The sequence below is a fragment of the Somniosus microcephalus genome, chromosome 8 (assembly GCF_052327205.1).
Source record: "Somniosus microcephalus isolate GS21.2 chromosome 8, FLI_Smic_1.0, whole genome shotgun sequence".
In the NCBI taxonomy this organism is placed as follows: Eukaryota; Metazoa; Chordata; class Chondrichthyes; order Squaliformes; family Somniosidae; genus Somniosus; species Somniosus microcephalus.
In genome coordinates this window covers 4,527,368-4,599,456 of record NC_140994.1, presented here as the reverse complement: position 1 = coordinate 4,599,456, position 72,089 = coordinate 4,527,368, and positions in this window count along the sequence as shown.

Sequence of the window (72,089 nt, the reverse complement as noted above, 5' to 3'; positions counted from 1 at the left end):
CTTCAGTGAGAGTTTACTCACTCCAGCGAGAGTTTACTCACTCCAGTGAAAGGTTACTCCCCAGTGAGAGTTTACTCACTCCAGTGAAAGTTTTCTCACTCCAGTGAAAGTTTACTCAATCCAGTGAGAGTTTACTCACTCCAGTGAAGGTTTACTCACTCCAGTGAAAGTTTACTCACTCCAGTGAAAGTTTACTCACTCCAGTGAAGGTTTACTCACTCCAGTGAAAGTTTACTCACTCCAATGAAAGTTTACTCACTCCACTGGAAGTTTACTCACTCCAGTGAAAGTTTGCTCACTCCAGTGAGAGTTTACTCACTCCAGTGAGAGTTTATTCACTCCAAAATCATGCAAAATTAAGGCTCATGGGATTGGGGGCAAAGTATTAACGTGGATAGAGAACTGGCTGGCGGATAGAAAACAGAGAGTTGGAATAAACGGCTCGTTTTCGGAGTGGCAGGCAGTGACCAGCGGGGTGCCGCAAGGATCTGTCCTGGGACCCCAGCTGTTCACAATATATATAAATGATCTGGATCAGGGAATTGGATGCAATATTTCCAAATTCGCTGACGACACTAAACTAGGAGGAGGGGTGGGCTCTGATGAGGATGTCAGGAGGCTACAGTGCGATTTGGACAGGTTGGGGGAATGGGCAGATACGTGGCAGATGCACTATAATGTGGATAAATGCGAGGTTATCCACTTTGGGGGTAAAAACAGGAGGGTAGATTATTATCTAAATCGCAATAGATTGGGAGATGGGGATGTGCAGAGGGACCTGGGTGTTCTTGTGCACCAGTCACTGAAGGAGAGCATGCAGGTGCAACAGGCGATTAAGAAGGCAAATGGTATGTTGGCCTTCATATCAAGGGGGTTCGAGTATAGGAATAGGGATACCTTACTACAGCTGTACAAGGTGCTGGTGAGACCACATCTGGAGTATTGTGTACAGTTTTGGTCGCCCCATCTGCGGAAGGATGTTCTTGCCATGGAAAGAGTGCAACGGCGATTCACCAGGCTGATACCTGGAATGGCGGGAATGACCTACGAAGAGAGATTAAATAGTTTGGGCTTGTACTCACTGGAGTTTAGAAGATTGAGAGGGGATCTCATCGAAACATATAAAATTATGGCAGGCCTGGACAGGCTGAATTCAGAGAGAATGTTTCCAATGGCCGGGGAGCACAGAACCAGGGGCCACAGTCTAAAAATAGCGGGCAAATCATTTAAAACAGAGATGAGGAAGAATTTCTTCACTCAAAGAGTGGTGAGCCTGTGGAATTCCCTGCCACAGAGGGCTGCGAAGGCTAATTCAATAAATATTTTCAAGAGAGAATTGGATATATTTCTGAAGGCTAAGGGGATTAAGGGTTACGGAGAAAAGGCGGGGACGGGGTACTGAACTGGTAAGATCAGCTATGATCACAGACGAAGATCAGCCATGATCTCATTGAATGGCGGAGCAGGCTCGAAGGGCCGAATGGCCTACTCCTGTTCCTATCTCTATGTTTCTATGTTTATTCACTCCAGTGAAAGTTAATTCACTCCAGTGAGAGTTCACTCACTTTACTGATTTTTTACTCACTCCAGTGAAAATTTACTCACTGCAGTGAAAGTTTACTCACTCCAGTGAGAGTTTACTCATGCCAGTGAGAGTTTACTCCCTCCAGTGAAAGTTTACCCACTCCAGTGAGAGCTTACTCACTCCAGTGAACGTTTACTCACTCCAGTGAAAGTTCACTCACTCCAGTGAAAGTTTACTCACTCCACTGAAAGTTTACTCCACCTGTGAGAGTTTACTCACTTCAGTGGGAATTTACTCACTCCGTTGAAAGTTTACTCACTCCAGTGAAAGTTCACTCATGTCTGTGAAAGTTTTCTTACTCCAGTGAAAATTTACTCACTCCAGTGAATGTTTATTCACTCCAGTGAAAGTACTCACACCAGTGAAATTTTACCCACTCCTGTGGAAGTTTACTCACTCCAGTGAGAGTTTACTCACTCCAGTGAAAGTTTACTCATTCCAGTGAAATTTTACTCACTCCATTGAAAGTTTACTCACTCCAGTGAAAGTTTACTCACTCCAGTGAGAGTTTACTCAACACAGTGAGAGTTTACTCACTCCAGTGAAGGTTAACTCACTCCAGTGAGATTTTACTCGCTCCAGTGAAAGTTTACTCACTCCAGTGAGAGTTTACTCAATTCAGTGAGAGTTTACTCACTCCAGCGAAGGTTTACTCACTCCAGTGAGAGTTTACACACTCCAGTGAAAGTTTACTCAATCCAGTGAGAGTTTACTCACTCCAGTGAAAGTTTACTCACTCCAGAGAGATTTTACTCACTCCAGTGAACGTTTACTCACTCCAGTGAAAGGTAACTCACTCCATTGAGAGTTTACTCACTCCAGTGAAAGTTTACTCACTCCAGTGAAAGTTTACTCACTCCAGCCAAAGTTTACTCACTCCAGTGAGAGATTACTCACTCCAGTGAAAGTTTACTCACTCCAGTGAAAGTTTACTCACTCCAGTGAAAGTTTACTCACTCCAGTGAGATTTTACTTACTCCAGTGAAAGTTTACTCACTCCAGTGAAAGTTTCCTCACTCCAGTGAGATTTTACTCACTCCAGTGAAAGTTTACTCACTCCAGTGAAAGTTTACTCACTCCAGTGAGAGATTACTCAATCCAGTGAAAATTTACTCACTCCAGTGAGAGGTTACTCACTTCAGTGAAAGGTCACTCACTCCAGTGAAAGTTTACTCTCTCCAGTTAAAGTTTACTCACTCCAATGAAAGTTTACTCACTCCAGTGAGAGTTTGCCCACTTCAGTGAAAGTTTACTCACTCCAGTGAGTGTTTACTCACTCTAGTGAAAGTTTACTCACTTCAATGAGAGTTTTGCACTCCAGTGAAAGTTTACTCACTCCAGTGAAAGTTTACTCCCCCTGTGAGAGTTTATTCACGCCAGTGAGATTTTATTCACTTCAGTGAGAGTTTACTCACTCCAGCGAGAGTTTTCTCACCTCAGTGAAAGGTTACTCCCCAGTGAGAGTTTACTCACTCCATTGAAAGTTTTCTCACTCCAGTGAAAGTTTACTCACTCCAGTGAGAGTTTACTCACTCCAGTGAAGGTTTACTCACTCCAGTAAAAGTTTACTCACTCCAATGAAAGTTTACTCACTCCAGTGAAGGTTTACTCACTCCAGTGAAAGTTTCCTCACTGCAATGAAAGTTTACTCACTCCAGTGAGAGTTTTTTCACTTCAGTGAGAGTTTACTAACTCCAGTGAGAGTTTACTCACTCCCATGAGCGTTTACTCACTCCAGTGAAAGATTACTCCCCAGTGAGAATTTACTCACTCCAGTGAAGGTTTACTCACTCCAGTGAAAGTTTACTCTCTCCAGTGAAGGTTTACTCACTCCAGTGAATGTTTACCCACTCCAGTGAAAGTTTACTCACTCCAGTGAGAGTTTACTCACTCCATTGAAAGTTTATTCACTTCAGTGAGAGTTTACTCACTCCAGTGAAAGTTTACTCCCCCAGTGAGAGTTTACTTACTCCAGTGAGAGTTTACTCACTCCAGTGAGAGTTTACTCCGCCATGAGAATTTATTCACTTCAGCGAGAGGTTACTCACTCCAGTGAAAGTTTACTCACTCCAGTGAAAGTTTACACACTCCAGTGAGAGTTTACTCACTCCAGTGAAAATTTACTCCCCCAGTGAAAGTTTACTCCCCCCAGTGAGACTTTACTCACTCCAGTGAAAGTTTACTCACTCCAGTGAAAGTTTATTCACTCCAGTGAAAGTTTATTCACTGCTGTGAAAGTTTACTCACCCAGGGTAAGTTTACTCACATCAGTGAGAGTTTACTCACTCCAGTGAGAGTTTACTCACTCCAGTGAAAGTTTACTCACTCCATTGAATGTGTACTCACTCCAGTGAGAATTTACTCACTCCAGTGATAGTTTACTCACTGCAGTGAAAGTTTACTCACTCCAGTGAGAGTTTACTCATTCCAGTGAAATTTTGCTCATTCCATTGAAAGTTTACTCACTCCAGTGAAAGTTTACTCACTCCAGTGAGAGTTTACTCAACTCAGTGAGAGTTAACTCACTCCAGTGAAGGTTTACTCACTCCAGTGAGAGTTTACTCGCTCCAGTGAAAGTTTACTCAGTCCAGTGAGAGTTTACTCAATTCAGTGAGAGTTTACTCACTCCAGTGAAGCTTTACTCACTCCAGTGAGAGTTTACACACTCCAGTGAAAGTTTACTCAATCCAGTGAGAGTTTACTCACTCCAGTGAAAGTTTACTCACTCCAGTGAGAGTTTATTCACTCCAGTGAAAGTTTACTCACTTCAGTGAGAGTTTACACACTCCAGTGAATGTTTACTCACTCCAATGAAAGGTAACTTCCCCAGTGAGAGTTTACTCACTCCAGTGAAAGTTTACTCACACCATTGAAAGTTTACTCACTTCAGTGAAGGTTTACGCACTCCAGTGAAAATTTGCTCACTCCAGTCTGATTTTACTCACTCCAGTGAACGTTTACTCACTCCAGTGAAAGGTAACTCACTCCATTGAGAGTTTACTCACTCCAGTGAAAGTTTACTCACTCCAGTGAAAGTTTACTCACTCCAGTGAGCGATTACTCACTCCAGTGAAAATTTACTCACTCCAGTGAAAGTTTACTCACTCCAGTGAAAGTTTACTCACTCCAGTGAGAGTTTACTTACTCCAGTGAAAGTTTACTCACTCCAGTGAAAGTTTACTCACTCCAGTGACATTTTACTCACTCCAGTGAAAGTTTACTCACTCCAGTGAAAGTTTACCCACTCCAGTGAGAGTTTACTCACGCCAGTGAAAGTTTACTCCCCCAGTGAAAGTTTACTCCCCGCAGTGAGACTTTACTCACTCCAGTGAAAGTTTACTCACTCCAGTGAAAATGTATTCACTCCAGTGAAAGTTTACTCACTCCAGTGAAAGTTTACTCGCCCACTGTAAGTTTACTCACATCAGTGAGAGTTTACTCACTCCAGTGAAAGTTTACTCACTCCATTGAATGTGTACTCACTCCAGTGAGAATTTACTCACTCCAGTGATAGTTTACTCACTGCAGTGAAAGTTTACTCACTCCAGTGAGAGTTTACTCATTCCAGTGAAATTTTACTCACTCCATTGAATGTTTACTCACTCCAGTGAAAGTTTACTCACTCCAGTGAGAGTTTACTCAACTCAGTGAGAGTTTACTCACTCCAGTGAAGGTTTACTCACTCCAGTGAGAGTTTACTCGCTCCAGTGAAAGTTTCCTCACTCCAGTGAGAGTTTATTCAATTCAGTGAAAGTTTACTCACTCCAGTGAAGGTTTACTCACTCCAGTGAGAGTTTACACACTCCAGTGAAAGTTTACTCAATCCAGTGAGAGTTTACTCACTCCAGTGAAAGTTTACTCACTCCAGTGAGATTTTACTCACTCCAGTGAGAGATTACTCACTCCAGTGAAAGTTTACTCACTCCAGTGAAAGTTTACTCGCTCCAGTGAAAGTTTACTCACTCCAGTGAGAGTTTACTTACTCCAGTGAAAGTTTACTCACTCCAGTGAAAGTTTACTCACGCCAGTGAAAGTTTACTCACTCCAGTGAGAGATTACTCAATCCAGTGAAAGTTTACTCACTCCAGTGAGAGGTTACTCACTTCAGTGAAAGTTTACTCACTCCAGTGAGAGTTTACTCTCTCCAGTTAATGTTTACTCACTCCAGTGAAAGTTTACTCACTCCAGTGAGAGTTTACCCACTCCAGTGAAAGTTTACTCACTCCAGTGAGTGTTTACTCACTCTAGTGAAAGTTTACTCACTTCAATGAGAGTTTTGCACTCCAGTGAAAGTTTACTCACTCCAGTGAAAGTTTACTCCCCCTGTGAGAGTTTATTCACGCCAGTGAGAGTTTATTCACTTCAGTGAGAGTTTACTCACTCCAGCGAGAGTTTACTCACTCCAGTGAAAGGTTACTCCCCAGTGAGAGTTTACTCACTCCAGTGAAATTTTTCTCACTCCAGTGAAAGTTTACTCAATCCAGTGAGAGTTTACTCACTCCAGTGAAGGTTTACTCACTCCAGTGAAAGTTTACTCACTCCAATGAAAGTTTACTCACTCCACTGGAAGTTTACTCACTCCAGTGAAAGTTTGCTCACTCCAGTGAGAGTTTACTCACTCCAGTGAGAGTTTACTCACTCCAGTGAAAGTTTATTCACTCCAGTGAAAGTTAATTCACTCCAGTGAGAGTTCACTCACTTTAGTGATATTTTACTCACTCCAGTGAAAATTTACTCACTGCAGTGAAAGTTTACTCAATCCAGTGAGAGTTTACTCATGCCAGTGAGCGGTTACTCCCTCCAGTGAAAGTTTACCCACTCCAGTGAGAGCTTACTCACTCCAGTGAACGTTTACTCACTCCAGTGAAAGTTTACTCACTCCAGTGAAAGTTTACTCACTCCAGTGAAAGTTTACTCCACCTGTGACAGTTTACTCACTTCAGTGGGAATTTACTCACTCCGCTGAAAGTTTACTCACTCCAGTGAAAGTTCACTCATGTCTGTGAAAGTTTTCTTACTCCAGTGAAAATTTACTCACTCCAGTGAGTTTTTGCTCACTCCAGTGAAAGTTTACTATCTCCAGTGAATGTTTATTCACTCCAGTGCAAGTATAATCACACCAGTGAAATTTTACCCACTCCAGTGGAAGTTTACTCACTCCAGTGAGAGTTTACTCACTCCAGTGAAAGTTTACTCATTCCAGTGAAATTTTACTCACTCCATTGAAAGTTTACTCACTCCAGTGAAAGTTTACTCACTCCAGTGAGAGTTTACTCAACTCAGTGAGAGTTTACTCACTCCAGTGAAGGTTAACTCACTCCAGTGAGATTTTACTCGCTCCAGTGAAAGTTTACTCACTCCAGTGAGAGTTTACTCAATTCAGTGAGAGTTTACTCACTCCAGTGAAGGTTTACTCACTCCAGTGAGAGTTTACACACTCCAGTGAAAGTTTACTCAATCCAGTGAGAGTTTACTCACTCCAGTGAAAGTTTACTCACTCCAGTGAGATTTTACTCACTCCCATGAGCGTTTACTCACTCCAGTGAAAGATTACTCCCCAGTGAGAATTTACTCACTCCAGTGAAGGTTTACTCACTCCAGTGAAAGTTTACTCTCTCCAGTGAAGGTTTACTCACTCCAGTGAATGTTTACCCACTCCAGTGAAAGTTTACTCACTCCAGTGAGAGTTTCCTCACTCCATTGAAAGTTTATTCACTTCAGTGAGAGTTTACTCACTCCAGTGAAAGTTTACTCACTCCAGTGAAAGTTTACTCCCCCAGTGAGAGTTTACTTACTCCAGTGAGAGTTTACTCACTCCAGTGAGAGTTTACTCCGCCATGAGAATTTATTCACTTCAGCGAGAGGTTACTCACTCCAGTGAAAGTTTACTCACTCCAGTGAATGTTTACACACTCCAGTGGGAGTTTACTCACTCCAGTGAAAATTTACTCCCCCAGTGAAAGTTTACTCCCCCCAGTGAGACTTTACTCACTCCAGTGAAAGTTTACTCACTCCAGTGAAAGTTTATTCACTCCAGTGAAAGTTTATTCTCTCCTGTGAAAGTTTACTCGCCCAGGGTAAGTTTACTCACATCAGTGAGAGTTTACTCACTCCAGTGAAAGTTTACTCACTGCAGCGAAAGTTTACTCACTCCAGTGAGAGGTTACTCATTCCAGTGAAATTTTGCTCATTCCATTGAAAGTTTACTCACTCCAGTGAAAGTTTACTCACTCCAGTGAGAGTTTACTCAACTCAGTGGGAGTTTACTCACTCCAGTGAAGGTTTACTCACTCCAGTGAGAGTTTACTCGCTCCAGTGAAAGTTTACTCAGTCCAGTGAGAGTTTACTCAATTCAGTGAGAGTTTACTCACTCCAGTGAAGGTTTACTCACTCCATTGAATGTGTACTCACTCCAATGAAAGTTTACTCAATCCAGTGATAGTTTACTCACTGCAGCGAAAGTTTACTCACTCCAGTGAGAGGTTACTCATTCCAGTGAAATTTTGCTCATTCCATTGAAAGTTTACTCACTCCAGTGAAAGTTTACTCACTCCAGTGAGAGTTTACTCAACTCAGTGGGAGTTTACTCACTCCAGTGAAGGTTTACTCACTCCAGTGAGAGTTTACTCGCTCCAGTGAAAGTTTACTCAGTCCAGTGAGAGTTTACTCAATTCAGTGAGAGTTTACTCACTCCAGTGAAGGTTTACTCACTCCAGTGAGAGTTTACACACTCCAGTGAAAGTTTACTCAATCCAGTGAGAGTTTACTCACTCCAGTGAAAGTTTACTCACTCCAGTGAGAGTTTATTCACTCCAGTGAAAGTTTACTCACTTCAGTGAGGGTTTACACACTCCAGTGAATGTTTACTCACTCCAATGAAAGGTAACTTCCCCAGTGAGAGTTTACTCACTCCAGTGAATGTTTACTCACACCATTGAAAGTTTACTCACTTCAGTGAAGGTTTACGCACTCCAGTGAAAATTTGCTCACTCCAGTGAGATTTTACTCACTCCAGTGAACGTTTACTCACTCCAGTGAAAGGTAACTCACTCCATTGAGAGTTTACTCACTCCAGTGAAAGTTTACTCACTCCAGTGAAAGTTTACTCACTCCAGTGAGAGACTACTCACTCCAGTGAAAATTTACTCACTCCAGTGAAAGTTTACTCACTCCAGTGAGAGTTTACTTACTCTAGTGAAAGTTTACTCACTCCAGTGAAAGTTTACTCACTCCAGTGAGATTTTACTCACTCCAGTGAAAGTTTACTCACTCCAGTGAAAGTTTACACACTCCAGTGAGAGTTTACTCACGCCAGTGAAAGTTTACTCCCCCAGTGAAAGTTTACTCCCCCCAGTGAGACTTTACTCACTCCAGTGAAAGTTTACTCACTCCAGTGAAAATTTATTCACTCCAGTGAAACTTTACTCACTCCAGTGAAAGTTTACTCGCCCACTGTAAGTTTACTCACATCAGTGAGAGTTTACTCACTCCAGTGAAATTTTACTCACTCCATTGAATGTGTACTCACTCCAGTGAGAATTTACTCACTCCAGTGATAGTTTACTCACTGCAGTGAAAGTTTACTCACTCCAGTGAGAGTTTACTCATTCCAGTGAAATTTTACTCACTCCATTGAATGTTTACTCACTCCAGTGAAAGTTTACTCACTCCAGTGAGAGTTTACTCAACTCAGTGAGAGTTTACTCACTCCAGTGAAGGTTTACTCACTCCAGTGAGAGTTTACTCGCTCCAGTGAAAGTTTCCTCACTCCAGTGAGAGTTTATTCAATTCAGTGAGAGTTTACTCACTCCAGTGAAGGTTTACTCACTCCAGTGAGAGTTTACACACTCCAGTGAAAGTTTACACAATCCAGTGAGAGTTTACTCACTCCAGTGAAAGTTTACTCACTCCAGTGAGATTTTACTCACTCCAGTGAACGTTTACTCATTCCAGTGAAAGGTAACTCACTCCATTGAGAGTTTACTCACTCCAGTGAAAGTTTACTCACTCCAGTGAAAGTTTACTCACTCCAGCGAAAGTTTACTCACTCCAGTGAGAGATTACTCACTCCAGTGAAAGTTTACTCACTCCAGTGAAAGTTTACTCACTCCAGTGAAAGTTTACTCACTCCAGTGAGAGTTTACTTACTCCAGTGAAAGTTTACTCACTCCAGTGAAAGTTTACTCACGCCAGTGTAAGTTTACTCACTCCAGTGAGAGATTACTCAATCCAGTGAAATTTTACTCACTCCATTGAATGTTTACTCACTCCAGTGAAAGTTTACTCACTCCAGTGAGAGTTTACTCAACTCAGTGAGAGTTTACTCACTCCAGTGAAGGTTTACTCACTCCAGTGAGAGTTTACTCGCTCCAGTGAAAGTTTCCTCACTCCAGTGAGAGTTTATTCAATTCAGTGAGAGTTTACTCACTCCAGTGAAGGTTTACTCACTCCAGTGAGAGTTTACACACTCTAGTGAAAGTTTACTCACTCCAGTGAAAATTTACTCCCCCAGTGAAAGTTTACTCCCCCCAGTGAGACTTTACTCACTCCAGTGAAAGTTTACTCACTCCAGTGAAAGTTTATTCACTCCAGTGAAAGTTTATTCTCTCCTGTGAAAGTTTACTCGCCCAGGGTAAGTTTACTCACATCAGTGAGAGTTTACTCACTCCAGTGAAAGTTTACTCACTGCAGCGAAAGTTTACTCACTCCAGTGAGAGGTTACTCATTCCAGTGAAATTTTGCTCATTCCATTGAAAGTTTACTCACTCCAGTGAAAGTTTACTCACTCCAGTGAGAGTTTACTCAACTCAGTGGGAGTTTACTCACTCCAGTGAAGGTTTACTCACTCCAGTGAGAGTTTACTCGCTCCAGTGAAAGTTTACTCAGTCCAGTGAGAGTTTACTCAATTCAGTGAGAGTTTACTCACTCCAGTGAAGGTTTACTCACTCCATTGAATGTGTACTCACTCCAATGAAAGTTTACTCAATCCAGTGATAGTTTACTCACTGCAGCGAAAGTTTACTCACTCCAGTGAGAGGTTACTCATTCCAGTGAAATTTTGCTCATTCCATTGAAAGTTTACTCACTCCAGTGAAAGTTTACTCACTCCAGTGAGAGTTTACTCAACTCAGTGGGAGTTTACTCACTCCAGTGAAGGTTTACTCACTCCAGTGAGAGTTTACTCGCTCCAGTGAAAGTTTACTCAGTCCAGTGAGAGTTTACTCAATTCAGTGAGAGTTTACTCACTCCAGTGAAGGTTTACTCACTCCAGTGAGAGTTTACACACTCCAGTGAAAGTTTACTCAATCCAGTGAGAGTTTACTCACTCCAGTGAAAGTTTACTCACTCCAGTGAGAGTTTATTCACTCCAGTGAAAGTTTACTCACTTCAGTGAGGGTTTACACACTCCAGTGAATGTTTACTCACTCCAATGAAAGGTAACTTCCCCAGTGAGAGTTTACTCACTCCAGTGAATGTTTACTCACACCATTGAAAGTTTACTCACTTCAGTGAAGGTTTACGCACTCCAGTGAAAATTTGCTCACTCCAGTGAGATTTTACTCACTCCAGTGAACGTTTACTCACTCCAGTGAAAGGTAACTCACTCCATTGAGAGTTTACTCACTCCAGTGAAAGTTTACTCACTCCAGTGAAAGTTTACTCACTCCAGTGAGAGACTACTCACTCCAGTGAAAATTTACTCACTCCAGTGAAAGTTTACTCACTCCAGTGAGAGTTTACTTACTCTAGTGAAAGTTTACTCACTCCAGTGAAAGTTTACTCACTCCAGTGAGATTTTACTCACTCCAGTGAAAGTTTACTCACTCCAGTGAAAGTTTACACACTCCAGTGAGAGTTTACTCACGCCAGTGAAAGTTTACTCCCCCAGTGAAAGTTTACTCCCCCCAGTGAGACTTTACTCACTCCAGTGAAAGTTTACTCACTCCAGTGAAAATTTATTCACTCCAGTGAAACTTTACTCACTCCAGTGAAAGTTTACTCGCCCACTGTAAGTTTACTCACATCAGTGAGAGTTTACTCACTCCAGTGAAATTTTACTCACTCCATTGAATGTGTACTCACTCCAGTGAGAATTTACTCACTCCAGTGATAGTTTACTCACTGCAGTGAAAGTTTACTCACTCCAGTGAGAGTTTACTCATTCCAGTGAAATTTTACTCACTCCATTGAATGTTTACTCACTCCAGTGAAAGTTTACTCACTCCAGTGAGAGTTTACTCAACTCAGTGAGAGTTTACTCACTCCAGTGAAGGTTTACTCACTCCAGTGAGAGTTTACTCGCTCCAGTGAAAGTTTCCTCACTCCAGTGAGAGTTTATTCAATTCAGTGAGAGTTTACTCACTCCAGTGAAGGTTTACTCACTCCAGTGAGAGTTTACACACTCCAGTGAAAGTTTACACAATCCAGTGAGAGTTTACTCACTCCAGTGAAAGTTTACTCACTCCAGTGAGATTTTACTCACTCCAGTGAACGTTTACTCATTCCAGTGAAAGGTAACTCACTCCATTGAGAGTTTACTCACTCCAGTGAAAGTTTACTCACTCCAGTGAAAGTTTACTCACTCCAGCGAAAGTTTACTCACTCCAGTGAGAGATTACTCACTCCAGTGAAAGTTTACTCACTCCAGTGAAAGTTTACTCACTCCAGTGAAAGTTTACTCACTCCAGTGAGAGTTTACTTACTCCAGTGAAAGTTTACTCACTCCAGTGAAAGTTTACTCACGCCAGTGTAAGTTTACTCACTCCAGTGAGAGATTACTCAATCCAGTGAAATTTTACTCACTCCATTGAATGTTTACTCACTCCAGTGAAAGTTTACTCACTCCAGTGAGAGTTTACTCAACTCAGTGAGAGTTTACTCACTCCAGTGAAGGTTTACTCACTCCAGTGAGAGTTTACTCGCTCCAGTGAAAGTTTCCTCACTCCAGTGAGAGTTTATTCAATTCAGTGAGAGTTTACTCACTCCAGTGAAGGTTTACTCACTCCAGTGAGAGTTTACACACTCTAGTGAAAGTTTACTCAATCCAGTGAGAGTTTACTCACTCCAGTGAAAGTTTACTCACTCCAGTGAGATTTTACTCACTCCAGTGAACGTTTACTCATTCCAGTGAAAGGTAACTCACTCCATTGAGAGTTTACTCACTCCAGTGAAAGTTTACTCACTCCAGTGAAAGTTTACTCACTCCAGCGAAAGTTTACTCACTCCAGTGAGAGATTACTCACTCCAGTGAAAGTTTACTCACTCCAGTGAAAGTTTACTCACTCCAGTGAAAGTTTACTCACTCCAGTGAGAGTTTACTTACTCCAGTGAAAGTTTACTCACTCCAGTGAAAGTTTACTCACGCCAGTGAAAGTTTACTCACTCCAGTGAGAGATTACTCAATCCAGTGAAAATTTACTCACTCCAGTGAGAGGTTACTCACTTCAGTGAAAGTTTACTCACTCCAGTGAGAGTTTACTCTCTCCAGTTAATGTTTACTCACTCCAGTGAAAGTTTACTCACTCCAGTGAGAGTTTACCCACTCCAGTGAAAGTTTACTCACTCCAGTGAGTATTTACTCACTCTCGTGAAAGATTACTCACTTCAATGAGAGTTTTGCACTCCAGTGAAAGTTTACTCACTCCAGTGAAAGTTTACTCCCCCTGTGAGAGTTTATTCACGCCAGTGAGAGTTTATTCACTTCAGTGAGAGTTTACTCACTCCAGCGAGAGTTTACTCACTCCAGTGAAAGGTTACTCCCCAGTGAGAGTTTACTCACTCCAGTGAAAGTTTTCTCACTCCAGTGAAAGTTTACTCAATCCAGTGAGAGTTTACTCACTCCAGTGAAGGTTGACGCACTCCAGTGAAAATATACTCACTCCAGCGAGGTTTTCTTCACTCCAGTGAGCGTTTACTCACACCAGTGAAAGGTAACTCACTCCATTGAGAGTTTACTCACTCCAGTGAAAGTTTACTCACTCCAGTGTAAGTTTACTCACTCCAGTGAACGTTCACACCCCTGTGAGTCTTTACTCACTTCAGTGGGAGTTTACTCACTCCAGTGAGTGTTTAGTCACTCCAGCGAAAGTTTACTCTCTGCAGTGAAAGTTTACTCACTCCAGTGAAAGTTTACTCACTTCAGTGAGAGTTTACTCACTCCAGTGAAATTTTTCTCACTCCAGTGAAAGCTTACTCACTCCAGTGAGAGTTTACTCACTCCAGTGAAAGTTTACTCACTCCAGTGAAAGTTTACTCACTCCAGTGAGAGTTTACTCACTCCAGTGAAAGTTTACTCACTCCAGTGAAAGTTTACTCACTCCAGTGAAAGTTTACTCACTCCTGTGAAAATTTACTCACTCCAATAAGAATTTACTCATCCAGTGAAAGTTTACTCACTCCAGTGAAAGTTTACTCACTCCAGTGTAAGTTTACTCCCCCTGTGAGAGTTTACTCACTTCAGTGAAAGTTTACTCACTCCAGTTAATGTTTACTCACTCCAGTGAAGGTTTACTAACTCCAGTGAGAGTTTACCCACTCCAGTGAAAGTTTACTCACTCCAGTGAGTGTTTACTCGCTCTAGTGAAAGTTTACTCACTTCAATGAGAATTTTGCACTCCAGTGAAAGTTTACTCACTCCAGTGAACGTTTACTCCCCCTGTGAGAGATTATTCATGCCAGTAAGAGTTTATTCACTTCAGTGAAAGTTTACTCACTCCAGTGAGAGTTTACTCACTCCAGTGAAAGTTTACTCACTCCAGTGAAAGTTTACTCACTCCAGTGAAAGTTTACTCACTCCAGTGAAGGTTTACTCACTCCAGTGAAAGTTTACTCACTCCAGTGAAAGTTCACACCCCTGTGAGTGTTTACTCACTTCAGTGGGAGTTTACTCACTCCAGTGAGAGTTTAGTCACTCCAGCGAAAGTTTACTCTCTTCAGTGAAAGCTTACTCACTCCAGTGAAAGTTTACTCACTTCAGTGAGAGTTTACTCACTCCAGTGAAGGTTTACTCACTTCAGTGAGAGTTTACACACTCCAGTGGAAGTTTACTCACTCCAGTGAAAGGTTACTCACTCCAGTGAAAGATTACTCACTCCAGTGAGAGTTTACTCACTCCAGTGAAAGTTTACTCACTCCAGTGAAATTATACTCACTCCAGTGAAAGTTTACTCCCCCTGTGAGAGTTTACTCACTTCGGTCAGAGTTTACTCAATCCAGTGAAAATTTATTCATTCCAATGAGAGGTTACTCACTTCAGTGAAAATTTACTCACTCCAGTGAGAGTTTATTCACTCCAGTTAAAGTTTACTCACTCCAATGAAAGTTTACTCACTCCAGTGAAAGTTTACTCACTCCAGAGTGTGTTTACTCACTCTAGTGAACGTTTACTCACTTCAATGAGAGTTTTGCACTCCAATGAAAGTTTACTCACTCCAGTGAAAGTTTACTCCCCCTGTGAGAGTTTATTCACGCCAGTGAGAGTTTATTCACTTCAGTGAGAGTTTACTCACTCCAGCGAGAGTTTACTCACTCCAGTGAAAGGTTACTCCCCAGTGAGAGTTTACTCACTCCAGAGAAAGTTTTCTCACTCCAGTGAAAGTTTACTCACTCCAGTGAGAGTTTACTCACTCCAGTGAAAGTTTACTCACTCCAGTGAAAGTTTACTCACTCCAGTGAAAGTTTACTCACTCCAGTGAAAGTTTACTCACTCCAGTGAAAGTTTACTCACTCCAGTGAAAGTTTACTCACTCCAGTGATGGTTTACTCACTCCAATGAAAGTTTACTCACTCCAGTGAGAGTTTACTCACTTCAGTGAGAGTTTACTCACTCCAGTGAAGTTTTACTCTCTCCAGTAAAAGTTTGCTCACTCCAGTGAAGGTATACTCACTCGAGTGAAAGTTTGCTCACTCCAGTGAAAGTTTACTCACTCCAGTGAGAGTTTATTCACTTCAGTGAGAGTTTACTCACTCCAGTGAGAGTATACTCACTCCCGTGAGTGATTACTCCCTCCAGTGAAAGTTTAATCCCCAGTGCGAATTTTCTCACTCCAGTGAAAATTTACTCACTCCAGTGAAAGTTTACTCACTCCAGTGAAGGTTTACTCACTCCAGTGAAAGTTTACTCGCCCAGTGAAAGTTTACTCACTTCAGTGAGAGTTTACTCACTCCACTGAAAGTTTACTCACTCCATTGAAAGTTTACTCACTCCAGTGAGAATTTACTCACTCCAGTGAGAATTTACTCACTCCAGTGAAGGTTTACTCACTGCAGTGAAGGTTTACTCACTCCAGTGTGAGTTTACTCACTCCAGTGAAATTTTACTTACTCCAGTGAGAGTTTACTCACTCCAGTGAAAGTTTACTCACTCCAGTGAGAGTTTACTCAATTCAGTGAGATTTTACTCACTCCAGTGAATGTTTACTCACTCCAGTGAGAGTTTACTCACTCCAGTGAAAGTTTACTCACTCCAGTGAGAGGTTATTCACTCCAGTGAAAGTTTACTCACTTCAGTGAGAGTTTACACACTCCAGTGGAATTTTACTCACTCCAGTGAAAGTTAACTGCCCCAGTGAGAGTTTACTCACTCCAGTGAAAGTTTACTCACTCCAGTGAACATTTACTCACTCCAGTGAAAGTTTAATCCCCCTGTGAGAGTTTACTCACTTCAGTGAGAGTTTACTCACTCCAGGGAAAGTTTACTCACTCCAGTGATAGTTTAGTCACTCCAGTGAGAGTTTACTCACTCCAGTGAAAGTTTACTCAATTCAGTGAAGGTTTACGCACTCCAGTGAAAATTTACTCACTCCAGTGTGATTTTACTCACTCCAGTGAGAGTTTACTCACTCCAGTGAAAGTTTACCCACTCCAGTGAGAGTTTACTCACTCCAGTGAAAGTTTACTCCCCCAGTGAGAGTTTACTTACTCCAGATGAAAGTTTACTCACTCCAGTGAGAGTTTACTCCCCCTGTGAGATGTTTATTCACTGTAGTGAGAGCTCACTCACTTCAGTGAAAGTGTACTCACTCCAGTGAACGTTTACTCACTCCAGTGAAAGTTTACTCCCGCTGTGAGATTTCAATCACTTCTGTGAGAGTTTACTCACTCCAGGGAAGATTTACTCACTCCAGTGAAAATTTACTCACTCCAGTGAAAGTTAATTCACTCCAGTGAGAGTTTACTCACTTTAGTGATATTTTACTCACTCCAGTGAAAATTCACTCACTCCAGTGAAAGTTTACTCACTCCAGTGAGAGTTTACTCACGCCAGTGAAAGTTTACTCATTCCAGTGAAAGTTTACTCACTCCAGTGAAAGTTTTTCCACTCCAGTGAGAGCTTACTCACTGCAGTGGAAGTTTACTCATTCCAGTGAAAGTTTACTCACTCCAGTGAAAGTTTACTCACTCCAGTGAAAGTTTACTCCACCTGTGAGAGTTTACTCACTTCTGTGGGAGTTTACTCACTCCACTGAAAGTTTACTCGCTCCAGTGAAAGTTTACTCATGTCTGTGAAAGTTTTCTTACTCCAGTGAAAATTTACTCACTCCAGTGAGTTTTTGCTCACTCCAGTGAAAGTTTACTATCTCCAGTGACTGTTTATTCACTCCAGTGAAAGTTTACTCACACCAGTGAAATTTTACCCACTCCAGTGAAAGTTTACTCACTCCAGTGAGAGTTTACTCACTCCAGTGAGAGTTTACTCACTCCAGTGAAAGTTTATTCACTCCAGTGAAAGTTTACTCACTCCAGTGAAAGTTTACCCACTCCAGTGAAAGTTTACTCACTTCAGTGAGAGTTTACTCACTCCACTGAGAGTTTACTCACTCCAGGGAAAGTTTATTCACTTCAGTGAGAGTTTACTCACTCCAGTGAAAGTTTACTCACTTCAGTTAGAGTTTACACACTCCAGTGAATGTTTACTCACTCCAGTGAAAATTTACTCCCCCAGTGAGAGTTTACTTGCTCCAGTGAGAATTTACTCACTCCAGTGAGAGTTTACTCCCCCTATGAGAATTTATTCACTTCAGTGAGAGTTTACTCACTCCAGTGAAAGTTTACTCACTCCACTGTAAGTTTACTCCCCCCAGTGAGACTTTACTCACTCCATTGAAAGTTTACTCTCTCCAGTGGGAGTTTACTCACACCAGTGAGAGTTTACTCACTCCAGTGAAAGTTTATTCACTCCAGTGAAAGTTTACTCACTCCAGTGAAAGTTTACCCACTCCAGTGAAAGTTTACTCACTTCAGTGAGAGTTTACTCACTCCACTGAGAGTTTACTCACTCCAGGGAAAGTTTATTCACTTCAGTGAGAGTTTACTCACTCCAGTGAAAGTTTACTCACTTCAGTGAGAGTTTACACACTCCAGTGAATGTTTACTCACTCCAGTGAAAATTTACTCCCCCAGTGAGAGTTTACTTACTCCAGTGAGAATTTACTCACTCCAGTGAGAGTTTACTCCCCCTATGAGAATTTATTCACTTAGTGAGAGTTTACTCACTCCAGTGAAAGTTTACTCACTCCACTGTAAGTTTACTCCCCCCAGTGAGACTTTACTCACTCCAGTGAAAGTTTACTCACTCCAGTAAAAGTTTATTCACTCCAGTGAAAGTTTACTCACTCCAGTGAAAGTTTACTCTCCCAGTGAAAGTTTACTCACATCAGTGAGCGTTTACTCACTCCAGTGAAAATTTACTCACTCCAGTGAATGTTTACTCACTCCAGTGAGAGATTACTCACTCCAGTGAAATTTTACTCACTCCAGTGAAACTTTACTCACTCCAATGAAAGTTTACTCACTCCAGTGAGAGTTTACTCAACTCAGTGAGAGATTACTCACTCCAGTGAAGGTTAACTCACTCCAGTGAGAGTTTACTCACTCCAGTGAAAGTTTACTCACTCCAGTGAGAGTTTACTCAATTCAGTGAGAGTTTACTCACTCCAGTGAAGGTTTACTCACTCCAATGAGAGTTTACACACTCCAGTGAAAGTTTACTCACTTCAGTGAGAGTTCACGCACTCCAGTGAATGTTTACTCACTCCAGTGAAAGTCAACTTCCCCAGTGAGAGTTTACTCACTCCAGTGAAATTTACTCACACCAGTGAAAGGTTACTCACTTCAGTGAAGGTTTGCACACTCCAGTGAATATATACTCGCTCCAGTGAGATTTTACTCACTCCAGTGAACGTTTACTCACTCCAGTGAAAGGTAACTCACTCCATTGAAAGTTTACTCACTCCAGTGAAAGTTTACTCACTCCAGTGAAAGTTCACACCCCTGTGAGTGTTTACTCACTTCAGTGGGAGTTTACTCACTGCAGTGAGAGTTTAGTCACTCCAGCGAAAGTTTACTTTCTTCAGTGAAATTTTTCTCACTCCAGTGAAAGTTTACTCACTCCAGTGAGAATTTCCTCACTCCAGTGAAAGTTTACTCACTCCAGTGAAAGTTTACTCACTCCAGTGAAAGTTTACACCCCTGTGAGAGCTTACTCACTTCAGTGAGTGTTTACTCAATCCAGTGAAAATTTACTCACTCCAGTGAGAGTTTACTCACTTCAGTGAAAGTTTACTCACTCCAGTGAGAGTTTACTCACTCCAGTTAAAGTTTACTCACTCCAGTGAAAGCTTACTCACTCCAGTGAGAGTTTACCCACTCCAGTGAACGTTTACTCACTCCAGTGAGTGTTTACTCACTCTAGTGAAAGTTTACTCACTTCAATGAGAGTTTTGCACTCCAGTGAAAGTTTACTCAGTCCAGTGAAAGTTTACACCCCCTGTGAGAGGTTATTCACGCCAGTGAGAGTTTATTCACTTCAGTGAGAGTTTACTCACTCCAGCGAGAGTTTACACACTCCAGTGAAAGGTTACTCCCCAGTGAGAGTTTACTCACTCCAGTGAAAGTTTTCTCACTCCAGTGAAAGTTTACTCACTCCAGTGAGAGTTTACTCACTCCAGTGAAAGTTTACTCTCTCCAGTGAAAGTTTACTCACTCCAGTGAAGGTTTACTCACTCCAGTGAAGGTTTACTCACTCCAATGAAAGTTTACTCACTCCAGTGTGAGTTTACTCACTTCAGTGAGAGTTTACTCACTCCAGTGAAAATTTACTCACTCCAGTGAAGATTTACTCACTCCAGTGAGAGTTTACTCACTCTAGTGAAGTTTTACTCACTCCAGTAAAAGTTTGCTCACTCCAGTGAAGGTTTACTCACTCCAGTGAAAGTTTATTCACTCCAGTGAAAATTTACTCACTCCAGTGAGAGTTTATTCACTTCAGTGAGTGTTTATTCACTCCAGTGAGAGTTTACTCACTCCAGTCAAAGTTTACTCACTCCAGTGAAAGTTCACACCCCTGTGAGTGTTTACTCTCTTCAGTGAAAGTTTACTCACTCCAGTGAAAGTTTACTCACTCCAGTGATAGTTTACTCACTGCACGGAAAGTTTACTCACTCCAGTGAGAGTTTACTCATTCCAGTGAGAGTTTCCTCACTCCAGTGAAGGTTTACTCACTCCAGTGAGAGTTTACTCACTCCAGTGAAAGTTTACTCACACCAGTGAAAGTTTACTCACTTCAGTGAAGGTTTACGCACTCCAGTGAAAATTTGCTCACTCCAGTGAGATTTTACTCACTCCAGTGAATGTTTACTCACTCCAGTGAAAGGTAACTCACTCCATTGAGAGTTTACTCACTCCAGTGAAAGTTTACTCACACCAGTGAAAGTTTACTCACTCCAGTGAAAGTTTACTCACTCCAGTGAGAGATTACTCACTCCAGTGAAAGTTTACTCACTCCAGTGAAAGTTTACTCACTCCAGTGAAAGTTTACTCACTCCAGTGAGAGTTTACTTACTCCAGTGAAAGTTTACTCACTCCAGTGAAAGTTTACTCACTCCAGTGAGATTTTACTCACTCCAGTGAAAGTTTACTCACTCCAGTGAAAGTTTACACACTCCAGTGAGAGTTTACTCACGCCAGTGAAAGTTTACTCCCCCAGTGAAAGTTTACTCCCCCCAGTGAGACTTTACTCACTCCAGTGAATGTTTACTCACTCCAGTGAAAGTTTATTCACTCCAGTGAAAGTTTACTCACTCCAGTGAAAATTTACTCGCCCACTGTAAGTTTACTCACATCAGTGAGATTTTACTCACTCCGGTGAAAGTTTACTCACTCCATTGAATGTGTACTCCCTCCAGTGAGAATTTACTCACTCCAGTGATAATTTACTCACTGCAGTGAAAGTTTACTCACTCCAGTGAGAGTTTACTCATTCCAGTGAAATTTTACTCACTCCATTGAAAGTTTACTCACTCCAGTGAAAGTTTACTCACTCCAGTGAGAGTTTACTCAACTCAGTGAGAGTTTACTCACTCCAGTGAAGATTTATTCACTCCAGTGAGAGTTTACTCGCTCCAGTGAAAGTTTACTCACTCCAGTGAGAGTTTATTCAATTCAGTGAGAGTTTACTCACTCCAGTGAAGGTTTGCTCACTCCAGTGAGAGTTTACACACTCCAGTGCAAGTTTACTCAATCCAGTGAGAGTTTACTCGCTCCAGTGAAAGTTTACTCACTCCAGTGAGATTTTACTCACTCTAGTGAACGTTTACTCACTCCAGTGAAAGGTAACTCACTCCATTGAGAGTTTACTCACTCCAGTGAAAGTTTACTCACTCCACTGAAACTTTACTCACTCCAGCGAAGGTTTACTCACTCCAGTGAGAGGTTACTCACTCCAGTGAAATTTTACTCACTCCAGTGAAAGTTTACTCACTCCAGTGAAAGTTTACTCACTCCAGTGAAAGTTTACTCACTCCAGTTAAAGTTTACTCACTCCAATGAAAGTTTACTCACTCCAGTGAGAGTTTACCCACTCCAGTGAAAGTTTACTCATTCCAGAGTGTGTTTACTCACTCTAGTGAACGTTTACTCACTTCAATGAGAGTTTTGCACTCCAGTGAAAGTTTACTCACTCCAGTGAAAGTTTACTCCCCCTGTGAGAGTTTATTCACGCCAGTGAGAGTTTATTCACTTCAGTGAGACTTTACTCACTCCACCGAGAGTTTACTCACTCCAGTGAAAGGTTACTCCCCAGTGAGAGTTTACTCACTCCAGTGAAAGTTTTCTCACTCCAGTGAAAGTTTACTCACTCCAGTGAGAGTTTACTCACTCCAGTGAAAGTTTACTCACTCCAGTGAAAGTTTACTCACTCCAGTGAAAGTTTACTCACTCCAGTGAAGGTTTACTCACTCCAGTGAAAGTTTACTCACTCCAGTGAAAGTTTACTCACTCCAGTGATGGTTTACTCACTCCAATGAAAGTTTACTCACTCCAGTGAGAGTTTACTCACTTCAGTGAGAGTTTACTCACTCCAGTGAAGTTTTACTCACTCCAGTAAAAGGTTGCTCACTCCAGTGAAGGTATACTCACTCGAGTGAAAGTTTGCTCACTCCAGTGAAAGTTTACTCACTCCAGTGAGAGTTTATTCACTTCAGTGAGAGTTTACTCACTCCAGTGAGAGTATACTCACTCCCGTGAGTGATTACTCCCTCCAGTGAAAGTTTAATCCCCAGTGCGAATTTTCTCACTCCAGTGAAAATTTACTCACTCCAGTGAAAGTTTACTCACTCCAGTGAAGGTTTACTCACTCCAGTGAAAGTTTACTCGCCCAGTGAAAGTTTACTCACTTCAGTGAGAGTTTACTCACTCCACTGAAAGTTTACTCACTCCATTGAAAGTTTACTCACTCCAGTGAGAATTTACTCACTCCAGTGAGAATTTACTCACTCCAGTGAAGGTTTACTCACTGCAGTGAAGGTTTACTCACTCCAGTGTGAGTTTACTCACTCCAGTGAAATTTTACTTACTCCAGTGAGAGTTTACTCACTCCAGTGAAAGTTTACTCACTCCAGTGAGAGTTTACTCAATTCAGTGAGATTTTACTCACTCCAGTGAATGTTTACTCACTCCAGTGAGAGTTTACTCACTCCAGTGAAAGTTTACTCACTCCAGTGAGAGGTTATTCACTCCAGTGAAAGTTTACACACTTCAGTGAGAGTTTACACACTCCAGTGGAAGTTTACTCACTCCAGTGAAAGTTAACTGCCCCAGTGAGAGTTTACTCACTCCAGTGAAAGTTTACTCACTCCAGTGAACATTTACTCACTCCAGTGAAAGTTTAATCCCCCTGTGAGAGTTTACTCACTTCAGTGAGAGTTTACTCACTCCAGGGAAAGTTTACTCACTCCAGTGATAGTTTAGTCACTCCAGTGAGAGTTTACTCACTCCAGTGAAAGTTTACTCAATTCAGTGAAGGTTTACGCACTCCAGTGAAAATTTACTCACTCCAGTGTGATTTTACTCACTCCAGTGAGAGTTTACTCACTCCAGTGAAAGTTTACCCACTCCAGTGAGAGTTTACTCACTCCAGTGAAAGATTACTCCCCCAGTGAGAGTTTACTTACTCCAGATGAAAGTTTACTCACTCCAGTGAGAGTTTACTCCCCCTGTGAGATGTTTATTCACTGTAGTGAGAGCTCACTCACTTCAGTGAAAGTGTACTCACTCCAGTGAACGTTTACTCACTCCAGTGAAAGTTTACTCCCGCTGTGAGATTTCAATCACTTCTGTGAGAGTTTACTCACTCCAGGGAAGATTTACTCACTCCAGTGAAAATTTACTCACTCCAGTGAAAGTTAATTCACTCCAGTGAGAGTTTACTCACTTTAGTGATATTTTACTCACTCCAGTGAAAATTCACTCACTCCAGTGAAAGTTTACTCACTCCAGTGAGAGTTTACTCACGCCAGTGAAAGTTTACTCATTCCAGTGAAAGTTTACTCACTCCAGTGAAAGTTTTTCCACTCCAGTGAGAGCTTACTCACTCCAGTGGAAGTTTACTCATTCCAGTGAAAGTTTACTCACTCCAGTGAAAGTTTACTCACTCCAGTGAAAGTTTACTCCACCTGTGAGAGTTTACTCACTTCTGTGGGAGTTTACTCACTTCACTGAAAGTTTACTCGCTCCAGTGAAAGTTTACTCATGTCTGTGAAAGTTTTCTTACTCCAGTGAAAATTTACTCACTCCAGTGAGTTTTTGCTCACTCCAGTGAAAGTTTACTATCTCCAGTGACTGTTTATTCACTCCAGTGAAAGTTTACTCACACCAGTGAAATTTTACCCACTCCAGTGAAAGTTTACTCACTCCAGTGAGAGTTTACTCACTCCAGTGAGAGTTTACTCACTCCAGTGAAAGTTTATTCACTCCAGTGAAAGTTTACTCACTCCAGTGAAAGTTTACCCACTCCAGTGAAAGTTTACTCACTTCAGTGAGAGTTTACTCACTCCACTGAGAGTTTACTCACTCCAGGGAGAGTTTATTCACTTCAGTGAGAGTTTACTCACTCCAGTGAAAGTTTACTCACTTCAGTGAGAGTTTACACACTCCAGTGAATGTTTACTCACTCCAGTGAAAAGTTACTCCCCCAGTGAGAGTTTACTTGCTCCAGTGAGAATTTACTCACTCCAGTGAGAGTTTACTCCCCCTATGAGAATTTATTCACTTCAGTGAGAGTTTACTCACTCCAGTGAAAGTTTACTCGCTCCACTGTAAGTTTACTCCCCCCAGTGAGACTTTACTCACTCCAGTGAAAGTTTACTCACTCCAGTGAGAGTTTACTCACTCCAGTGAAAGTTTACTCACTCCAGTGAGAGTTTACTCACTCCAGTGAGAGTTTACTCACTCCAGTGAGAGTTTACTCACTCCAGTGAAAGTTTATTCACTCCAGTGAAAGTTTACTCACTCCAGTGAAAGTTTACCCTCTCCAGTGAAAGTTTACTCACTTCAGTGAGAGTTTACTCACTCCACTGAGAGTTTACTCACTCCAGGGAAAGTTTATTCACTTCAGTGAGAGTTTACTCACTCCAGTGAAAGTTTACTCACTTCAGTGAGAGTTTACACACTCCAGTGAATGTTTACTCACTCCAGTGAAAATTTACTCCCCCAGTGAGAGTTTACTTACTCCAGTGAGAATTTACTCACTGCAGTGAGAGTTTACTCCCCCTATGAGAATTTATTCACTTAGTGAGAGTTTACTCACTCCAGTGAAAGTTTACTCACTCCACTGTAAGTTTACTCCCCCCAGTGAGACTTTACTCACTCCAGTGAAAGTTTACTCACTCCAGTAAAAGTTTATTCACTCCAGTGAAAGTTTACTCACTCCAGTGAAAGTTTACTCTCCCAGTGAAAGTTTACTCACATCAGTGAGCGTTTATTCACTCCAGTGAAAATTTACTCACTCCAGTGAATGTTTACTCACTCCAGTGAGAGATTACTCACTCCAGTGAAATTTTACTCACTCCAGTGAAACTTTACTCACTCCAATGAAAGTTTACTCACTCCAGTGAGAGTTTACTCAACTCAGTGAGAGATTACTCACTCCAGTGAAGGTTAACTCACTCCAGTGAGAGTTTACTCACTCCAGTGAAAGTTTACTCACTCCAGTGAGAGTTTACTCAATTCAGTGAGAGTTTACTCACTCCAGTGAAGGTTTACTCACTCCAGTGAGAGTTTACACACTCCAGTGAAAGTTTACTCACTTCAGTGAGAGTTCACGCACTCCAGTGAATGTTTACTCACTCCAGTGAAAGTCAACTTCCCCAGTGAGAGTTTACTCACTCCAGTGAAAGTTTACTCACTCCAGTGAAAGGTTACTCACTTCAGTGAAGGTTTGCACACTCCAGTGAAAGTTCACACCCCTGTGAGTGTTTACTCTCTTCAGTGAAAGTTTACTCACTCCAGTGAAAGTTTACTCACTCCAGTGATAGTTTACTCACTGCACGGAAAGTTTACTCACTCCAGTGAGAGTTTACTCATTCCAGTGAGAGTTTCCTCACTCCAGTGAAGGTTTACTCACTCCAGTGAGAGTTTACTCACTCCAGTGAAAGTTTACTCACACCAGTGAAAGTTTACTCACTTCAGTGAAGGTTTACGCACTCCAGTGAAAATTTGCTCACTCCAGTGAGATTTTACTCACTCCAGTGAACGTTTACTCACTCCAGTGAAAGTTAACTCTCTCCATTGAGAGTTTACTCACTCCAGTGAAAGTTTACTCACACCAGTGAAAGTTTACTCACTCCAGTGAAAGTTTACTCACTCCAGTGTGAGATTACTCACTCCAGTGAAAGTTTACTCACTCCAGTGAAAGTTTACTCACTCCAGTGAAAGTTTACTCACTCCAGTGAGAGTTTACTTACTCCAGTGAAAGTTTACTCACTCCAGTGAAAGTTTACTCACTCCAGTGAGATTTTACTCACTCCAGTGAAAGTTTACTCACTCCAGTGAAAGTTTACACACTCCAGTGAGAGTTTACTCACGCCAGTGAAAGTTTACTCCCCCAGTGAAAGTTTACTCCCCCCAGTGAGACTTTACTCACTCCAGTGAAAGTTTACTCACTCCAGTGAAAGTTTATTCACTCCAGTGAAAGTTTACTCACTCCAGTGAAAATTTACTCGCCCACTGTAAGTTTACTCACATCAGTGAGATTTTACGCACTCCGGTGAAAGTTTACTCACTCCATTGAATGTGTACTCACTCCAGTGAGAATTTACTCACTCCAGTGATAATTTACTCACTGCAGTGAAAGTTTACTCACTCCAGTGAGAGTTTACTCATTCCAGTGAAATTTTACTCACTCCATTGAAAGTTTACTCACTCCAGTGAAAGTTTACTCACTCCAGTGAGAGTTTACTCAACTCAGTGAGAGTTTACTCACTCCAGTGAAGATTTATTCACTCCAGTGAGAGTTTACTCGCTCCAGTGAAAGTTTACTCACTCCAGTGAGAGTTTATTCAATTCAGTGAGAGTTTACTCACTCCAGTGAAGGTTTGCTCACTCCAGTGAAAGTTTACACACTCCAGTGCAAGTTTACTCAATCCAGTGAGAGTTTACTCACTCCAGTGAAAGTTTACTCACTCCAGTGAGATTTTACTCACTCCAGTGAACGTTTACTCACTCCAGTGAAAGGTAACTCACTCCATTGAGAGTTTACTCACTCCAGTGAAAGTTTACTCACTCCACTGAAACTTTACTCACTCCAGCGAAGGTTTACTCACTCCAGTGAGAGATTACTTACTCCAGTGAAATTTTACTCACTCCAGTGAAAGTTTACTCACTCCAGTGAAAGTTTACTCACTCCAGTGAGAGTTTACTTAGTCCAGTGAAAATTTACTCACTCCAGTGAAAGTTTACTCACTCCAGTGAGATTTTACTCACTCCAGTGAAAGTTTACTCACTCCAGTGAAAGCTTACTCACTCCAGTGAGAGATTACTCAATTGAGTGAAAATGTATTCACTCCAGTGAGAGGTTACTCACTTCAGTGAAAGTTTACTCACTCCAGTGAGAGTTTACTCTCTCCAGTTAATGTTTACTCACTCCAGTGAAAGTTTACTCACTCCAGTGAGAGTTTACCCACTCCAGTGAAAGTTTACTCACTCCAGTTAGTGTTTACTCACTCTAGTGGAACTTTGCTCACTTCACTGAGAGTTTTGCACTCCAGTGAAAGTTTACTCATTCCAGTGAAAGTTTACTCCCCCTGTGAGAGTTTATTCACGCCAGTGAGAGTTTATTCACTTCAGTGAGAGTTTACTCACTCCAGCGAGAGTTTACTCACTCCAGTGAAAGGTTACTCCCCAGTGAGAGTTTACTCACTCCAGTGAAAGTTTTCTCACTCCAGTGAAAGTTTACTCACTCCAGTGAGAGTTTACTCACTCCAGTGAAGGTTTACTCACTCCAGTGAAAGTTTACTCACTCCAGTGAAAGTTTACTCACTCCAGTGAAGGTTTACTCACTCCAGTGAAAGTTTACTCACTCCAATGAAAGTTTACTCACTCCAGTGAGAGTTTATTCACTTCAGTGAGAGTTTACTAACTCCAGTGAGAGTTTACTCACTCCCATGAGAGTTTACTCACTCCAGTGAAAAATTACTCCCCAGTGAGAATTTGCTCACTCCAGTGAAGGTTTACTCACTCCAGTGAAAGTATTCTCACTCCAGTGAAGGTTTTCTCACTCCAGTGAATGTTTACTCACTCCAGTGGAAGTTTACTCACTCCAGTGAAAGTTTACTCACTCCAGTGAGAGTTTACTCACTCCAGTGATTGTTTACTCACTCCAGTGAAAGTTTATTCACTCCAGTGAAAGTTAATTCACTCCAGTGAGAGTTTACTCACTTTAGTGATATTTTACTCACTCCAGTGAAAATTTACTCACTGCAGTGAAAGTTTACTCACTCCAGTGAGAGTTTACTCATGCCAGTGAGAGTTTACTCACTCCAGTGAAAGTTTACCCACTCCAGTGAGAGCTTACTCACTCCAGTGAACGTTTACTCACTCCAGTGAAAGTTTACTCACTCCAGTGAAAGTTTACTCACTCCAGTGAAAGTTTACTCCACCTGTGAGAGTTTACTCACATCAGTGGGAGTTTACTCACTCCACTGAAAGTTTACTCACTCCAGTGAAAATTCACTCATGTCTGTGAAAGTTTTCTTACTCCAGTGAGAGTTTACTCATGCCAGTGAGTTTTTGCTCACTCCAGTGAAAGTTTACTATCTCCAGTGAATGTTTATTCACTCCAGTGAAAGTATACTCACACCAGTGAAATTTTACCCACTCCAGTGAAAGTTTACTCACTCCACTGAGAGTTTACTCTCTCCACTAAGAGTTTACTCACTGCAGTGAAAGTTTACTCACTCCAATGAGAGTTTACTCACTCCAGTGAGAGTTTACTCAACTCAGTGAGAGTTTACTCACTCCAGTGAAGGTTAACTCACTCCTGTGAGAGTTTACTCACTCCAGTGAAAGTTTACTCACTCCCGTGAGAGCTCACTCAATTCAGTGAGAGTTTACTCACTCCAGTGAAGGTTTACTCACTCCAGTGAGAGTTTACACACTCCAGTGAAAGTTTACTCAATCCAGTGAGAGTTTACTCACTCCAGTGATAGTTTACTCTCTCCAGTGAGATTTTACTCACTCCAGTGAAAGTTTATTCACTCCAGGGAAAGTATACTCACTCCAGTGAATGTTTACCCACTCCAGTGAAAGTTTACTCACTTCAGTGAGAGTTTACTCACTCCAGTGAGAGTTTACTCACTCCAGTGAGAGATTACTCACTCCAGTGAAAGTTTACTCACTTCAGTGAGAGTTTACACACTCCAGTGAAAGTTTACTCACTCCAGTGAGAGTTTACTCACTCCATTGAAAGTTTATTCACTTCAGTGAGAGTTTACTCACTCCAGTGAAAGTTTACTCACTCCAGTGAAAATTTACTCACTGCAGTGAAAGTTTACTCACTCCAGTGAGAGTTTACTCATGCCAGTGAGAGTTTACTCACTCCAGTGAAAGTTTACCCACTCCAGTGAGAGCTTACTCACTCCAGTGAACGTTTACTCACTCCAGTGAAAGTTTACTCACTCCAGTGAAAGTTTACTCACTCCAGTGAAAGTTTACGCCACCTGTGAGAGTTTACTCACTTCAGTGGGAGTTTACTCACTCCACTGAAAGTTTACTCACTCCAGTGAAAGTTCACTCATGTCTGTGAACGTTTTCTTACTCCAGTGAAAATTTACTCACTCCAGTGAAAGTTTACTATCTCCAGTGAATGTTTATTCACTCCAGTGAAATTATACTCACACCAGTGAAATTTTCCCCACTCCAGTGAAATTTTACCCACTCCAGTGGAAGTTTACTCACTCCAGTGAAAGTTTACCCACTCCAGTGAAAGTTTACTCGCTCCACTGAGAGTTTACTCTCTCCAGTGAGAGTTTACTCACTCCAGTGAAAGTTTACGCCACCTGTGAGAGTTTACTCACTTCAGTGGGAGTTTACTCACTCCACTGAAAGTTTACTCACTCCAGTGAAAGTTCACTCATGTCTGTGAAAGTTTTCTTACTCCAGTGAAAATTTACTCACTCCAGTGAGTTTTTGCTCACTCCAGTGAAAGTTTACTATCTCCAGTGAATGTTTATTCACTCCAGTGAAATTATACTCACACCAGTGAAATTTTACCCACTCCAGTGAAATTTTACCCACTCCAGTGGAAGTTTACTCACTCCAGTGAAAGTTTACCCACTCCAGTGAAAGTTTACTCGCTCCAGTGAGATTTTACTCACTCCAGTGAAAGTTTATTCACTCCAGGGAAAGTATACTCACTCCAGTGAATGTTTACCCACTCCAGTGAAAGTTTACTCACTCCAGTGAGAGTTTACTCACTCCATTGAAAGTTTATTCACTTCAGTGAGAGTTTACTCACTCCAGTGAAAGTTTACTCACTCCAGTGAAAGTTTACTCCCCAAGTGAGAGTTTGCTTTCTCCAGTGAGAGTTTACTCCGCCATGAGAATTTATTCACTTCAGCGAGAGGTTACTCACTCCAGTGAAAGTTTACACACTCCAGTGAGAGTTTACTCACTCCAGTGAAAATTTACTCCCCCAGTGAAAGTTTACTCCCCCCAGTGAGACTTTACTCACTCCAGTGAAAGTTTACTCACTCCAGTGAAAGTTTATTCACTCCAGTGAAAGTTTATTCACTCCTGTGAAAGTTTACTCGCAAGGGTAAGTTTACTCACATCAGTGAGAGTTTACGCACTCCAGTGAGAGTTTACTCACTCCAGTGAAAGTTTACTCACTCCATTGAATGTGTACTCACTCCAGTGAGAATTTACTCACTCCAGTGATAGTTTACTCACTGCAGTGAAAGTTTACTCACTCCAGTGAGAGTTTACTCATTCCAGTGAAATTTTGCTCATTCCATTGAAAGTTTACTCACTCCAGTGAAAGTTTACTCACTCCAGTGAGAGTTTACTCAACTCAGTGAGAGTTTACTCACTCCAGTGAAGGTTTACTCACTCCAGTGAAGGTTTACTCGCTCCAGTGAAAGTTTACTCAGTCCAGTGAGAGTTTACTCAATTCAGTGAGAGTTTACTCACTCCAGTGAAGGTTTACTCACTCCAGTGAGAGTTTACACACTCCACTGAAAGTTTACTCACTCCAGTGAGAGTTTATTCACTCCAGTGAACGTTTACTCACTTCAGTGAGAGTTTACACACTCCAGTGAATGTTTACTCACTCCAATGAAAGGTAACTTCCCCAGTGAGAGTTTACTCACTCCAGTGAAAGTTTACTCACACCATTGATAGTTTACTCACTCCAGTGAACGTTTACTCACTCCAGTGAAAGGTAACTCATTCCATTGAGAGTTTACTCACTCCAGTGAAAGTTTACTCACTCCAGTGAAAGTTTACACACTCCAGTGAGAGATTACTCACTCCAGTGAAAATTTACTCACTCCAGTGAAAGTTTACTCACTCCAGTGAGATTTTACTCACTCCAGTGAAAGTTTACTCACTCCAGTGAAAGTTTACACACTCCAGTGAGAGTTTACTCACGCCAGTGAAAGTTTACTCCCCCAGTGAAAGTTTACTCCCCCCAGTGAAAGTTTACTCACTCCAGTGAGAGTTTACTCATTCCAGTGAAATTTTACCCACTCCATTGAAAGTTTACTCACTCCAGTGAAAGTTTACTCACTCCAGTGAGAGTTTACTCAACTCAGTGAGAGTTTACTCACTCCAGTGAAGGTTTACTCTCTCCAGTGAGAGTTTACTCGCTCCAGTGAAAGTTTCCTCACTCCAGTGAGAGTTTATTCAATTCAGTGAGAGTTTACTCACTCCAGTGAAGGTTTACTCACTCCAGTGAGAGTTTACACACTCCAGTGAAAGTTTCCTCAATCCAGTGAGAGTTTACTCACTCCAGTGAAAGTTTACTCACTCCAGTGAGATTTTACTCACTCCAGTGAACGTTTACTCATTCCAGTGAAAGGTAACTCACTCCATTGAGAGTTTACTCACTCCAGTGAAAGTTTACTCACTCCAGTGAAAGTTTACTCACTCCAGTGAAAGTTTACTCACTCCAGCGAAAGTTTACTCACTCCAGTGAGAGATTACTCACTCCAGTGAAAGTTTACTCACTCCAGTGAAAGTTTACTCACTCCAGTGAAAGTTTACTCACTCCAGTGAGAGTTTACTTACTCCAGTGAAAGTTTACTCACGCCAGTGAAAGTTTACTCACTCCAGTGAGAGATTACTCAATCCAGTGAAAATTTACTCACTCCAGTGAGAGGTTACTCACTTCAGTGAAAGTTTACTCACTCCAGTGAGAGTTTACTCTCTCCAGTTAATGTTTACTCACTCCAGTGAAAGTTTACTCACTCCAGTGAGAGTTTACCCACTCCAGTGAAAGTTTACTCACTCCAGTGAGTGTTTACTCACTCTAGTGAATGTTTACTCACTTCAATGAGAGTTTTGCACTCCAGTGAAAGTTTACTCACTCCAGTGAAAGTTTACTCCCCCTGTGAGAGTTTATTCACGCCAGTGAGAGTTTATTCACTTCAGTGAGAGTTTACTCACTCCAGCGAGAGTTTACTCACTCCAGTGAAAGGTTACTCCCCAGTGAGAGTTTACTCACTCCAGTGAAAGTTTTCTCACTCCAGTGAAAGTTTACTCAATCCAGTGAGAGTTTACTCACTCCAGTGAAAGTTTACTCACTCCAATGAAAGTTTACTCACTCCACTGGAAGTTTACTCACTCCAGTGAAAGTTTGCACACTCCAGTGATAGTTTACTCACTCCAGTGAGAGTTTACTCACTCCAGTGAAGGTTTACTCACTCCAGTGAAAGTTTACTCACTCCAATGAAAGTTTACTCACTCCAGTGAGAGTTTATTCACTTCAGTGAGAGTTTACTAACTCCAGTGAGAGTTTACTCACTCCCATGAGAGTTTACTCACTCCAGTGAAAAATTACTCCCCAGTGAGAATTTGCTCACTCCAGTGAAGGTTTACTCACTCCAGTGAAAGTATTCTCACTCCAGTGAAGGTTTTCTCACTCCAGTGAATGTTTACTCACTCCAGTGGAAGTTTACTCACTCCAGTGAAAGTTTATTCACTCCAGTGAAAGTTAATTCACTCCAGTGAGAGTTTACTCACTTTAGTGATATTTTACTCACTCCAGTGAAAATTTACTCACTGCAGTGAAAGTTTACTCACTCCAGTGAGAGTTTACTCATGCCAGTGAGAGTTTACTCACTCCAGTGAAAGTTTACCCACTCCAGTGAGAGCTTACTCACTCCAGTGAACGTTTACTCACTCCAGTGAAAGTTTACTCACTCCAGTGAAAGTTTACTCACTCCAGTGAAAGTTTACTCCACCTGTGAGAGTTTACTCACATCAGTGGGAGTTTACTCACTCCACTGAAAGTTTACTCACTCCAGTGAAAATTCACTCATGTCTGTGAAAGTTTTCTTACTCCAGTGAGAGTTTACTCATGCCAGTGAGTTTTTGCTCACTCCAGTGAAAGTTTACTATCTCCAGTGAATGTTTATTCACTCCAGTGAAAGTATACTCACACCAGTGAAATTTTACCCACTCCAGTGAAAGTTTACTCACTCCACTGAGAGTTTACTCTCTCCACTGAGAGTTTACTCACTGCAGTGAAAGTTTACTCACTCCAATGAGAGTTTACTCACTCCAGTGAGAGTTTACTCAACTCAGTGAGAGTTTACTCACTCCAGTGAAGGTTAACTCACTCCTGTGAGAGTTTACTCACTCCAGTGAAAGTTTACTCACTCCCGTGAGAGCTCACTCAATTCAGTGAGAGTTTACTCACTCCAGTGAAGGTTTACTCACTCCAGTGAGAGTTTACACACTCCAGTGAAAGTTTACTCAATCCAGTGAGAGTTTACTCACTCCAGTGATAGTTTACTCTCTCCAGTGAGATTTTACTCACTCCAGTGAAAGTTTATTCACTCCAGGGAAAGTATACTCACTCCAGTGAATGTTTACCCACTCCAGTGAAAGTTTACTCACTTCAGTGAGAGTTTACTCACTCCAGTGAGAGTTTACTCACTCCAGTGAGAGATTACTCACTCCAGTGAAAGTTTACTCACTTCAGTGAGAGTTTACACACTCCAGTGAAAGTTTACTCACTCCAGTGAGAGTTTACTCACTCCATTGAAAGTTTATTCACTTCAGTGAGAGTTTACTCACTCCAGTGAAAGTTTACTCACTCCAGTGAAAATTTACTCACTGCAGTGAAAGTTTACTCACTCCAGTGAGAGTTTACTCATGCCAGTGAGAGTTTACTCACTCCAGTGAAAGTTTACCCACTCCAGTGAGAGCTTACTCACTCCAGTGAACGTTTACTCACTCCAGTGAAAGTTTACTCACTCCAGTGAAAGTTTACTCACTCCAGTGAAAGTTTACGCCACCTGTGAGAGTTTACTCACTTCAGTGGGAGTTTACTCACTCCACTGAAAGTTTACTCACTCCAGTGAAAGTTCACTCATGTCTGTGAAAGTTTTCTTACTCCAGTGAAAATTTACTCACTCCAGTGAAAGTTTACTATCTCCAGTGAATGTTTATTCACTCCAGTGAAATTATACTCACACCAGTGAAATTTTCCCCACTCCAGTGAAATTTTACCCACTCCAGTGGAAGTTTACTCACTCCAGTGAAAGTTTACCCACTCCAGTGAAAGTTTACTCGCTCCACTGAGAGTTTACTCTCTCCAGTGAGAGTTTACTCACTCCAGTGAAAGTTTACGCCACCTGTGAGAGTTTACTCACTTCAGTGGGAGTTTACTCACTCCACTGAAAGTTTACTCACTCCAGTGAAAGTTCACTCATGTCTGTGAAAGTTTTCTTACTCCAGTGAAAATTTACTCACTCCAGTGAGTTTTTGCTCACTCCAGTGAAAGTTTACTATCTCCAGTGAATGTTTATTCACTCCAGTGAAATTATACTCACACCAGTGAAATTTTACCCACTCCAGTGAAATTTTACCCACTCCAGTGGAAGTTTACTCACTCCAGTGAAAGTTTACCCACTCCAGTGAAAGTTTACTCGCTCCAGTGAGATTTTACTCACTCCAGTGAAAGTTTATTCACTCCAGGGAAAGTATACTCACTCCAGTGAATGTTTACCCACTCCAGTGAAAGTTTACTCACTCCAGTGAGAGTTTACTCACTCCATTGAAAGTTTATTCACTTCAGTGAGAGTTTACTCACTCCAGTGAAAGTTTACTCACTCCAGTGAAAGTTTACTCCCCAAGTGAGAGTTTGCTTTCTCCAGTGAGAGTTTACTCCGCCATGAGAATTTATTCACTTCAGCGAGAGGTTACTCACTCCAGTGAAAGTTTACACACTCCAGTGAGAGTTTACTCACTCCAGTGAAAATTTACTCCCCCAGTGAAAGTTTACTCCCCCCAGTGAGACTTTACTCACTCCAGTGAAAGTTTACTCACTCCAGTGAAAGTTTATTCACTCCAGTGAAAGTTTATTCACTCCTGTGAAATTTTACTCGCAAGGGTAAGTTTACTCACATCAGTGAGAGTTTACGCACTCCAGTGAGAGTTTACTCACTCCAGTGAAAGTTTACTCACTCCATTGAATGTGTACTCACTCCAGTGAGAATTTACTCACTCCAGTGATAGTTTACTCACTGCAGTGAAAGTTTACTCACTCCAGTGAGAGTTTACTCATTCCAGTGAAATTTTGCTCATTCCATTGAAAGTTTACTCACTCCAGTGAAAATTTACTCACTCCAGTGAGAGTTTACTCAACTCAGTGAGAGTTTACTCACTCCAGTGAAGGTTTACTCACTCCAGTGAAGGTTTACTCGCTCCAGTGAAAGTTTACTCAGTCCAGTGAGAGTTTACTCAATTCAGTGAGAGTTTACTCACTCCAGTGAAGGTTTACTCACTCCAGTGAGAGTTTACACACTCCACTGAAAGTTTACTCACTCCAGTGAGAGTTTATTCACTCCAGTGAACGTTTACTCACTTCAGTGAGAGTTTACACACTCCAGTGAATGTTTACTCACTCCAATGAAAGGTAACTTCCCCAGTGAGCGTTTACTCACTCCAGTGAAAGTTTACTCACACCATTGATAGTTTACTCACTCCAGTGAACGTTTACTCACTCCAGTGAAAGGTAACTCATTCCATTGAGAGTTTACTCACTCCAGTGAAAGTTTACTCACTCCAGTGAAAGTTTACTCACTCCAGTGAGAGATTACTCACTCCAGTGAAAATTTACTCACTCCAGTGAAAGTTTACTCACTCCAGTGAGATTTTACTCACTCCAGTGAAAGTTTACTCACTCAAGTGAAAGTTTACACACTCCAGTGAGAGTTTACTCACGCCAGTGAAAGTTTACTCCCCCAGTGAAAGTTTACTCCCCCCAGTGAAAGTTTACTCACTCCAGTGAGAGTTTACTCATTCCAGTGAAATTTTACCCACTCCATTGAAAGTTTACTCACTCCAGTGAAAGTTTACTCACTCCAGTGAGAGTTTACTCAACTCAGTGAGAGTTTACTCACTCCAGTGAAGGTTTACTCTCTCCAGTGAGAGTTTACTCGCTCCAGTGAAAGTTTCCTCACTCCAGTGAGAGTTTATTCAATTCAGTGAGAGTTTACTCACTCCAGTGAAGGTTTACTCACTCCAGTGAGAGTTTACACACTCCAGTGAAAGTTTCCTCAATCCAGTGAGAGTTTACTCACTCCAGTGAAAGTTTACTCACTCCAGTGAGATTTTACTCACTCCAGTGAACGTTTACTCATTCCAGTGAAAGGTAACTCACTCCATTGAGAGTTTACTCACTCCAGTGAAAGTTTACTCACTCCAGTGAAAGTTTACTCACTCCAGTGAATGTTTACTCACTCCAGCGAAAGTTTACTCACTCCAGTGAGAGATTACTCACTCCAGTGAAAGTTTACTCACTCCAGTGAAAGTTTACTCACTCCAGTGAAAGTTTACTCACTCCAGTGAGAGTTTACTTACTCCAGTGAAAGTTTACTCACGCCAGTGAAAGTTTACTCACTCCAGTGAGAGATTACTCAATCCAGTGAAAATTTACTCACTCCAGTGAGAGGTTACTCACTTCAGTGAAAGTTTACTCACTCCAGTGAGAGTTTACTCTCTCCAGTTAATGTTTACTCACTCCAGTGAAAGTTTACTCACTCCAGTGAAAGTTTACTCCCCCTGTGAGAGTTTATTCACGCCAGTGAGAGTTTATTCACTTCAGTGAGAGTTTACTCACTCCAGCGAGAGTTTACTCACTCCAGTGAAAGGTTACTCCCCAGTGAGAGTTTACTCACTCCAGTGAAAGTTTTCTCACTCCAGTGAAAGTTTACTCAATCCAGTGAGAGTTTACTCACTCCAGTGAAAGTTTACTCACTCCAATGAAAGTTTACTCACTCCACTGGAAGTTTACTCACTCCAGTGAAAGTTTGCTCACTCCAGTGATAGTTTACTCACTCCAGTGAGAGTTTACTCACTCCAGTGAAAGTTTATTCACTCCAGTGAAAGTTAATTCACTCCAGTGAGAGTTCACTCACTTTACTGATTTTTTACTCACTCCAGTGAAAATTCACTCACTGCAGTGAAAGTTTACTCACTCCAGTGAGAGTTTACTCATGCCAGTGAGAGTTTACTCCCTCCAGTGAAAGTTTACCCACTCCAGTGAGAGCTTACTCACTCCAGTGAACGTTTACTCACTCCAGTGAAAGTTTACTCACTCCAGTGAAAGTTTACGCCACCTGTGAGAGTTTACTCACTTCAGTGGGAATTTACTCACTCCGCTGAAAGTTTACTCACTCCAGTGAAAGTTCACTCATGTCTGTGAAAGTTTTCTTACTCCAGTGAAAATTTACTCACTCCAGTGAATGTTTATTCACTCCAGTGAAAGTACTCACACCAGTGAAATTTTACCCACTCCTGTGGAAGTTTACTCACTCCAGTGAGAGTTTACTCACTCCAGTGAAAGTTTACTCATTCCAGTGAAATTTTACTCATTCCATTGAAAGTTTACTTACTCCAGTGAAAGTTTACTCACTCCAGTGAGAGTTTACTCAACTCAGTGAGAGTTTACTCACTCCAGTGAAGGTTAACTCACTCCAGTGAGATTTTACTCGCTCCAGTGAAAGTTTACTCACTCCAGTGAGAGTTTACTCAATTCAGTGAGAGTTTACTCACTCCAGCGAAGGTTTACTCACTCCAGTGAGAGTTTACACACTCCAGTGAAAGTTTACTCAATCCAGTGAGAGTTTACTCACTCCGGTGAAAGTTTACTCACTCCAGTGAGATTTTACTCACTCCAGTGAACGTTTACTCACTCCAGTGAAAGGTAACTCACTCCATTGAGAGTTTACTCACTCCAGTGAAAGTTTACTCACTCCAGTGAAAGTTTACTCACTCCAGCGAAAGTTTACTCACTCCAGTGAGAGATTACTCACTCCAGTGAAATTTTACTCACTCCAGTGAAAGTTTACTCACTCCAGTGAAAGTTTACTCACTCCAGTGAGATTTTACTTACTCCAGTGAAAGTTTACTCACTCCAGTGAAAGTTTCCTCACTCCAGTGAAATTTTACTCACTCCAGTGAAAGTTTACTCACTCCAGTGAAAGTTTACTCACTCCAGTGAGAGATTACTCAATCCAGTGAAAATTTACTCACTCCAGTGAGAGGTTACTCACTTCAGTGAAAGGTCACTCACTCCAGTGAATGTTTACTCTCTCCAGTTAAAGTTTACTCACTCCAAAGAAAGTTTACTCACTCCAGTGAGGGTTTACCCACTTCAGTGAAAGTTTACTCACTCCAGTGAGTGTTTACTCACTCTAGTGAAAGTTTACTCACTTCAATGAAATTTTTGCACTCCAGTGAAAGTTTACTCACTCCAGTGAAAGTTTACTCCCCCTGTGAGAGTTTATTCACGCCAGTGAGAGTTTATTCACTTCAGTGAGAGTTTACTCACTCCAGCGAGAGTTTTCTCACCCCAGTGAAAGGTTACTCCCCAGTGAGAGTTTACTCACTCCATTGAAAGTTTTCTCACTCCAGTGAAAGTTTACTCACTCCAGTGAGAGTTTACTCACTCCAGTGAAGGTTTACTCACTCCAGTAAAAGTTTACTCACTCCAATGAAAGTTTACTCACTCCAGTGAAGGTTTACTCACTCCAGTGAAAGTTTACTCACTGCAATGAAAGTTTACTCACTCCAGTGAGAGTTTTTTCACTTCAGTGAGAGTTTACTAACTTCAGTGAGAGTTTACTCACTCCCATGTGCGTTTACTCATTCCAGTGAAAGATTACTCCCCAGTGAGAATTTACTCACTCCAGTGAAGGTTTACTCACTCCAGTGAAAGTTTACTCTCTCCAGTGAAGGTTTACTCACTCCAGTGAATGTTTACCCACTCCAGTGAAAGTTTACTCACTCCAGTGAGAGTTTACTCACTCCATTGAAAGTTTATTCACTTCAGTGAGAGTTTACTCACTCCAGTGAAAGTTTACTCACTCCAGTGAAAGTTTACTCCCCCAGTGAGAGTTTACTTACTCCAGTGAGAGTTTACTCACTCCAGTGAGAGTTTACTCACTCCAGTGAAATTTTGCTCATTCCATTGAAAGTTTACTCACTCCAGTGAAAGTTTACTCACTCCAGTGAGAGTTTACTCAACTCAGTGAGAGGTTACTCACTCCAGTGAAGGTTTACTCACTCCAGTGAGAGTTTACTCGCTCCAGTGAAAGTTTACTCAGTCCAGTGAGAGTTTACTCAATTCAGTGAAAGTTTACACACTCCAGTGAGAGTTTACTCACTCCAGTGAAAATTTACTCCCCCAGTGAAAGTTTACACACTCCAGTGAGAGTTTACTCACTCCAGTGAAAATATACTCCCCCAGTGAAAGTTTACTCCCCCCAGTGAGACTTTACTCACTCCAGTGAAAGTTTACTCACTCCAGTGAAAGTTTACTCACTCCATTGAATGTGTACTCACTCCAGTGAGAATTTACTCACTCCAGTGATAGTTTACTCACTGCAGTGAAAGTTTACTCACTCCAGTGAGAGTTTACTCATTCCAGTGAAATTTTGCTCATTCCATTGAAAGTTTACTCACTCCAGTGAAAGTTTACTCACTCCAGTGAGAGTTTACTCAACTCAGTGAGAGTTTAATCACTCCAGTGAGAGTTTACTCGCTCCAGTGAAAGTTTACTCAGTCCAGTGAGAGTTAACTCAATTCAGTGAGAGTTTACTCACTCCAGTGAAGGTTTACTCACTCCAGTGAGAGTTTACACACTCCAGTGAAAGTTTACTCAATCCAGTGAGAGTTTACTCACTCCAGTGAAAGTTTACTCACTCCAGTGAGAGCTTATTCACTCCAGTGAAAGTTTACTCACTTCAGTGAGAGTTTACACACTCCAGTGAATGTTTACTCACTCCAATGAAAGGTAACTTCCCCAGTGAGAGTTTACTCACTCCAGTGAAAGTTTACTCACACCATTGAAAGTTTACTCACTTCAGTGAAGGTTTACGCGCTCCAGTGAAAATTTGCTCACTCCAGTGAGATTTTACTCACTCCAGTGAACGTTTACTCACTCCAGTGAAAGGTAACTCACTCCATTGAGAGTTTACTCACTCCAGTGAAAGTTTACTCACTCCAGTGAAAGTTTACTCACTCCAGTGAGAGATTACTCACTCCAGTGAAAATTTACTCACTCCAGTGAAAGTTTACTCACTCCAGTGAAAGTTTACTCACTCCAGTGAGAGTTTACTTACTCCAGTGAAAGTTTACTCACTCCAGTGAAAGTTTACTCACTCCAGTGACATTTTACTCACTCCAGTGAAAGTTTACTCACTCCAGTGAAAGTTTACACACTCCAGTGAGAGTTTACTCAAGCCAGTGAAAGTTTACTCCCCCAGTGAAAGTTTACTCCCCGCAGTGAGACTTTACTCACTCCAGTGAAAGTTTACTCACTCCAGTGAAAATTTATTCACTCCAGTGAAAGTTTACTCACTCCAGTGAAAGTTTACTCGCCCACTGTAAGTTTACTCACATCAGTGAGAGTTTACTCACTCCAGTGAAAGTTTACTCACTCCATTGAATGTGTACTCACTCCAGTGAGAATTTACTCACTCCAGTGATAGTTTACTCACTGCAGTGAAAGTTTACTCACTCCAGTGAGAGTTTACTCATTCCAGTGAAATTTTACTCACTCCATTGAATGTTTACTCACTCCAGTGAAAGTTTACTCACTCCAGTGAGAGTTTACTCAACTCAGTGAGAGTTTACTCACTCCAGTGAAGGTTTACTCACTCCAGTGAGAGTTTACTCGCTCCAGTGAAAGTTTCCTCACTCCAGTGAGAGTTTATTCAATTCAGTGAAAGTTTACTCACTCCAGTGAAGGTTTACTCACTCCAGTGAGAGTTTACACACTCCAGTGAAAGTTTATTCAATCCAGTGAGAGTTTACTCACTCCAGTGAAAGTTTACTCACTCCAGTGAGATTTTACTCACTCCAGTGAACGTTTACTCATTCCAGTGAAAGGTAACTCACTCCATTGAGAGTTTACTCACTCCATCGAAAGTTTACTCACTCCAGTGAAAGTTTACTCACTCCAGCGAAAGTTTACTCACTCCAGTGAGAGTTTACTCACTCCAGTGAAAGTTTACTCACTCCAGTGAAAGTTTACTCGCTCCAGTGAAAGTTTATTCACTCCAGTGAGAGTTTACTTACTCCAGTGAAAGTTTACTCACTCCAGTGAAAGTTTACTCACGCCAGTGAAAGTTTACTCACTCCAGTGAGAGATTACTCAATCCAGTGAAAGTTTACTCACTCCAGTGAGAGGTTACTCACTTCAGTGAAAGTTTACTCACTCCAGTGAGAGTTTACTCTCTCCAGTTAATGTTTCCTCACTCCAGTGAAAGTTTACTCACTCCAGTGAGAGTTTACCCACTCCAGTGAAAGTTTAGTCACTCCAGTGAGTGTTTACTCACTCTAGTGAAAGTTTACTCACTTCAATGAGAGTTTTGCACTCCAGTGAAAGTTTACTCACTCCAGTGAAAGTTTACTCCCCCTGTGAGAGTTTATTCACGCCAGTGAGAGTGTATTCACTTCAGTGAGAGTTTACTCACTCCAGCGAGAGTTTACTCACTCCAGTGAAAGGTTACTCCCCAGTGAAAGTTTACTCACTCCAGTGAAAGTTTTCTCACTCCATTGAAGGTTTACTCAATCCAGTGAGAGTTTACTCACTCCAGTGAAGGTTTACTCACTCCAGTGAAAGTTTACTCACTCCAGTGAAAGTTTACTCACTCCAGTGAAGGTTTACTCACTCCAGTGAAAGTTTACTCACTCCAATGAAAGTTTACTCACTCCACTGGAAGTTTACTCACTCCAGTGAAAGTTTGCTCACTCCAGTGAGAGTTTACTCACTCCAGTGAGAGTTTACTCACTCCAGTGAAAGTTTATTCACTCCAGTGAAAGTTAATTCACTCCAGTGAGAGTTCACTCACTTTAGTGATATTTTACTTACTCCAGTGAAAATTTACTCACTGCAGTGAAAGTTTACTCACTCCAGTGAGAGTTTACTCATGCCAGTGAGAGTTTACTCCCTCCAGTGAAAGTTTACCCACTCCAGTGAGAGCTTACTCACTCCAGTGAACGTTTACTCACTCCAGTGAAAGTTTACTCACTCCAGTGAAAGTTTACTCCACCTGTGAGAGTTTACTCACTTCAGTGGGAATTTACTCACTCCGCTGAAAGTTTACTCACTCCAGTGAAAGTTCACTCATGTCTGTGAAAGTTTTCTTACTCCAGTGAAAATTTACTCACTCCAGTGAGTTTTTGCTCACTCCAGTGAAAGTTTACTATCTCCAGTGAATGTTTATTCACTCCAGTGCAAGTATACTCACACCAGTGAAATTTTACCCACTCCAGTGGAAGTTTACTCACTCCAGTGAGAGTTTACTCACTCCAGTGAAAGTTTACTCATTCCAGTGAAATTTTACCCACTCCATTGAAAGTTTACTCACTCCAGTGAAAGTTTACTCACTCCAGTGAGAGTTTACTCAACTCAGTGAGAGTTTAATCACTCCAGTGAAGGTTAACTCACTCCAGTGAGATTTTACTCGCTCCAGTGAAAGTTTACTCACTCCAGTGAGAGTTTACTCAATTCAGTGAGAGTTTACTCACTCCAGTGAAGGTTTACTCACTCCAGTGAGAGTTTACACTCTCCAGTGAAAGTTTACTCAATCCAGTGAGAGTTTACTCACTCCAGTGAAAGTTTACTCACTCCAGTGAGATTTTACTCACTCCCATGAGCGTTTACTCACTCCAGTGAAAGATTACTCCCCAGTGAGAATTTACTCACTCCAGTGAAGGTTTACTCACTCCAGTGAAAGTTTACTCTCTCCAGTGAAGGTTTACTCACTCCAGTGAATGTTTATCCACTCCAGTGAAAGTTTACTCACTCCAGTGAGAGTTTCCTCACTCCATTGAAAGTTTATTCACTTCAGTGAGAGTTTACTCACTCCAGTGAAAGTTTACTCACTCCAGTGAAAGTTTACTCCCCCAGTGAGAGTTTACTTACTCCAGTGAGAGTTTACTCACTCCAGTGAGAGTTTACTCCGCCATGAGAATTTATTCACTTCAGCGAGAGGTTACTCACTCCAGTGAAAGTTTACTCACTCCAGTGAAAGTTTACACACTCCAGTGGGAGTTTACTCACCCCAGTGAAAATTTACTCCCCCAGTGAAAGTTTACTCCCCCCAGTGAGACTTTACTCACTCCAGTGAAAGTTTACTCACTCCAGTGAAAGTTTATTCACTCCAGTGAAAGTTTATTCTCTCCTGTGAAAGTTTACTCGCCCAGGGTACGTTTACTCACATCAGTGAGAGTTTACTCACTCCAGTGAAAGTTAACTCACTCCATTGAATGTGTACTCACTCCAGTGAGAATTTAATCACTCCAGTGATAGTTTACTCACTGCAGTGAAAGTTTACTCACTCCAGTGAAAGTTTACTCACTCCAGTGAGAGTTTACTCAACTCAGTGGGAGCTTACTCACTCCAGTGAAGGTTTACTCACTCCAGTGAGAGTTTACTCGCTCCAGTGAAAGTTTACTCAGTCCAGTGAGAGTTTGCTCAATTCAGTGAGAGTTTACTCACTCCAGTGAAGGTTTGCTCACTCCAGTGAGAGTTTACACACTCCAGTGAAAGTTTACTCAATCCAGTGAGAGTTTACTCACTCCAGTGAAAGTTTACTCACTCCAGTGAGAGTTTATTCACTCCAGTGAAAGTTTACTCACTTCAGTGAGAGTTTACACACTCCAGTGAATGTTTACTCACTCCAATGAAAGGTAACTTCCCCAGTGAGATTTTACTCACTCCAGTGAAAGTTTACTCACACCATTGAAAGTTTACTCACTTCAGTGAAGGTTTACGCACTCCAGTGAAAATTTGCTCACTCCAGTGAGATTTTACTCACTCCAGTGAACGTTTACTCACTCCAGTGAAAGGTAACTCACTCCATTGAGAGTTTACTCACTCCAGTGAAAGTTTACTCACTCCAGTGAAAGTTTACTCACTCCAGTGAGAGACTACTCACTCCAGTGAAAATTTACTCGCTCCAGTGAAAGTTTACTCACTCCAGTGAAAGTTTACTCACTCCAGTGAGAGTTTACTTACTCCAGTGAAAGTTTACTCACTCCAGTGAAAGTTTACTCACTCCAGTGAAAGTTTACACACTCCAGTGAGAGTTTACTCACGCCAGTGAAAGTTTACTCCCCCAGTGAAAGTTTACTCCCCCCAGTGAGACTTTACTCACTCCAGTGAAAGTTTACTCACTCCAGTGAAAATTTATTCACTCCAGTGAAAGTTTACTCACTCCAGTGAAAGTTTACTCGCCCACTGTAAGTTTACTCACATCAGTGAGAGTTTACTCACTCCAGTGAAAGTTTACTCACTCCATTGAATGTGTACTCACTCCAGTGAGAATTTACTCACTCCAGTGATAGTTTACTCACTGCAGTGAAAGTTTACTCACTCCATTGAGAGTTTACTCATTCCAGTGAAATTTTACTCACTCCATTGAATGTTTACTCACTCCAGTGAAAGTTTACTCACTCCAGTGAGAGTTTACTCAACTCAGTGAGAGTTTACTCACTCCAGTGAAGGTTTACTCACTCCAGTGAGAGTTTACTCGCTCCAGTGAAAGTTTCCTCACTCCAGTGAGAGTTTATTCAATTCAGTGAGAGTTTACTCACTCCAGTGAAGGTTTACTCACTCCAGTGAGAGTTTACACACTCCAGCGAAAGTTTACTCAATCCAGTGAGAGTTTACTCACTCCAGTGAAAGTTTACTCACTCCAGTGAGATTTTACTCACTCCAGTGAACGTTTACTCATTCCAGTGAAAGGTAACTCACTCCATTGAGAGTTTACTCACTCCAGTGAAAGTTTACTCACTCCAGTGAAAGTTTACTCACTCCAGCGAAAGTTTACTCACTCCAGTGAGAGATTACTCACTCCAGTGAAAGTTTACTCACTCCAGTGAAAGTTTACTCACTCCAGTGAAAGTTTACTCACTCCAGTGAGAGTTTACTTACTCCAGTGAAAGTTTACTCACTCCAGTGAAAGTTTACTCACGCCAGTGAAAGTTTACTCACTCCAGTGAGAGATTACTCAATCCAGTGAAAATTTACTCACTCCAGTGAGAGGTTACTCACTTCAGTGAAAGTTTACTCACTCCAGTGAGAGTTTACTCTCTCCAGTTAATGTTTACTCACTCCAGTGAAAGTTTACTCACTCCAGTGAGAGTTTACCCACTCCAGTGAAAGTTTACTCACTCCAGTGAGTGTTTACTCACTCTAGTGAAAGTTTACTCACTTCAATGAGAGTTTTGCACTCCAATGAAAGTTTACTCACTCCAGTGAAAGTTTACTCCCCCTGTGAGAGTTTATTCACGCCAGTGAGAGTTTATTCACTTCAGTGAGTGTTTACTCACTCCAGCGAGAGTTTACTCACTCCAGTGAAAGGTAACTCCCCAGTGAGAGTTTACTCACTCCAGTGAAAGTTTTCTCACTCCAGTGAAAGTTTACTCAATCCAGTGAGAGTTTACTCACTCCAGTGAAGGTTTACTCACTCCAGTGAAAGTTTACTCACTCCAGTGAAAGTTTACTCACTCCAGTGAAGGTTTACTCACTCCAGTGAAAGTTTACTCACTCCAATGAAAGTTTACTCACTCCAGTGAAAATTTATTCACTCCAGTGAAAGTTTACTCACTCCAGTGAAATTTTTACTCGCCCACTGTAAGTTTACTCACATCAGTGAGAGTTTACTCACTCCAGTGAAAGTTTACTCACTCCATTGAATGTGTACTCACTCCAGTGAGAATTTACTCACTCCAGTGATAGTTTACTCACTGCAGTGAAAGTTTACTCACTCCAGTGAGAGTTTACTCATTCCAGTGAAATTTTACTCACTCCATTGAATGTTTACTCACTCCAGTGAAAGTTTACTCACTCCAGTGAGAGTTTACTCAACTCAGTGAGAGTTTTCTCACTCCAGTGAAGGTTTACTCACTCCAGTGAGAGTTTACTCGCTCCAGTGAAAGTTTCCTCACTCCAGTGAGAGTTTATTCAATTCAGTGAGAGTTTACTCACTCCAGTGAAGGTTTACTCACTCCAGTGAGAGTTTACACACTCCAGTGAAAGTTTACTCAATCCAGTGAGAGTTTACTCACTCCAGTGAAAGTTTACTCACTCCAGTGAGATTTTACTCACTCCAGTGAACGTTTACTCATTCCAGTGAAAGGTAACTCACTCCATTGAGAGTTTACTCACTCCAGTGAAAGTTTACTCACTCCAGTGAAAGTTTACTCACTCCAGCGAAAGTTTACTCACTCCAGTGAGAGATTACTCACTCCAGTGAAAGTTTACTCACTCCAGTGAAAGTTTACTCACTCCAGTGAAAGTTTACTCACTCCAGTGAAGGTTTACTCACTCCAGTGAAAGTTTACTCACTCCAATGAAAGTTTACTCACTCCAGTGAAAATTTATTCACTCCAGTGAAAGTTTACTCACTCCAGTGAAATTTTTACTCGCCCACTGTAAGTTTACTCACATCAGTGAGAGTTTACTCACTCCAGTGAAAGTTTACTCACTCCATTGAATGTGTACTCACTCCAGTGAGAATTTACTCACTCCAGTGATAGTTTACTCACTGCAGTGAAAGTTTACTCACTCCAGTGAGAGTTTACTCATTCCAGTGAAATTTTACTCACTCCATTGAATGTTTACTCACTCCAGTGAAAGTTTACTCACTCCAGTGAGAGTTTACTCAACTCAGTGAGAGTTTTCTCACTCCAGTGAAGGTTTACTCACTCCAGTGAGAGTTTACTCGCTCCAGTGAAAGTTTCCTCACTCCAGTGAGAGTTTATTCAATTCAGTGAGAGTTTACTCACTCCAGTGAAGGTTTACTCACTCCAGTGAGAGTTTACACACTCCAGTGAAAGTTTACTCAATCCAGTGAGAGTTTACTCACTCCAGTGAAAGTTTACTCACTCCAGTGAGATTTTACTCACTCCAGTGAACGTTTACTCATTCCAGTGAAAGGTAACTCACTCCATTGAGAGTTTACTCACTCCAGTGAAAGTTTACTCACTCCAGTGAAAGTTTACTCACTCCAGCGAAAGTTTACTCACTCCAGTGAGAGATTACTCACTCCAGTGAAAGTTTACTCACTCCAGTGAAAGTTTACTCACTCCAGTGAAAGTTTACTCACTCCAGTGAGAGTTTACTTACTCCAGTGAAAGTTTACTCACTCCAGTGAAAGTTTACTCACGCCAGTGAAAGTTTACTCACTCCAGTGAGAGATTACGCAATCCAGTGAAAATTTACTCACTCCAGTGAGAGGTTACTCACTTCAGTGAAAGTTTACTCACTCCAGTGAGAGTTTACTCTCTCCAGTTAATGTTTACTCACTCCAGTGAAAGTTTACTCACTCCAGTGAGAGTTTACCCACTCCAGTGAAAGTTTACTCACTCCAGTGAGTGTTTACTCACTCTAGTGAAAGTTTACTCACTTCAATGAGAGTTTTGCACTCCAGTGAAAGTTTACTCACTCCAGTGAAAGTTTACTCCCCCTGTGAGAGTTTATTCACGCCAGTGAGAGTTTATTCACTTCAGTGAGAGTTTACTCACTCCAGCGAGAGTTTACTCACTCCAGTGAAAGGTTACTCCCCAGTGAGAGTTTACTCACTCCAGTGAAAGTTTTCTCACTCCAGTGAAAGTTTACTCAATCCAGTGAGAGTTTACTCACTCCAGTGAAGGTTTACGCACTCCAGTGAAAATATACTCACTCCAGCGAGGTTTTCCTCACTCCAGTGAGCGTTTACTCACACCAGTGAAAGGTAACTCACTCCATTGAGAGTTTACTCACTCCAGTGAAAGTTTACTCACTCCAGTGTAAGTTTACTCACTCCAGTGAACGTTCACACCCCTGTGAGTCTTTACTCACTTCAGTGGGAGTTTACTCACTCCAGTGAGAGTTTAGTCACTCCAGCGAAAGTTTACTCTCTTCAGTGAAAGTTTACTCACTCCAGTGAAAGTTTACTCACTTCAGTGAGAGTTTACTCACTCCAGTGAAATTTTTCTCACTCCAGTGAAAGTTTACTCACTCCAGTGAGAGTTTACTCACTCCAGTGAAAGTTTACTCACTCCAGTGAAAGTTTACTCACTCCAGTGAGAGTTTACTCACTCCAGTGAAAGTTTACTCACTCCAGTGAAAGTTTACTCACTCCAGTGAAAGTTTACTCACTCCTGTGAAAATTTACTCACTCCAATAAGAATTTACTCATCCAGTGAAAGTTTACTCACTCCAGTGAAAGTTTACTCACTCCAGTGAAAGTTTACTCCCCCTGTGAGAGTTTACTCACTTCAGTGAAAGTTTACTCACTCCAGTTAATGTTTACTCACTCCAGTGAAGGTTTACTAACTCCAGTGAGAGTTTACCCACTCCAGTGAAAGTTTACTCACTCCAGTGAGTGTTTACTCGCTCTAGTGAAAGTTTACTCACTTCAATGAGAATTTTGCACTCCAGTGAAAGTTTACTCACTCCAGTGAAAGTTTACTCCCCCTGTGAGAGATTATTCATGCCAGTAAGAGTTTATTCACTTCAGTGAAAGTTTACTCACTCCAGTGAGAGTTTACTCACTCCAGTGAAAGTTTACTCACTCCAGTGAAAGTTTACTCACTCCAGTGAAAGTTTACTCACTCCAGTGAAGGTTTACTCACTCCAGTGAAAGTTTACTCACTCCAGTGAAAGTTCACACCCCTGTGAGGGTTTACTCACTTCAGTGGGAGTTTACTCACTCCAGTGAGAGTTTAGTCACTCCAGTGAAAGTTTACTCTCTTCAGTGAAAGCTTACTCACTCCAGTGAAAGTTTACTCACTTCAGTGAGAGTTTACTCACTCCAGTGAAGGTTTACTCACTTCAGTGAGAGTTTACACACTCCAGTGGAAGTTTACTCACTCCAGGGAAAGCTTACTCACTCCATTGAAAGTTTACTCACTCCAGTGAGAATTTACTCACTCCAGTGAGAATTTACTCACTCCAGTGAAGGTTTACTCACTGCAGTGAAAGTTTACTCACTCCAGTGAGAGTTTACTCACTCCAGGGAAATTTTACTCACTCTAGTGATAGTTTAGTCACTCCAGTGAGAGTTTACTCACTCCAGTGTAAGTTTACTCACTTCAGTGAAGGTTTACGCACTCCAGTGAAAGTTTACATACTCCAGTGAAAGTTTGCCCACTCCAGTGAGAGTTTACTTACTCCAGATGAAAGTTTACTCACTCCACTGAGAGTTTATTCCCTCCAGTGAAAGTTTGCTCACTTCAGTGAGAGTTTACACACTCCAGTGGAAGTTTACTCACTCCAGTGAAAGTTAACACCCCAGTGAGAGTTTACTCACTCCAGTGAAAGTTTACTCACTCCAGTGAAAGTTTACTCACTCCAGTGAAGGTTTACTCACTCCAGTGAAAGTTTACTCCACCTGTGAGAGTATACTCACTTCAGTGGGTGTTTACTCACTCCACTGAAAGATTACTCGCTCCAGTGAAAGTTTACTCATGTCTGTGAAAGTTTTCTTACTCCAGTGAAAAGTTACTCACTCCAGTGAGTTTTTGCTCACTCCAGTGAAAGTTTACTAACTCCAGTGAATGTTTATTCACTCCAGTGAATGTTTACTCACACCAGTGAAATTTTACCCACTCCAGTGAAAGTTTACTCACTCCAGTGAGAGTTTACTCACTCCAGTGAGTGTTTACTCACTCCAGTGAAAGTTTATTCACCCCAGTGAAAGTTTACTCACTCCTGTGAAAGTTTACCCACTCCAGTGAAAGTTTACTCACTTCAGTGAGAGTTTACACACTCCAGTGAGAGTTTACACACTCCAGTGAGAGTTTACTCACTCCAGTGAGAGATTACTCACTCCAGTGAAAGTTTACTCACATCAGTGAGAGTTTACTCACTCCAGTGAAAGTTTACTCACTCCAGTGAGAGTTTACTCACTCCAGTGAAAGTTTATTCACTTCAGTGAGAGTTTACTCACTCCATTGAAAGTTTACTCACTCCAGTGAAAGTTTACTCCCCCAGTGAGTGTTTACTTACTCCAGTGAGAGTTTACTCACTCCAGTGAGAGTTTACTCCCCCAAGAGAATTTATTCATTTCATCGAGAGTTTACTCACTCCAGTGAATGTTTACTCTCTCCAGTGAAAGTTTACACACTCCAGTGAGAGTTTACTCACTCCACTGAAAGTATACTCCCGCAGTGAAAGTTTACTCCCCCCAGTGAGGCTTTACTCACTCCAGTGAAAGTTTACTCACTCCAGTGAAAGTTTATTCATTCCAGTGAAAGTTTACTCACTCCAGTGAAAGTTTACTCACCCAGTGAAAGTTTACTCACATCAGTGAGAGTTCACTCACTCCAGTGAAAGTTTACTCACTCCATTGAATGTGTACTCACTCCAGTGAGAATTTACTCACTCCAGTGAAAGTTTACTCACTGCAGTGAAAGTTTACTCACTCCAGTGAGAGTTTACTCACTCCAGTGAAATTTTACTCATTCCATTGAAAGCTTACTCACTCCAGTGAAAGTTTACTCACTCCAGTGAGAGTTTACTCAACTCAGTGAGAGTTTACTCACTCCAGTGAAGGTTTACTCACTCCAGTGAGAGTTTACTCGCTCCAGTGAAAGTTTACTCACTCCAGTGAGAGTTTACTCAATTCAGTGAGAGTTTACTCACTCCAGTAAAGGTTTACTCACTCCAGTGAGAGTTTACACACTCCAGTGAAAGTTTACTCACTCCAGTGAAAGTTTACACCCCTTGTGAGAGTTTACTCACTTCAGTGAGAGTTTACTCAATCCAATGAAAATTTACTCACTCCAGTGAAATTTTACTCACTCCAGTGTGAGTTTACCCACTCCAGTGAAAGTTTACTCACTCCAGTGAGTGTTTACTCACTCTAGTGAAAGTTTACTCACTTCAATGAGAGTTTTGCACTCCAGTGAAAATTTACTCACTCCAGTGAAAGTTTACTCCCCCTGTGAGAGTTTATTCATGCCAGTGAGAGTTTATTCACTTCAGTGAGAGTTTACTCACTCCAGCGAGAGTTTACTCACTCCAGTGAAATGTTACTCCCCAGTGAGAGTTTACTCACTCCAGTGAAAGTTTTCTCACTCCAGTGAAAGTTTACTCACTCCAGTGAGACTTTACTCACTCCAGTGAAGGTTTACTCACTCCAGGGAAATTTTACTCACTCCAGTGATAGTTTAGTCACTCCAGTCAGAGTTTACTCACTCCAGTGTAAGTTTACTCACTTCAGTGAAGGTTTACGCACTCCAGTGAAAGTTTACACACTCCAGTGAAAGTTTGCCCACTCCAGTGAGAGTTTACTCACTCCAGTGAAAGTTTACTCCCCCAGTAAGAGTTTACTTACTCCAGATGAAAGTTTACTCACTCCAGTGAGAGTTTACTCACTCCAGTGAGAGTTTATTCCCCCTGTGAAAGTTTACTCACTTCAGTGAGAGTTTACACACTCCAGTGGAAGTTTACTCACTCCAGTGAAAGTTAACACCCCAGTGAGAGTTTACTCACTCCAGTGAGAGTTTACTCACTCCAGTGAAAGTTTACTCACTCCAGTGAAAGTTTACTCACTCCAGTGAAAGTTTACTCACTCCAGTGAAAGTTTACTCCACCTGTGAGAGTTTACTCACTTCAGTGGGTGTTTACTCACTCCACTGAAAGATTACTCGCTCCAGTGAAAGTTTACTCATGTCTGTGAAAGTTTTCTTACTCCAGTGAAAATTTACTCACTCCAGTGAGTTTTTGCTCACTCCAGTGAAAGTTTACTAACTCCAGTGAAAGTTTACTCACACCAGTGAAATTTTACCCACTCCAGTGAAAGTTTACTCACTCCAGTGAGAGTTTACTCACTCCAGTGAAAGTTTATTCACTCCAGTGAAAGTTTACTCACTCCTGTGAAAGTTTACCCACTCCAGTGGAAGTTTACTCACTTCAGTGAGAGTTTACTCACTCCAGTGAGAGTTTACTCACTCCAGTGAGAGATTACTCACTCCAGTGAAAGTTTACTCACATCAGTGAGAGTCTACTCACTCCAGTGAAAGTTTACTCACTCCAGTGAGAGTTTACTCACTCCAGTGAAAGTTTATTCACTTCAGTGAGAGTTTACTCACTCCATTGAAAGTTTACTCACTCCAGTGAAAGTTTACTCCCCCAGTGAGAGTTTACTTACTCCAGTGAGAGTTTACTCACTCCAGTGAGAGTTTACTCCCCCAAGAGAATTTATTCATTTCATCGAGAGTTTACTCACTCCAGTGAAAGTTTACTCACTCCAGTGAAAGTTTACACACTCCAGTGAGAGTTTACTCACTCCAGTGAAAGTATACTCCCCCAGTGAAAGTTTACTCCCCCCAGTGAGGCTTTACTCACTCCAGTGAAAGTTTACTCACTCCAGTGAAAGTTTATTCATTCCAGTGAAAGTTTACTCACTCCAGTGAAAGTTTACTCACCCAGTGAAAGTTTACTCACATCAGTGAGAGTTCACTCACTCCAGTGAAAGTTTACTCACTCCATTGAATGTGTACTCACTCCAGTGAGAATTTACTCACTCCAGTGAAAGTTTACTCACTGCAGTGAAAGTTTACTCACTCCAGTGAGAGTTTACACACTCCACTGAAATTTTACTCATTCCATTGAAAGCTTACTCACTCCAGTGAAAGTTTACTCACTCCAGTGAGAGTTTACTCAACTCAGTGAGAGTTTACTCACTCCAGTGAAGGTTTACTCACTCCAGTGAGAGTTTACTCGCTCCAGTGAAAGTTTACTCACTCCAGTGAGAGTTTACTCAATTCAGTGAGAGTTTACTCACTCCAGTGAAGGTTTACTCACTCCAGTGAGAGTTTACACACTCCAGTGAAAGTTTACTCACTCCAGTGAAAGTTTACTTCCCCTGTGAGAGTTTACTCACTCCAATAAGAATTTACTCATCCAGTGAAAGTTTACTCACTCCAGTGAAAGTTTACTCACTCCAGTGAAAGTTTACTCCCCCTGTGAGAGTTTACTCACTTCAGTGAAAGTTTACTCACTCCAGTTAATGTTTACTCACTCCAGTGAAGGTTTACTAACTCCAGTGAGAGTTTACCCACTCCAGTGAAAGTTTACTCACTCCAGTGAGTGTTTACTCGCTCTAGTGAAAGTTTACTCACTTCAATGAGAATTTTGCACTCCAGTGAAAGTTTACTCACTCCAGTGAAGGTTTACTCCCCCTGTGAGAGATTATTCATGCCAGTAAGAGTTTATTCACTTCAGTGAAAGTTTACTCACTCCAGTGAGAGTTTACTCACTCCAGTGAAAGTTTACTCACTCCAGTGAAAGTTTACTCACTCCAGTGAAAGTTTACTCACTCCAGTGAAGGTTTACTCACTCCAGTGAAAGTTTACTCACTCCAGTGAAAGTTCACACCCCTGTGAGTGTTTACTCACTTCAGTGGGAGTTTACTCACTCCAGTGAGAGTTTAGTCACTCCAGTGAGAGTTTACTCACTCCAGTGAGAGATTACTCACTCCAGTGAAAGTTTACTCACATCAGTGAGAGTCTACTCACTCCAGTGAAAGTTTACTCACTCCAGTGAGAGTTTACTCACTCCAGTGAAAGTTTATTCACTTCAGTGAGAGTTTACTCACTCCATTGAAAGTTTACTCACTCCAGTGAACGTTTACTCCCCCAGTGAGAGTTTACTTACTCCAGTGAGAGTTTACTCACTCCAGTGAGAGTTTACTCCCCCAAGAGAATTTATTCATTTCATCGAGAGTTTACTCACTCCAGTGAAAGTTTACTCACTCCAGTGAAAGTTTACACACTCCAGTGAGAGTTTACTCACTCCAGTGAAAGGATACTCCCCCAGTGAAAGTTTACTCCCCCCAGTGAGGCTTTACTCACTCCAGTGAAAGTTTACTCACTCCAGTGAAAGTTTATTCATTCCAGTGAAAGTTTACTCACTCCAGTGAAAGTTTACTCACCCAGTGAAAGTTTACTCACATCAGTGAGAGTTCACTCACTCCAGTGAAAGTTTACTCACTCCATTGAATGTGTACTCACTCCAGTGAGAATTTACTCACTCCAGTGAAAGTTTACTCACTGCAGTGAAAGTTTACTCACTCCAGTGAGAGTTTACACACTCCACTGAAATTTTACTCATTCCATTGAAAGCTTACTCACTCCAGTGAAAGTTTACTCACTCCAGTGAGAGTTTACTCAACTCAGTGAGAGTTTACTCACTCCAGTGAAGGTTTACTCACTCCAGTGAGAGTTTACTCGCTCCAGTGAAAGTTTACTCACTCCAGTGAGAGTTTACTCAATTCAGTGAGAGTTTACTCACTCCAGTGAAGGTTTACTCACTCCAGTGAGAGTTTACACACTCCAGTGAAAGTTTACTCACTCCAGTGAAAGTTTACTCCCCCTGTGAGAGTTTACTCACTTCAGTGAGAGTTTACTCAATCCAATGAAAATTTACTCACTCCAGTGAAATTTTACTCACTCCAGTGTGAGTTTACCCACTCCAGTGAAAGTTTACTCACTCCAGTGAGTGTTTACTCACTCTAGTGAAAGTTTACTCACTTCAATGAGAGTTTTGCACTCCAGTGAAAATTTACTCACTCCAGTGAAAGTTTACTCCCCCTGTGAGAGTTTATTCATGCCAGTGAGAGTTTATTCACTTCAGTGAGAGTTTACTCACTCCAGCGAGAGTTTACTCACTCCAGTGAAATGTTACTCCCCAGTGAGAGTTTACTCACTCCAGTGAAAGTTTTCTCACTCCAGTGAAAGTTTACTCACTCCAGTGAGAGTTTACTCACTCCAGTGAAGGTTTACTCACTCCAGTGAAAGTTTACTCACTCCAGTGAAAGTTTACTCACTCCAGTGAAGGTTTGCTCACTCCAGTGAAAGTTTACTCACTCCAGTGAAAGTTTACTCACTCCAGTGAACGTTTACTCACTCCAATGAAAGTTTACTCACTCCAGTGAGAGTTTACTCACTTCAGTGAGAGTTTACTCACTCCAGTGAAAAATTACTCACTCCAGTGAAGGTTTACTCACTCCAGTGAGAGTTTACTCACTCCAGTGAAATTTTACTCACTCCAGTAAAAGTTTACTCACTCCAGTGAAGCTTTACTCACTCCAGTGAAAGTTTACTCACTCCAGTGAAAGTTTACTCACTCCAGTGAAAGTTTACTCACTCCAGTGAGAGTTTATTCACTTCAGTGAGAGTTTACTCACTCCAGTGAGAGTTTACTCACTCCCGTTAAAGTTTACTCACTCCAGTGAAAGTTTACTCCCCAATGAGAATTTACTCACTCCAGTGAAGATTTACTCACTCCAGTGGAAGTTTAGTCACTCCAGTGAAAGTTTACTCACTCCAGTGAAGGTTTAGTCACTACAGTGAAGGTTTACTCACTCCAGTGAAAGTTTACTCACTCCAGTGAGAGTTTACTCACTCCAGTGAAGGTTTAATCACTCCAGTGAGAGTTTACTCACTTTAGTGAAAGTTTACTCACACCAGTGAGAGTTTGCTCACTCCAGTGAATGTTTACTCACTCCAGAGAAAGTTTCCTCACTCCAGTGAAAGTTTACTCACTCCAGTGAAAGTTTACTCACCTTTCAATTTTGTGCTATAAATTCTATATAATTCTCTTTGAGCTTTCAGCCTGAACTACCCACATGATTTTTTAGTTTGACTGGAGAATAACAGCCTGCAGTAAGAAAGACTGGAAGAGGGGAGTGGCTGAGGGAGGAAATTTTAGTTTTATTTGTGCTGTGTTTGATTTGGCACTGTGCCTCAGCTTGATGGATGTCTGTCGAAGCAGCAGACTGTTCTTTATTAAATGATTTCTTTGCAAGCTTTCCTAGGAGCTGATTGTCCCAGTGGGGGTCAGTTGTGTTCAGTTACCAGAAGGGGAGTGGGGGAGAGGGCAAGACTGCACGCATCAGCTCCCGTCTCGATGTTTGTAACAGAGTTCGATGGATGCTATTCCAGATGTTCATACATCCTGCAGAAAACCGAAAGTCAAAAAAATCATCCACCTTTAGAGCTGAGCTTCTGAATCTATAGTGGCATTTATACCCCAGTTACATACAACCGGCCATTATATACACCTGCCTGGGAAACACCCGCCCGTTATACACCCGCCCGTTATACACCCGCCCGTTATACACCTGCCTGTAATAGACCCCGCCCGGTAAACACCCGCCCATTATACACCCGCCCGTTATACACCCGCCCATTATATACACACGTCCGTTATATAAACCCGCCCATTATATACACCCACCCGTTACACACCCCGCCCATTAGACAACCGCCTGTTACACACCCCGCCCATTATACACCCAGCCGTTATATAAACCCGCCCATTATATACACCCGTATATTATACACACCCCGCCCGTTATACACCCCACCCGGTATATACCCGTCTGTTACACGCCCCTCCCGTTATACACCTGCCCATTATATACCCACCCATTATACATTCCACCCGTTATACACCCGCCCATTATACACCCTCCCGTTATACATTCCACCCATTATACACCCGCCCGTTATACACCCGCCCGTTATATGCCCGCCCATTATACACTCCACCTGTTATACACCCGCCCGTTATATGCCCGCCCATTATACACTCCACCTGTTATACACCAGCCCGTTATAAATCCGCGCGTTATACACCCCGCCTGTTATTCACCCGCCCGTTATACACCCCGCCCGTTATACACCCGCCCGTTATACACCCCGCCCGTTATACACCCGCCCATTACACACCCGCCCGTTATACACCCTGCCCGCTATACACCCACTGGTTATAGACCCCATCCGTTATACACCCGCCCGTTATATATCCGCCCATTATACACTCCACCTGTTAAACACCCGCCTGTTATACACCCGCGCGTTATACACCCCGCCCGTTATATACACCCGCCCATTATATACACCCGTCCATTATATAAACCCGCCCGTTATATACACCCGCCCATTACACACCCCGCCCATTAGACAACCACCTGTTACACACCCCGCCCGTTATACACCCAGCCGTTATATAAACCCGCCCATTATATACACCTGCATATTATACACACCCCGCCCATTATACACCCAGCCGTTATATAAACCCGCCCATTATATACACCCGTATATTATACACACCCCGCCCATTATACACCCCACCCGATATATACCCGTCTGTTACACTCCCCTCCCATTATACACCTGCCCGTTATATACCCACCCATTATACATTCCACCCGTTATACACCCGCCCATTATACACCAGCCCGTTATAAGCCCGTGCGTTATACACCCCGCCTGTTCTTCACCCGCCCGTTATACACCCCGCCCGTTATACACCCGCCCATTATACAACCCGCCCGTTATACAACCCGCCCATTATACACCCGCCTGTTGTACACCCGCCCGTTACACACCCGCCTGTTACACACCCGCCCGTTATACACCCTGCCCACTTTACACCCGCCCGTTATACACCCCGCCTGTTATACACCCGCCCATTATACACCCACCCATCATACACTCCACCCGTTATACACCCGCCCGTTATACACCTGCCCGTTACACACTCCACCATTATACACCCGCTTATTTCACACCCTTCCGTTATACACTCCACCCGTTATACACCTGCCCATTATACACCCGCCCATTATACACCCGCCCGTTATACACCCGCCCGTTATACACCCGTGCGTTATACACCCGCCCGTTATACACCCACCCGTTATACACCCGCCCGTTATGCACCCGCCCATTATACACCCGCCCGTAATGCACCCGCCCATTATACACTTGCCCGTTATACACCTGCCCATTATACACCCCGCCCGTTATACACCCCGCCCGTTATACACCCGCCCGTTATACAACCCGCCCGTTATACAGCTTGCCCGTTATACAGCCGCCTGTTATACACCCTGCCCGTTATACACCCGCCCGTTATACTCCCGCCCGTTATACACCCCGCCCGTTATACAGCCGCCTGTTATACACCCGCCCGTTAGATACACCCCCCGTTACACAACCACCCATTATACACCCGCCCGTTGTACACCCTCCCATTATACACCCGCCCGTTGTACACCCTCCCATTATACACCCGCCCGTTACACACCCGCCCATTATATACCTGCCCGTTATACATCCTGCCCGTTATACACCCACCCGTTATACATTTCCCATTATACACCCGCCCGTTATACACCCCATCCGTTACACACCCGCCCATTATACACCCTGCCCGTTATACACCCACCCGTTATACATTTCCCATTATACACCCCGCCCGTTATACACCCGCCCGTTATAAACCCTGTCCATTATACACCCCGCCCGTTATACACCCGCCTGTTATAAACCCTGCCCATTATACACCCCGCCCGTTATACACCCGACCGATATACACCCACCCGTTATACACCCTGCCCGCTATACACTTGCCCGTTATACACCCACCCGTTATACACCTGCCCGCTATACACCCTGCCTGTTATACACCCACCCGTTATTAACCCTGCCCATTATACATCGCCCATTATACACCCGCCCATTATACACCCGTGCGTTATACATTTCCCATTATACACCCGCCAGTTATAAACCCTGCCCGTTATACACCCGCCTGTTATACACCTGCCCGTTATCCATCTGTCCGTTATACACCCTGCTCGTTATGCACCTGCCCGTCAAACACCCTGTCCGTTATACACCCGCCCGTTATACACCCGCCCATTATACACTCCACCCGTTATACACCCATCCGTTATACACCCACCCGTTATACACCCGCCCGTTATACACCCGCGCATTATAAACCCCGCCCATTATACATCTGCCCATTATACACCCTCCCGTTATACACTCCACCCAATATACACCCGCCCATTATACACCCGCACGTTATATACCTGCCCATTATACACTCCACCTGTTATACACCCGCCCGTTATACACCCGCCTGTTACACACCCGCCCGTTATACACCCTGCCCACTTTATAGTCGCCCATTATACACCCGCCCTTTATGCAACTGCCTGTCAAACACCCTGCCCGTTATACACACCGCCCGTTATACACCTGTCCGTTATACACCCGCCCGTTATACACCCGCCCGTTGTACACCCGCCCGTTATACACCCGCCCTTTATGCAACTGCCTGTCAAACACCCTGCCCGTTATACACACCGCCCGTTATACACCTGTCCGTTATACACCTGTCCGTTACACTCCCGCCCGTTATACACCCGCCCAACATACACTCACCCAACATACACCCGCTCATTATACACCCCGCCAGTCAAACACATGCCCGTTATACACACCGCCCATTATACACCCGCCCGTTACACATCCCGCCCGTTATAAACACCACCCGTTATACACCCGCCCATTACACACCCGCCCGTTATACACCCGCCAGCTATACACCCATCCGTTACACACCCCGTCCGTTATACACCCGCCCGTTACACACACCACCAGTTATACACCCCGCCCGTTATACACCCGCACGTTATACACCCGCCCGTTATACACCCGCCCGTTATACACCCGCCCGTTATACACCCGCCCGTTATTCACCCGCCCGTTATACAGCTTGCCCGTTATACACCCGCGCATTATAAACCCATCCATTTTACACCCCGCCCGTTATACACCCGCACGTTATACACCCGCCCGTTAAACACCCACCCGTTATACACCCCGCCCGTTATACACCCCGCCCGTTAAACACCCACCCGTTATACACCCGCCTGTTATACACCCGCCCGGTATACACCCCGCCCGGTATACACCGGCCCATTATACACCCGCCTGTTATACACCCGCCTGTTATACACCCCGCCCATTATACACCCGCCCGTTATACACCCGCCCGTTATACACCCGCCCGTTATACACCCGCCCGTTATACACCCGCCCATTATACACCCGCCCATTATACACCCTGCCCGTTATACATTTCCCATTATACACCCGCCAGTTATACACCCGCCCGTTATACACCTGCCCGTTATACACCCGCCCGTTATACACCCCGCCCGTTATACACCCCGCCCGTTATATACCCACCGGTTATAGACCCCGTCCGTTATACACCCGCCCGTTATACACCCGCGCATTATACACCCCGCTCGTTATACACCCGCCCGTTATACACCCGTCCGTTATACACCCGCCCGTTATACACCCGCCCGTTATACACTCCACCCGTTATACACCCGCCCTTTTTATACCTGCCCATTATATACTCCACCTGTTATACACCCGCCCGTTATACACCCGCGCATTATAAACCACGCCCATTATACATCCGCCCATTATACACCCGCCCATTACACACCCTCCCGTTATACACTCCACCCAATATACACCTGCCCATTACACACCGGCCCGTTATACACTCTGCCCACTTTATAGTCGCCCGTTATACACCCGCCCGTTACACACCCGCCCTTTATGCAACTGCCTGTCAAACACCCTGCCCGTTATACACCCACCCGTTATACACACCGCCCGTTATACACCTGTCCGTTATACACCTGTCCGTTATACTCCCGCCCGTTATACACCCGCCCGTTATACACCCGCCCGTTATACACCCGCCCGTTATACACCCTGCCCGTTATACACCCGCCCAACATACACTCGCCCAACATACACCCGCTCATTATACACCCCGCCAGGCAAACACATGCCCGTTATACACACCGCCCATTATACACCCGCCCGTTACACATCCCGCCCGTTATGAACACCACCCGTTATACACCCGCCCATTATACACCCGCCCGTTACACATCCCACCCGTTATAAACACCACCCGTTATACACCCGCCCATTACACACCCGCCCGTTATACACCCGCCAGCTATACACCCGTCCGTTACACACCCCGCCCGTTATACACCCACCCATTACACACACCACCAGTTATACACCCGCACGTTATACACCCGCCCGTTATACACCCGCCCGTTATACACCCGCCTGTTATACACCCCGCCCGTTAAACACCCACCCGTTATACACCCGCCTGTTATACACCCGCCCAGTATACACCCCGCCCGGTATACACACGCCCATTATACACCCGCCTGTTATACACCCGCCTGTTATACACCCCACCCATTATACACCCGCCCGTTATACACCCGCCCGTTATACACCCGCCCGTTATTCACCCGCCCGTTATACAGCTTGCCCGTTATACACCCACGCATTATACACCCATCCATTTTACACCCTGCCCGTTATACACCCGCACGTTATACACCCGCCCGTTATGCACCCCGCCCGTTATACAGCCGCCTGTTATACACCCGCCCGTTAGATACACCCCCCGTTACACAACCACCCATTATACACCCGCCCGTTGTACACCCTCCCATTATACACCCGCCCGTTGTACACCCTCCCATTATACACCCGCCCGTTACACACCCGCCCATTATATACCTGCCCGTTATACATCCTGCCCGTTATACACCCACCCGTTATACATTTCCCATTATACACCCGCCCGTTATACACCCCATCCGTTACACACCCGCCCATTATACACCCTGCCCGTTATACACCCACCCGTTATACATTTCCCATTATACACCCCGCCCGTTATACACCCGCCCGTTATAAACCCTGCCCATTATACACCCCGCCCGTTATACACCCGCCTGTTATAAACCCTGCCCATTATACACCCCGCCCGTTATACACCCGACCGATATACACCCACCCGTTATACACCCTGCCCGCTATACACTTGCCCGTTATACACCCACCCGTTATACACCTGCCCGCTATACACCCTGCCTGTTATACACCCACCCGTTATTAACCCTGCCCATTATACATCGCCCATTATACACCCGCCCATTATACACCCGTGCGTTATACATTTCCCATTATACACCCGCCAGTTATAAACCCTGCCCGTTATACACCCGCCTGTTATACACCTGCCCGTTATCCATCTGTCCGTTATACACCCTGCTCGTTATGCACCTGCCCGTCAAACACCCTGTCCGTTATACACCCGCCCGTTATACACCCGCCCATTATACACTCCACCCGTTATACACCCATCCGTTATACACCCACCCGTTATACACCCGCGCATTATAAACCCCGCCCATTATACATCTGCCCATTATACACCCTCCCGTTATACACTCCACCCAATATACACCCGCCCATTATACACCCGCACGTTATATACCTGCCCATTATACACTCCACCTGTTATACACCCGCCCGTTATACACCCGCCTGTTACACACCCGCCCGTTATACACCCTGCCCACTTTATAGTCGCCCATTATACACCCGCCCTTTATGCAACTGCCTGTCAAACACCCTGCCCGTTATACACACCGCCCGTTATACACCTGTCCGTTATACACCCGCCCGTTATACACCCGCCCGTTGTACACCCGCCCGTTATACACCCGCCCTTTATGCAACTGCCTGTCAAACACCCTGCCCGTTATACACACCGCCCGTTATACACCTGTCCGTTATACACCTGTCCGTTACACTCCCGCCCGTTATACACCCGCCCAACATACACTCACCCAACATACACCCGCTCATTATACACCCCGCCAGTCAAACACATGCCCGTTATACACACCGCCCATTATACACCCGCCCGTTACACATCCCGCCCGTTATAAACACCACCCGTTATACACCCGCCCATTACACACCCGCCCGTTATACACCCGCCAGCTATACACCCATCCGTTACACACCCCGTCCGTTATACACCCGCCCGTTACACACACCACCAGTTATACACCCCGCCCGTTATACACCCGCACGTTATACACCCGCCCGTTATACACCCGCCCGTTATACACCCGCCCGTTATTCACCCGCCCGTTATACAGCTTGCCCGTTATACACCCGCGCATTATAAACCCATCCATTTTACACCCCGCCCGTTATACACCCGCACGTTATACACCCGCCCGTTAAACACCCACCCGTTATACACCCCGCCCGTTATACACCCCGCCCGTTAAACACCCACCCGTTATACACCCGCCTGTTATACACCCGCCCGGTATACACCCCGCCCGGTATACACCGGCCCATTATACACCCGCCTGTTATACACCCGCCTGTTATACACCCCGCCCATTATACACCCGCCCGTTATACACCCGCCCGTTATACACCCGCCCGTTATACACCCGCCCGTTATACACCCGCCCATTATACACCCGCCCATTATACACCCTGCCCGTTATACATTTCCCATTATACACCCGCCAGTTATACACCCGCCCGTTATACACCCGCCCGTTATACACCCGCCCGTTATACACCCCGCCCGTTATATACCCACCGGTTATAGACCCCGTCCGTTATACACCCGCCCGTTATACACCCGCGCATTATACACCCCGCTCGTTATACACCCGCCCGTTATACACCCGTCCGTTATACACCCGCCCGTTATACACCCGCCCGTTATACACTCCACCCGTTATACACCCGCCCTTTTTATACCTGCCCATTATATACTCCACCTGTTATACACCCGCCCGTTATACACCCGCGCATTATAAACCACGCCCATTATACATCCGCCCATTATACACCCGCCCATTACACACCCTCCCGTTATACACTCCACCCAATATACACCTGCCCATTACACACCGGCCCGTTATACACTCTGCCCACTTTATAGTCGCCCGTTATACACCCGCCCGTTACACACCCGCCCTTTATGCAACTGCCTGTCAAACACCCTGCCCGTTATACACCCACCCGTTATACACACCGCCCGTTATACACCTGTCCGTTATACACCTGTCCGTTATACTCCCGCCCGTTATACACCCGCCCGTTATACACGCGCCCGTTATACACCCGCCCGTTATACACCCTGCCCGTTATACACCCGCCCAACATACACTCGCCCAACATACACCCGCTCATTATACACCCCGCCAGGCAAACACATGCCCGTTATACACACCGCCCATTATACACCCGCCCGTTACACATCCCGCCCGTTATGAACACCACCCGTTATACACCCGCCCATTATACACCCGCCCGTTACACATCCCACCTGTTATAAACACCACCCGTTATACACCCGCCCATTACACACCCGCCCGTTATACACCCGCCAGCTATACACCCGTCCGTTACACACCCCGCCCGTTATACACCCACCCATTACACACACCACCAGTTATACACCCGCACGTTATACACCCGCCCGTTATACACCCGCCCGTTATACACCCGCCTGTTATACACCCCGCCCGTTAAACACCCACCCGTTATACACCCGCCTGTTATACACCCGCCCAGTATACACCCCGCCCGGTATACACACGCCCATTATACACCCGCCTGTTATACACCCGCCTGTTATACACCCCACCCATTATACACCCGCCCGTTATACACCCGCCCGTTATACACCCGCCCGTTATTCACCCGCCCGTTATACAGCTTGCCCGTTATACACCCACGCATTATACACCCATCCATTTTACACCCTGCCCGTTATACACCCGCACGTTATACACCCGCCCGTTATGCACCCCGCCTGTTATACACCCGTCTGTTATACACCCCGCCCGTTAAACACCCACCCGTATACACCCGCCTGTTATACACCCGCCCGGTATACACCCCGCCCGGTATACACCCGCCCATTATACACCCGCCCATTATACACCCGCCCGTTATACACCCGCCCGTTATACACTCCACCCGTTATACACCCGCCCATTTTATACCTGCCCATTATATACTCCACCTGTTATACACCCGCCCGTTATACACCCGCGCATTATAAACCACGCCCATTATACATCCGCCCATTATACACCCGCCCATTACACACCCTCCCGTTATACACTCCACCCAATATACACCTGCCCATTACACACCGGCCCGTTATACACTCTGCCCACTTTATAGTCGCCCGTTATACACCCGCCCGTTATACACCCGCCCTTTATGCAACTGCCTGTCAAACACCCTGCCCGTTATACACCCACCCGTTATACACACCGCCCATTATACACCTGTCCGTTATACACCTGTCCGTTATACTCCCGCCCGTTATACACCCGCCCGTTATACACCCGCCCGTTATACACCCGCCCGTTATACACCCTGCCCGTTATACACCCGCCCAACATACACTCGCCCAACATACACCCGCTCATTATACACCCCGCCAGGCAAACACATGCCCGTTATACACACCGCCCATTATACACCCGCCCGTTACACATCCCGCCCGTTATGAACACCACCCGTTATACACCCGCCCATTATACACCCGCCCGTTACACATCCCGCCCGTTATAAACACCACCCGTTATACACCCGCCCATTACACACCCGCCCGTTATACACCCGCCAGCTATACACCCGTCCGTTACACACCCCGCCCGTTATACACCCACCCATTACACACACCACCAGTTATACACCCGCACGTTATACACCCGCCCGTTATACACCCGCCCGTTATACACCAGCCTGTTATACACCCCGCCCGTTAAACACCCACCCGTTATACACCCGCCTGTTATACACCCGCCCAGTATACACCCCGCCCGGTATACACCCGCCCATTATACACCCGCCTGTTATACACCCGCCTGTTATACACCCCACCCATTATACACCCGCCCGTTATACACCCGCCCGTTATACACCCGCCCGTTATTCACCCGCCCGTTATACAGCTTGCCCGTTATACACCCACGCATTATACACCCATCCATTTTACACCCTGCCCGTTATACACCCGCACGTTATACACCCGCCCGTTATGCACCCCGCCTGTTATACTCCCGTCTGTTATACACCCCGCCCGTTAAACACCCACCCGTATACACCCGCCTGTTATACACCCGCCCGGTATACACCCCGCCCGGTATACACCCGCCCATTATACACCCGCCCATTATACACCCGCCTGTTATACACCCGCCTGTTATACACCCCGCCCATTATACACCCGCCCGTTATACACCCGCCCGTTATACACCCGCCCGTTATACACCCGCCCGTTATACAGCTTGCCCATTATAGACCCACGCATTATGCACCCATCCATTTTACACCCTGCCCGTTATACTACCACCCGTTATACACCCCGCCCGTTATACAGCCGCCCATTATACTCCCGCCTGTTATATATACCGCCCGTTACACACCCACCCGTTATACACCCGCCCGTTACACACCCGCCCATTACACACCCACCCGTTATACACCCGCCCGTTACACACCCGCCCATTACACACCCACCCGTTATACACCCTCCCATTATACACCCGCACAATATACTCCCTGCCCATTAAACTCCCACCCGTTACACACCCGCCCATTATACACCCACCCGTTATACACCCTCCCATTATACACCCGCACAATATACTCCCTGCCCATTAAACTCCCGCCCGTTATACACCCGCCCATTATACACCCGCCTGTTATACACCCGCCCATTACACACCCGCCCGTTATACTTCCTGCCTGTTATACACCCACCCATTATACACCCTGCCCGTTATACACCCGCCCGTTATACACCCGCCCGTTATACACCCCGCCCGTTATACACCCCGCCCGTTATACACCCGCCCGTTATACACCCGCCCGTTATACACCCCGCCCGTTATACACCCGCCCATTATACACCCCGCCCGTTATACACCTGCCCATTATACACCCGCCCGTTATACACCCCGCCCGTTATACACCCCGCCCGTTATACACCCGCCCGGTATACACGCCGCCCGTTATACACCCGCCCGTTATACACCCCGCCCGTTATACACCCGCCCGTTACACACCCGCCCGTTATACACCCGCCCGTTATACACCCCGCCCGTTATACACCCCGCCCGTTATACACCCTGCCCGTTATACATTTCCTGTTAGACACCCGCCAGTTATAAACCCTGCCCTTTATACGTCAACCATTTAACACTCGCCCATTATACACCCGCCCGTTATACACCCGCCCGCTATACACCCGCCCGTTATACACCCGCCCGTTACACACCCGCCCATTATACACACGCCCATTATACACCTGCCTGTTATACACCCACCCGTTATACACCCGCCCGCTATACACCCGCCCGTTATACACCCACCCGTTATACACCCGCCCGTTATACACCCACCCGTTATACACCCGCCTGTTATACACCCACCAGTTATGCACCCACCCGTTATACAGCCACCCGTTATACACCCTCCTGTTATACACCCGCCTGTTATAGATCTGCCCGTTATACACCCGCCCGTTATACACCCGCCCGTTATACACCCCGCCCGTTATACACCCGCCCGTTATACACCCGCCCGTTATACTCCCGCCCGTTATACACCCCGCCCATTATACACCCGCCCGTTATACACCCGCCCGTTATACACCTGCCCGTTATACACCCGCCCGTTATACACCCGCCCGTTATACACCCGCCTATTATACACCCCGCCCGTTATACACCCACCCGTTATACACCCTGCCCGTTATACATTTCCTGTTATACACCCGCCAGTTATAAACCCTGCCCTTTATACGTCAGCCATTTAACACTCGCCCATTATACACCCGCCCATTATACACCACGCCCGTTACACACCCGGCCCGTTATACACCCGCCCGTTATACACCCGCCCATTATACACCCGCCCGTTAAACACCCGCCCATTATACACCCGCCCATTATACACCTGCCTGTTATACACCCGCCCGTTATACACCCGCCCGCTATACACCCGCCCGTTATACACCCACCCGTTATACACCCGCCCGTTATGCACCCACCCGTTATACAGCCACCCGTTATACACCCGCCCGTTATAGATCTGCCCGTTATACACCCACCCGTTATACACCCGCCTGTTATACACCCACCAGTTATGCACCCACCCGTTATACAGCCACCCGTTAAACACCCGCCTGTTATAGATCTGCCCGTTATACACCCGCCCGTTATACACCCGCCCGTTATACACCCGCCCGTTATACACCCGCCTGTTATAGATCTGCCCGTTATACACCCGCCCGTTATACACCCGCCCGTTATACACCCACCCATTATACACCCCGCACTTAATACACCCGCCCGTTATACACCCGCCAGTTATACACCTGCCCGTTATGCACCCGGCTGTTTTGCACCCGCCTGTTATACACCCCGCACTTAATACACCCGCCCGTTATACACCCCGCCCGTTATACACCCACCCGTTATACACCCCGCCCGTTATACACCCGCCCGTTATACACCCCGCCCGTTATACACCCGCCCGTTATACACCCACCCGTTATACACCCGCACGTTATACACCCCGCCCATTATACACCCGCCCGTTATACACCCCGCCCATTATACACCCGCCCGTTATACACCCACCCGTTATACACCCGCCCGTTATACACCCCGCCCATTATACACCCGCCCGTTATACACCCACCCGTTATACACCCGCACGTTATACACCCCGCCCATTATACACCCGCCCGTTATACACCCCGCCCATTATACACCCACCCGTTATACACCCACCCGTTATACACCCGCCCGTTATACACCCCGCCCATTATACACCCACCCGTTATACACCCGCCCGTTATACACCCCGCCCGTTATACACCCGCACGTTATACACCCGCCCGTTATACACCCCGCCCGTTATACACCCGCCCGTTATACACCCGCCCGTTATACACCCCGCCCGTTATACACCCGCCTGTTATACACCCGCCCGTTATACAATCGCCCATTAAACACCCGCCCGTTATACACCCGCCCGTTATACACCCGCCTGTTATAAACCAGTCCGTTATACACCTGCCTGTTATACACCCACCCGTTATACACCCACCCGTTATACACCCTCCCATTATACACCCGCCCGTTACACACCCGCCCATTATACACCTGCATAATATACTCCCCGCCCGTTAAACACCCGCCCGTTATACACCCGCCCGTTATAAACCAGTCCGTTATACACCTGCCTGTTATACACCCACCCGTTATACACCCTCCCATTATACACCCGCCCGTTACACACCCGCCCATTATACACCTGCATAATATACTCCCCGCCCGTTAAACACCCGCCCGTTATACACCCGCCTGTTATAAACCAGTCCGTTATACACCTGCCTGTTATACACCCGCCCGTTATACACCCACCCGTTATACACCCTCCCATTATACACCCGCCCGTTACACACCCGCCCATTATACACCTGCATAATATACTCCCCGCCCGTTAAACACCCGCCCGTTATACACCCGCCCGTTATAAACCAGTCCGTTATACACCTGCCTGTTATACACCCACCCGTTATACACCCTCCCATTATACACCCGCCCGTTACACACCCGCCCATTATACACCTGCATAATATACTCCCCGCCCGTTAAACACCCGCCCGTTATACACCCGCCTGTTATAAACCAGTCCGTTATACACCTGCCTGTAATACACCCCGCCCGTTAAACACCCGCCCGTTATACACCCGCCCATTATACACCCCGCCCGTTATACACCCGCCCGTTATACACCCTGCCCGTTATACACCCGCCCGTTACACACCCCGCCCGTTATACACCCGCCCATTATACACCCGCCCGTTATACACCCGCCCGTTATACATTTCCCGTTATACACCCCGCCCGTTATACACCCACCCGTTATACACCCGCCTGTTGTACACCCGCCCGTTATACACCCGCCCGTTATACACCCCGCCCGTTATACACCCGCCCGGTATACACCCCGCCCGGTATACACCCGCCCATTATACACCCGCCTGTTATACACCCCGCCCGTTATACACCCGCCCGTTATACACCCGCCCGTTATACACCCTGCCCGTTATACACCCGCCCAACATACACTCGCCCAACATACACCCGCTCATTATACACCCCGCCAGGCAAACACATGCCCGTTATACACACCGCCCATTATACACCCGCCCGTTACACATCCCGCCCGTTATGAACACCACCCGTTATACACCCGCCCATTATACACCCGCCCGTTACACATCCCGCCCGTTATAAACACCACCCGTTATACACCCGCCCATTACACACCCGCCCGTTATACACCCGCCAGCTATACACCCGTCCGTTACACACCCCGCCCGTTATACACCCACCCATTACACACACCACCAGTTATACACCCGCACGTTATACACCCGCCCGTTATACACCCGCCCGTTATACACCCGCCTGTTATACACCCCGCCCGTTAAACACCCACCCGTTATACACCCCGCCCATTATACACCCGCCCGTTATACACCCCGCCCGGTATACACACGCCCATTATACACCCGCCTGTTATACACCCGCCTGTTATACACCCCACCCATTATACACCCGCCCGTTATACACCCGCCCGTTATTCACCCGCCCGTTATACAGCTTGCCCGTTATACACCCACGCATTATACACCCATCCATTTTACACCCTGCCCGTTATACACCCGCACGTTATACACCCGCCCGTTATGCACCCCGCCTGTTATACACCCGTCTGTTATACACCCCGCCCGTTAAACACCCACCCGTATACACCCGCCTGTTATACACCCGCCCGGTATACACCCCGCCCGGTATACACCCGCCCATTATACACCCGCCCATTATACAATCGCCCATTAAACACCCGCCCGTTATACACCCGCCCGTTATACACCCGCCTGTTATAAACCAGTCCGTTATACACCTGCCTGTTATACACCCACCCGTTATACACCCACCCGTTATACACCCTCCCATTATACACCCGCCCGTTACACACCCGCCCATTATACACCTGCATAATATACTCCCCGCCCGTTAAACACCCGCCCGTTATACACCCGCCCGTTATAAACCAGTCCGTTATACACCTGCCTGTTATACACCCACCCGTTATACACCCTCCCATTATACACCCGCCCGTTACACACCCGCCCATTATACACCTGCATAATATACTCCCCGCCCGTTAAACACCCGCCCGTTATACACCCGCCTGTTATAAACCAGTCCGTTATACACCTGCCTGTTATACACCCGCCCGTTATACACCCACCCGTTATACACCCTCCCATTATACACCCGCCCGTTACACACCCGCCCATTATACACCTGCATAATATACTCCCCGCCCGTTAAACACCCGCCCGTTATACACCCGCCCGTTATAAACCAGTCCGTTATACACCTGCCTGTTATACACCCACCCGTTATACACCCTCCCATTATACACCCGCCCGTTACACACCCGCCCATTATACACCTGCATAATATACTCCCCGCCCGTTAAACACCCGCCCGTTATACACCCGCCTGTTATAAACCAGTCCGTTATACACCTGCCTGTAATACACCCCGCCCGTTAAACACCCGCCCGTTATACACCCGCCCATTATACACCCCGCCCGTTATACACCCGCCCGTTATACACCCTGCCCGTTATACACCCGCCCGTTACACACCCCGCCCGTTATACACCCGCCCATTATACACCCGCCCGTTATACACCCGCCCGTTATACATTTCCCGTTATACACCCCGCCCGTTATACACCCACCCGTTATACACCCGCCTGTTGTACACCCGCCCGTTATACACCCGCCCGTTATACACCCCGCCCGTTATACACCCCGCCCGTTATACACCCGCCCGGTATACACCCCGCCCGGTATACACCCGCCCATTATACACCCGCCTGTTATACACCCCGCCCGTTATACACCCGCCCGTTATACACCCTGCCCGTTATACACCCGCCCAACATACACTCGCCCAACATACACCCGCTCATTATACACCCCGCCAGGCAAACACATGCCCGTTATACACACCGCCCATTATACACCCGCCCGTTACACATCCCGCCCGTTATGAACACCACCCGTTATACACCCGCCCATTATACACCCGCCCGTTACACATCCCGCCCGTTATAAACACCACCC